Genomic DNA, 72089 nt, shown 5'->3' on the forward strand with positions numbered 1-72089 from the left:
AGAAGCATTGTTTCTAAGTTGATGTTATATTATTTAGAAGTTAATCTAAATGTATCAATAGGATTTTGCTGAAATAGAATGTTATTTTTAAGTTTATTAGATGCTACCCTAGATTCTAATGGCTTACACAAATTTACCTGTAGTATTTACTTGTCAGAATCTTAAGTTACTTTTTAAATCCGTGTATATTTATTTATCTGGGTATAGAACAATGTGGTAATTGTACTGTATTTTGTTGTTTTTCAGTTTCACTCCTTATTCACTAAGTCATGCCATTGAGTCTGCAATAAAACCAAGGAACTAGGAGGCTTTACCCTGCCTCTCATGTCATTTTTGAATGGAGTTTGGCTCACTGTCTAGATGATAAGGGCAGTACTCTTTTCGTTAACCGCTCCATGGAAACAAGCTCACTCAACCCCCACGTCTACTCTGGCAAGGAATTGGTTAATTGAGCGCCTGGGATTTCGGCCCAAATGTCAACTGTTCATTCATTTCCATAGATGCTGCCTGACCTGCAGGGCCCTCCAGCATTTTGTGTGTGCTACTCAGGGTTTTCAGCATCTGCATAATCTCTAGTGCCTTGGGTGGCTGTCGTCACATGTCCTCTGAGCCAACAAAGAAAGTGACTACCTCAGTGGGTTTTCTCTTGGATGCTACTCCAGATAATGTCCATAATTCCAAGAGATTCTAGATTGATCCAGTGGTTGTTGGCTCTTCCAAGACTGGAGGACAAACCAACACTTCATTTGGGCAGTGTGATCTAATCCAGTGGTGAGACAGACTTAAAGGGCTGAATGGCCTTATAACTACCTTCCCTGACCTGAGGCCAAATCTCCTATTGGAGCCTCCACACAGATTTTTGTTTGTTTTAACTGAGATACAGTGTGGAATGGGCACCTCCAGACTTCTGAGCTGTACCACCCAGCAATCCCCTGATTTAACCCTACCCTAATCACTTAACAATTTGCAGCGACCAATTAATCTACCAACTAGTACGTCTTTGGTCTGTGGGAGGAAACTGGAGCACCTAGAAGGAACCCATATGGTCATGGGGAGAAGGTACAAATTCCCTCAGACCTGTGTCCAGGCAGGAAGGTGTGGGGCCATCAGGAAATCAGTGGGAAGGTGGATAGACATGGAGCTGCACCTGATATATGCTCACTCGCCTTAACCTCTCACAGGGTGGCCAAGTAAAAGATTTGGCCACAATGCACCAGTCTGCATTGTGGGGATTGCAGTGGAGGGGGTTAGCAGCTTTAACATTTTAGTACGTTAACTTACAGGATGACCTTCCAGGCACATAGATGCCCGTGTCTTTACTTATTTGGAAGGTTAAGGAGGCTGGGCTTGCCACTGAACACTCTAACAAACTTCTAGATGTGCTGTTGAGAATATCCTGATTGGTTGCATCATTGTTTGATACAACAGTTCAAATGCACAGAAACGTAAGAAGCTACAGAGAGGAGAAGTTAGCCCAAACCAGCACATTGTTGGTATGTAGGAAGAAACCAGAGCACCCAGGGAAATACAAGCAGTCACAGGGAGTACTTACGAATTGCACAATCACACACAAATCTGGAGGTCAGGATCGAACTCTCCGCAGTGCCTCTGCTGTCTGTTTGCAATGTGGCCCCTAATCTGAATTCATGCACAGCCTTGAAGATATGCCACATAACACGATCAATGGCAGTCTGTAAAGACTCCACATGGATTGGTTAGCAACCCTTGCTGGAGTTCTTTGACTGGCTCGGTTTCCAGGCTGGGCACGCACTCATTTTCCCTTTGGCCATAGCTGTCAATAGGGGAAACAGACCGAGGGATTTTAAAAATCTAAATTCATAAAAATACATGAACTAATATCCATAATTGAAGAGAGAAAGTCTCCATCTGATTTATTAGATGGCTTTTTTGTTTTCAACATTATGTTTTTATTTACAATGGTCTGTAAGATGTACATTGTTCATTTGCAGACAAGTGGTGGGAGTGTGGGTTCAGTTGGAATTGGTTGATTTGCGAATTCCTCCACTCACATTTCCCATGACAATGCTTGAAACCTGTCACAGCAGAGATGAGACTTCCTGGACTTGTGGTCTGACTGGGGGATGTCCTGAATTTTATCTTTGAAGTTTGAATAATTAGGAAACACAATTCCTCCTCACTTGCCCCACCTGGTTGACATAAGCAAGACCACACAGCCTAGTCAAACCAGGCTACCGAGATACACTCTACACGTGTGTCACAGAAATCTCAGCTTCAGAAATGGGAAAACAGAACAGATCCACTTAATTACAATGAAAAATCCTGGACCTTGCTTCATTTTATGAGAGATAAATTAAAAATAAATAATTGGATAACTGTACATGTTAGCCACATACAATTTTCCTTATTGAAACCACAATCATTAAAACGGTACTCAATAAATCATCTCATTATTGTCAGCTACATAAGATGCTTCTTAGAATACTACTAGATATAGCATGGTGGAACTTTCCTCTTTTAAACTATTCTGATTAAGCTAATTTTAAAAAGGGTTGCGTACCGATTGGGCCAAACCTGTTGGCCAACTCAAGTTTATCTCTGAGAAACAGTGCAAACAAATCGATTGGTTGCTGTGGGGTTGGGGGAGTAACATGTCTGGCACGGTGTCCAGGATGTTGCTGGAGATGAAGGCCATGGTCCCGATCGATTTGAGGCCTTCAAATGCTGATATCCGATGAGTCTCCCGGCTCCGGAAGTTGTCAAAAATTTGGCACATGGGGTTCTGGTTTCTTTTGATTGGCCTTCTCTCTCCTCTGACACCTCCCCTCTCCCCAGCCTTTCGAAGACCTACCGAGGATGGGAACTGGGTGCCTGCACAGAGACAATAGCCTGAGGTGGAGACAAGAGTAGACAGGAACAAGACTTGCACTGATTGAGGGTAGGAGCCCGTGGCAACTCCTGAGGCCATGTGTGTTGGTTCTAGACTACCGAGACGAGGGAGGGAAACTCTGCCTCTGACCTGGAAGCTCCTAATGGGCAAGACAGAGGTTCCGTTGCCTTGGATGAGAGAGACCCCTGGTCTCACAAAGTATTCAGAAGTAAATACATTTTTTTATATGTACAGGTTTACATATTAAAGACTGAGTATCTTTGGTTGATGTGGGCATGGTAGTGGGCTGCCTGGTGCCCACAGAGCAGAGAGCACTTGGTCTTCGATCTCATTGGTCTATCCCCTTCTTGCCCCTCTGACTTGGCCTACCAGCCTCCCTGGACCTCAAGTTTGATCTCTCCTGCAAACCTCCCTTCCAATTTTGAACAAGAACAATGATGAAGCTGAAAGTTTGAGCTCAATTCCCACCCACGGGCTTGCCCGGGAGACCCAGAGAGGGTATGGAGTTGTATAGGGCCAAAGGTATCCTGTCAGGGGGTTCATTAGAGAAAGGTGGCTCTAGAACATGAGGTGATCAGGAGGAAAGAAAATCCTGGCCACCTTCTTGTGGGGAGGGTCACAGCCCATTCTACTTCCCACCTCCCTGGCTGAATAGCTGATAGACACTCATATGTGAAGTTGTGGTGGCAAGTGGGCCCTTTCCAAGGCAAGGTGTGGTTAGGTACCTTTTCCCTTAGCCCCCACTCTGACTAACTCCCCGTTTGGGGGAATGTCATCTTGTAAAGTGCCAGGTCCAATTCTTACTCTGGATTACAAGATTTGGGGTCCTGTGTGTAAGAAGTAATCACTAGTTCAGTGCAGCGTGCGTTGTTTCTGGGATGGAAGGTGAAAAGAGGACCTGACAAGCGAGGAATTGGGGGAGGAGGTGCCCAAGTTGGTCAGCACAGGGCAGACACTGTTGTTGAATATGGCACAGAGTGCAAGAGCACTTAGTCCTGAAATGGGTGATGCACTGGGGGCACCTCAGGAACACAGCACACTCAGCTAATAGAAATTCCTGGGCTCTGTATCTGTAGGTGTGACGTGGGGTATGAACTGAGCGTGTAGGTGTGAGCACATTTGCAAACATGTGACTGCATGAAACGTGTGTTTGTGTCTGTGAGTGGGCACATGTGTGAGCACTTGGTGTGTCTGTGAGTGCGTGTGTTAGAGAGCATGTGTGTAAACCTGTGACAATGAGCATGAGTGTTTGCAAATATTTGTGCATGTGTATACATCTTATTTTTATTTTAGACATACAGCACGGCATAGGCTCTTCTGTCCTTCGAGCCATGCCACCCCGCAGTCCCTCAATTTAACCCTAACCTAATCACGGGACAATTTACAATGACCTAATAACCTGCCCAGTAGGTCTTTGGATGGTGGGAGGAAATCAGAGCACCCAGAGAAAACCCAATCATTCCAACGTGAGGTTGTACAGACTTCTTCCAGAGGACACCAGAAGTTAACTCCTAACTCCAATGCCGTGAGTCGTAATAGCTTTGCCCCACCGTGGCGCCTGTCCAGTGGTATGCTGGAATATGACTGTGCTCTGAGCTGCCTGCAAGTGTGTTTATGAACTAGTTAGGGTGTGTGTACACGCACATGTGCATATACATGTGTGCGATTGTGAATGTCAACGTCTACCTGTGGCAGTGAGCAACCCTGCTCGTCACTGAGGCACATTGTGATGGGAGGGCTGATTCAGGCCACAAAGTTACTAATTCTTTCTGTCCTGGGACGGTGAAGAGCACGATAGCGTGGGGCAGGTGCTGGGGGTGCAGTCAGACACAGAGTGAAACTCTCTCTACACTGTCCCATCACCCACTCCCAGGGTCAGACACAGAGTGAAGCTCCCTCTACACTGTCCCATCACACACTCCCAGGGTCGGATGCATAGTGAAGGTCCCTCCACACTGCCCCACCCTGTGTGGTCAATGCTGGGTCAGCTGGTCTCTCAGAATGATGACCTGCACCTCACCCCAGGGTGGTGGCTCAGGTATTAGGTCAAGGATCTTCAGTGTGTGTATAGAATTTGTTGAGGATCATGCTTGATCTCAATGTGACCGCAAATCCCTCTGCTCCGTCCTGGCCCTCATCATTCTACCTGTCTTCGGTTTGATGACTTGCCCTTCTCTAACTAAAAGCATCTGTATCTGCCCCATCAAGATCTCAGCTCACCTTCTCCCTGCATGATCCTCATCTCCTCTCTGTACTCTGATGGGTAGTTGAACAAAATCTCAATGGAACTTACTCAGGGAACTGGAGGTGAGATTTCCCCACCCTGAGTGAAACTATTTCTCCTTCCCCTCAGTGCTACCCTTTATTGTTAGGTCCTGTTCCAGACCCCCCTTGAGCAGCAGAAACATCCTCACTATATCCAGCCTGCTGAGCCTGGTTTTGGACGGCCTTCCTCCTATGCTCTCGGAAGTCGAAGCCCCATGTATACTGGTCTTTCCTCAGTTCAGCCTCCCTCAGTGGGCAAAGGACTTGGCACAATGAAAAAACAGTTGGCACCTGAGTACATTGTAGGATTTCAGCTTGGTTGGCACAAGTTATCCAGACAGTGAGCTGGACTGAAACTGAAATGTTTGTTTCCCTTGGATTTTGTGGATTGGACGGGGTTGGGGGTTCTGTCAGCTGTGTGTTGGGGTTTGATGGAATGACAGAGGCAACCTAACCCAGGACACTCTTCAAAACACCCCAGGTTTGGCACGCTCTGTCTCAAGAGAGAAGCAATGCATTAATGTCAATAAATACCTCCTAAACCTTCTCCTCCATGAACTCTTGCTTCTAAGGCAACTTATTGTTCTCCATTGATGATTGGATCACTCCGCATCATGTGATGCAGGGTTCACGACCTTGATCTGGAATGCCATAGGCTTTGTTCCATGTCTCGCACTCTTGCACACCCACCACACCCCTCCCTCCCCCACACACAAACACCTCCCCCCCACTTCATCTGATCCTTGTTGCATGGAGGATGAAGGACGGTGAAGGGTTTGGGGGGGGGGGAAGTGAGCTTTGGGGGCTGGGGTGCAGTGTCTGCCTGGGTGAATTTGATGTAACTCCAGGCCCGTGGAGTTCAAATGCTGCGGGTTGCCCGGGGAAACCATGGCCTCTCGTGTTCTCCTGGTGACTTGGGGAACTGGGCAACATCAGATGGCTGTATCCCAGAGGACGGTGTGCTGCCGTTGACAGGGTGGTGTCCCGGTTTTCCGTGTATCTGTGCCCTTCTTCCAGCTGGGAAGGATAGGCATACTGTCCTGCTTACAGAGGCTCCGGTCAGGACCCCGACGGGCTTTGATCTCCTTGCAGAGGCAGCGCTTCCGCTCAATAACCTCGAGAAGCTTCCCATCTTTCTCCCTTGGCCCCTGGGGCTGCTGGAAACTCTGTTGAGAGAAAAGGGTGCAATCAATTCATGGTGAAAGAGCCGTTTAGGTACATTGGCCTTCCTCAGTCATTGAGCTCAACAGTTGGAATACTATATACTGCAGTTGTACAAGTCGCATTCAGTTTTGGGTCACCAGATCCAACAAGATCCATTGTTGAGGTGCTGTTTCACACAGCTCCTGTTTTTTCAAATTTCAGATTTCCAGTGGGTTGCAGTTTAAAAAAAAACTGATTAGTGACTGTATATTTGTCTTCAGGCATGACCCAGCTGAAGGAAGGACGCCATTAAGCTGGTAAGGGCACACAGGAGATTTATGAGGATGTTGCTATGGCTCAGGTGACTAGGTGGAACAGGTTGGGACCCTTTCATTGGAACATAGGAGAATGAAGGGTGAAGTAAAGGTTACCATATGAGGAGCTCTGGGCCTGTACTCACTGGAATTCAGAAGAATGAGAGGAGATCTCATTGAAATCTATCGAATATTGAAAGTCCTCAATAGAGTGGATGTGGAGAGGATCATTCCTATGGTGGGGAGTCTAAGACCAGGGGACACAGAGTCAGAATACAGGCACGTCCATTTAGAATGGAGACGAGGAAGAATTCCTTTCACCAGAGAGTGGTGAATCTGTGGAATTCATTGCCACAGGCGATCTTGGAGGCAAAGTCATTAGGTATGTTTAAAGGGGAGGTTGATGCATTCTTGATTGGTCAGGGCACGAAGGGATATCAGAATCAGAATTTAATCGCCAAGTACCTGTGCACATACAAGGAACTTACTTCCGGCAGATGTTGTCTCTCTGCTCATAACAATAATAATGATAAATATATATGAAAATATAGATTATACATACAGGTAGTGCAATCCAAGTAATAGTTAGCCGACAGTTAACCGGCAGCTAACTGTTCAGCAAAGTGACCACAGTAGGAAAAAACTTCTCCAGTGCCTATTAGGGGCATAGGTTTAACATGAGAGTGGAGAGATTAACCAGAAATCTAAGGGACAACCTCTTCACCTAGAGGGTGGTCAGTATGTGGAAGGAACTGCCAGAGGAAGTGCTGGAGACATTTAAAAGGTATTTGGAAAGGTACATGGGTTGGAAAGGTTTAAAGGCAGGGGTTCCCAATTTTTTTATGCCATGGACCAATACCATTAAGCAAAGGGACCACAGATCACAGGTTGGGAACCCCTTGTTTAGAGGGATACGGGCAGGTGGGACTAGCTTGGATGGGAGTCGTGGTCAGCATGGAAGAGTTGGGCCAAAGGCCTTTTGCCATGCTGTATCCTGCAATTAATTCATTGATCTGATATTCATGAGTTGAGAAACTTGAGAAGACACTCCAGCATTTTTACTTTTGTTGAAGTTTGAGGAGATTAAACACGCCATTGAAGATTCCGACAAAACTTTATAGTGGTAAGAACTCTTACTGGGTGCATCACAGCCTGGTACAGAAACTGCACTGCACAGGAAGCCAAGAGACTACAGTGGGTGGTGGATCCAGCTTGTTCCATCCCTTGGTACAGCTCTCCCTCCCAGAGGATATCTACAACAGGCAGTATCTCAGGAAGACAACATGTACCATCAGGGAGCCCACATCTGCGCCGTGCCCTCTTCCAAATGCTGCCATCAGTTACAGGAGCCTGAAGACCTACACCTCAAGATTCAACAACAGCTTCTTCCCCATCTCCCCCAGATTTTTGAATCATCCAAGAAAAAAACCAACCAACATGACCTCAGACTATGTTTTTTCCCTCTCTCCCTCAGTGGCACAGGAACATGGCCTTCAGCTCACAATGTTCTATCATTACTGCCTCCACCACCATCATTGGCAGTGGTTTCCAGATGCCCACTACTCTTCAAAAAAAAAATTGCCCTCTCACATCTCCTTTGGGCTTACCTCTCTCACCTCAAATGCATGTCCTCTAGTATTAGAATCAGAATCAGGTTTAATATCACCAGCACATTTGTGAAATTTGTTAACTTTGTGGCAGCAGTACAATGCCATACATGATAATATAGAGCAGAAGTTTACAATAAATATATAACATAGTTAAATAAGTAGTGCAAAAATATGGTAATAAAAAAGTAGTGAGGTAGTGTTCATGGGTTCAATGTCCATTCAGAAATCAGATGGCAAAGGGGAAGAAACTGTTCCTGGATTGTTCAGTGTATGTCATCTGGCTTCTGCACCTCCTTGCTGATGGTAACAGTGAGAAGAAGGTATGTCCTGTGTGATGGGGGTCCTTAATGATGGATGCCACCTTTTTGAGGCACCACTCTTTGAAGGTGATCTGGATACAATGGAGGCTAACGCTCTTGATGGAGCTGGCTAATCTTACAATACCCTACAGCTTATTTCGATCTTGTGCAGTAGACCACACCCCATGCAAGACAATGATGCAGCCAGTTAGAATGCTCTCCATGGTACATCTGTAGAAATTTGCAAGAGTCTTTAGTGACATTCCAAATCTTCTCAAACTCCTAATGAAATATAGCCATTGTTGTGCCTTCTTTATAACTGCATTGTCAAGTCGGAGTTCTTGTTCTTTTTTGAACATGTGCAGCTTCCCCACTTGAAAGGGATTGAATGCACCTACCCGAAGGTTTTAACCGGATTCCACTCAATAACCAAACAACTTATCCTTTTTCTCCCCCTTTTATTTTCCGCGTGTGGCAGTTTGATAGTTCCATTAGTTATTAGTCAATAGTCATAAGTCATAAATAATCAGTCATAAGGTTAAGTTGTCATTAGGCATAAGGTTAAGGTGAAAAGCTGGCAGCCTCTCGGACTTTGTAGACGAATTCGAACCTGCACCTCCGTTTCTCTAATGGCCTCCGACCGTTATGGTTTCAAACCGGGCAAACTCTCTCGAAGATTCACTAGCTCTTCCTAAGACTCGCGCCGTTTGCAAGAAGTGCCTGCGCGCGATGATCCCTGTGACGAAGCTAGCACTAACCCAAATGCTGTGACAGCAGTGCTCTTTTCCATGAAACAGTCTCTCAAGTTATTTGAAGTTCGGCATCTTACCGCAGATTCCAATGCTGCTTCCGGAATGCTGCTGTGACGCTGCGCCCGGACTGCCCAAATGTTCCGGGCAGAAGCAGCACTCAGGCAGTAGGTTCCGTCCGGTCTATCTGTGAATTCTTGCTCTTACTTTTAAATTTTATTATCTTTTGCCTCTAGGTTCCAATACTTTCAGAAACTCAAGTTTGACTTGACGCCTTCCACTCGATCTTTCCATGGAAACACTGGGGAGATCTCCAGCTTCAAACTTGGTGTTCTTATGATATATTGTTGACTTTTACTTGCTTTTGCCTCCCTGCAGAGCATGCAGCCATCGACAACCTTTTGGGCAATTTTCCTTCCCCTTATGACCCATGCCTTTCTTCTCATCTTGAGCAAGGTTCCAGCCACTCCGTCAAGACTCTCACTGTGGGTCTCCCGAATAAACAGTGTGGACACCCAGGCATCATAGGGCAAGATGGGGACACCAACTTGATCTTCTTTGAAGATTTGCACTTGGCCCTCTGCAAACCAACAGCCAAGTGTCTTGGTCTTTGTAGACTACCAGCCTGTCTGTAGTGGTGCTTGGGAAGGTTGCGCCCTCTTGTGCTGCTAGAAAAATGTCTCTTAGAGCATCATCTCGTTCCCTTACTGAGATGACTCCTGCCAAAGAAACTGCCTCCCACTTTGGACTGTCCATGGCTTGATTTCATCTAATGAACTTTTTTGCTGCTCTCCAGAACCATGCAACTGTTTTGACTAGTTGAGTTAGAACACTGAAGCGCTTGATGTCCACAAGACTTCGGATGGCTGACGCTGCAGGCGGTCCCCGAGGTTCTGTTTTGACCTGGTTCTGCTTTTGTGCTGGTTCTTGTTTCTTTGCCTTGGCCATTGTCAAAGCAGCAACAAATGCCTTCTTTTGCAACTTGTTGATGCCTTCCCTGGCAGTGGCTGCTGGTTCTTTGGCTGATTTCATCATCCACTCACTCACTGGCAAACTCAAAAACTTTGGCCCATTTTGCCACTCTGTGTCTTCATCCAGGTCCTGAGGGCCGGCTCCTCTGGTGATTACATCAGCAATATTTTGTGGACCAGGAATCCACAGCCAGTCCTGGATCCCTGTGCTGTTTTGAATCTCTCCGATCCTACTTGCAAAGAATGTTTGATAGCCATAGCTTTCATGCTGTATTACACCAAGGACAGTTTGGCCATCAACGAAATGGTACCACCTCCCAACTTGGATTCGGCTATGCAGCTCAAAGTACTTTCTCAGGCGTGAGGCAAACACTGCTCCACACATCTCTGCTTTGACAGCCTCACCTTTGTGATCCAAGGGAGTTAATTTGGCTTTAGACTTCACCAGCCTGGCGATTGAGCCCTGGTCCGAGTTCCACCTTAGGTACATCACTGCTCCATAGGCATGCTCGCTTCCATCAGAGAACGTGATTGCCCAGGGTTCCTCAGTGAAGCTTGGGGGAGTCAGTGCCCTGATGAACTTTACCTTGCCAAGTTGAACTTACTCCTTGGAGAGCTTAATTGCATCCTCCCTGAGGCCATCTGAGAGTGCTATGTCCCATGTGTCTTTCACTGGACATCTTTTGCCCTGTGCCTCTTGGAACGCCCTTCGAACCAGAATAGCTCCCTTCTGCTTAGCAGGAGTTACCAGGCCAACTGGGTCATATTGCCCTGATAGTTGGCTGAGCAGTTCTCTTCATGTCAGGGGGTTTGTTGTCTGGTCTCTGATCTGTTCTTGTAGAAGGTCTTGGCCAAGTCTAATTTTTTTCTTTCTCTTCGAGAAATTGATTGCAATCATGACATGGAGCTTGTCCTCTTCTACTATGAAGCCCAGACCAAATGCCTTGTTGTCATCATTGCACATTTGGTTTGGCAAAACCATGGTTTCTGCCTTGGACTTCTCCAGCTTGTCAATGCACTCTTTCCTCCCACTTTGCCCAGAAAAAGGCTTGAGCTCGAAACCTTCGGCCTTCAGGATCTGCTCCACATTTGCTGTGATGGATTTCAGCTGGTCAAGGTTGTTGTGGGATGTGAAAATGTCATCAACGTAGCTGTTGTGTTGGAGCACCTGCTGCTCCTCTTTGAGGTGGGTGAAAGGTGGGAGGTTAGCAGTTTCGCGCATTGCTAGCTGCGCATAACTAGCATAATTGCTAGTTTATCTCCGATGTTTATCTCCGATCTGCACATTCCCCCAGCTCCTTGTCCTTGGAGTGTCGCCAGAGGAATCTACACAGGCGCACTTCTTGGTCTTCCAACCAAACCGAATTGTACATCTTTTTTATGTCACCCAGAGCAGCATACACTCCACCCCTAAATCCGAGTAGGACAAATCAAATTTGGTTGAGGACATCTGGACCTTTCACTAGCAGGTCGTTCAAGCTCACGCCTCTGGACTTTTGGCTGCTGTTCCACACGAATCTCACTAGGGTCATGACAGAGTGCGGGTTTGGAGCAATAAGGTGACTCACATACCAGACTGGCCCGTTCCAGTTGATGACCATGTCTTTGCCCCTTGATCGACCATGTCATGCACTTGAGCAATGTAGGCAGCTTTCCACTCGGGTTCTTTGGCTAGTTGCTTTTCTGTCCTGAGAAATGTGGTCGAGGCTACATTATTGTTTGGCGTCGAAGCTGGATCTTCTAATCAAGGATATCTAGCATGCCAATGTGGTTCCTTGCTGTGGTGGTCACCTGCAACATAGGTGAGGCCTCATCTTACAACTTCAAGATCCCTCTCTTCAGCAAGAGTCATTCCTTTGCTGCCTGGCTAGCAGTTTCTGCAGCGGCAACCCCCACATTTTGGCTCGTGTGCTGCACCAATACTATCCCACTTCCACCACTCTAGGAAGTCCTGGTTGGTGGTTGAAGTACCTGACTCCTGGAGCTTGATGCCATCCTGTCTGTTTGGTGGAATTTGCTCTGGGACTCTGCCGGTGAGCTCCTTGTACTTTACAGCAGCTGCTCTCATTGACCTTGCAAAATGTGCCTTGGACATGTGGGGCGAAACAGACAGCTCCTCAAAGAGATCAGGATGTGTTCCTCCGACTGTCTTCCCCAGTGGTCCGTCCACAGCATGAGGTCTCCAACAGCTCTGATTCTCTGAGGTGCTAGCTGACCTTCTCTATGGCTTATGAGTAAATCTATTTCTCTGGGTCTCACAAGTTCATCAAGCGGTATGTCTGGGAAGAATTTCTGTAGTTGCTTCGGTGTCACGTATTTGTGGACATTTGCAATGCTGTCTAGTCCATAACAAACCAGTTGGTGTGATTTGAGAGTACCCCTGGGAGTGTTTACTCTGATTTTTAGAAGATACCACTTTGTCTCCACCTGAACCTTCATCCCCCTAACTCCAGGAATGACGAGAGTGATTTCCTCACTTCTGAGGTTCAGTCTGCTTCAGCCTTGTGGGTTATATAATTGGTGTCTGAAGCCATTCAATCAACGTCCCGTTTTTTTGTCCCGCATTAGCTGTGACCTCGAGAAGCATCATAATCACTGGCAGCTCTTGCAATCCACTTTCCACCAGAAGGCCTGGTTTATCTTTCACAGCGCTGAAGGTTCTGTATGCAGTGTTTGAAAATACATCACGACATTGTTTGGCCAATTCCGGTGGAAGTTTGCTGAAGAACTCCTTTTGATCCTCTGTATATTTCTTCCTGCCTTTATCTTCCTCTGGACCGAATCTGCTCTTTTTCTGACCTGCGCTGCTGTTCTTTATTTCAGCATTGGGGCACAGATAGTAATGATGCTCAGGAGCATGCTCATCCCTGCAGTCTTGGTTTTTACACAGATAGGCCGGTTTGCAAAATGAACTGTCATCATGAACCTTGAGACACCTCTTGCATGCCCCCAACTTTCTTACTGCAGCCTTTTTCTCTGGTAGCTTTAGCGCTCGAAACTGTTTGCAAAAGTAGTGCTTTCCATTACCACAGACTACACATCCTGCGTGGTCATTGCCTGACTTGGTAGACTTGGTTCTGGCATGCTTTGGCTCAGCCCTGGTTTCTCTTCTACTCGGCTCTTCATCCCTCAATTGCTCGAGCTCATATATGCTCTCTTGCTCTTTCAGGAATTCTAAGAGACTGTCAAACTGATTATCTGGTGCCACAGTATGTCTCCTGTCAGTGACATAGACCAGCCATTCTTTTTTGAGAGTTTCTGGAAGTTTATTTTCAATTGATCTTGTCACCAGTGGATTTCTGGTAGCACCTGTGTCTCCAAGGTCACTCAAGTCTCGAACTGCCTTCTCCACAGTTTGAATTAATTCCACTATTTTCTGTGGCTGATGATTTCTGACAGCTGGCATTTTCTGTAACTCTTCCACTGTTTCAATAGCAATGCATTTTCTATTTCCATAGCGGTTTTCTAGAACACGGAAGATGTCATCTGAAGTGTTATAAGTAGTGAGGCGAAGGTCTCTCCTGATTTTGTCATCAAGACTGTCCAGTAGTTCAACCTTTTTCACCTCTCTTGAGCTGGTCAGCTCTCCCTGCCTCTGGAGTGCTTCCCAGTCCTTTCTCCACCTGTGAAAATCATGTTTGCTGCCAGTAAGGCCGTTAGTTTCAATCTGATGGGTGACGTGGGAAAATTAGAGGAAAAGCTCAACGCCGTCAGTGTTAGTCTTTCAGCATCCTCCTTGCCTGTATGAAGTGGGCCTTCTTGGAAACCAACTTGGGGATGTGGAGTTCAAGCCCCTTTAGGCGACTCTGAAGGTCTTTCTGATCCCCTGGCAGGATCCATTGTTTCCACCGACCATGCACCTCCTTCGCTGTCTTTACCAGTTCTTGCAGGTGGTTAAGCATGAAGTCATACGCCTCCTGGTTGCCATCGGGTTGTATAGTAGCGACGTTTTTACATTCATCCTCTTCTGCTTGTAGTGCTGTGAACAATTCAACATTTCCAAAGTTGATCCAAAGAGTCTCCTGGATTAGGCTTCTGACCTCCTTTAGCTTTAACTCACACTTGCTTGCCGTCTTTGCCAGGTCGGCTTTTTGCTGTTCAGTTAACACAGCTACTTTCTCTGTGTTCAGCTCCACCTCCCGTTCTGCAATGAATCCGGCCTCCACATCATCATTGGCTTCCATCATTCTCTTGGTTTCTATTGTGAGTTTATTGAAACTGACTCTGAGCTCCTCTTCAGACATGTCTTTGTAAGTCCTGGTAATACTATTGGCCAGACAAGAAAATAATCTTTTTGCTGTCGTTCACCTAACCTTGAGTTGCTCAACTGATTTCCCAATAGCTTGATCAGCCATGTTCGATTTCCTCTGCAGACTGTTCACAGGTGAAAGAGTAAGTACAACTTTTTAATGATGCTTTGATGCTGTTTTATCTGAACTTGATTTTCTTCCTTCTTCAGGATTCCAGGTTATTGCTTTTTCTGTTCCAGCTCAAAGCTCCCAGATTTCTGTTTCCTTGTCCTCCAGTTTCCCAGCCAAATAGTTTTTTTCCACTTTCAAGCAGTATTTTCACTGTCAACCAGTTTTTCACTGTCAAGTCAGAGTTCTTGTTCTTTTTTGAACATGCGCAGCTTCCCCACTTGAAAGGGATTGAATGCGCCTACCCGAAGGTTTTAACTCAATAACCAAACAACTTATCCTTTCTTCCCCCTTTTATTTTCTGCAAGTGCGGCAGTTTGATAGTTCCATTAGTTATTAGTCAATAGTCATAAGTCATAAATAATCAGTCATAAGGTTAAGGTGAAAAGCTGGCAGCCTCTCGGACTTTGTAGACGAATTCAAACCTGCACCTCCGTTTCTCTAATGGCCTCCGACCGTTATGGTTTCAAACCGGGCAAACTCTCTCGAAGATTCACTAGCTCTTCCTAAGACTCGCGCCGTTTGCAAGAAGTGCCTGCGTGCGATGATCCCTGTGACGAAGCTAGCACTAACCCAAACGCTGTGACAGCAGTGCTCTTTTCCATGAAATAGACTCTCAAGTTATTTGAAGTTCGGCATCTTACCGCAGATTCCAATGCTGCTCCCGGAATGCTGCTGTGACGCTGCGCCCGGACTGTCCAAATGTTCCGGGCAAAAGCAGCACTCAGGCAGTAGGTTCCGTCCGGTCTACCTGTGAATTCTTGCTCTTACTTTTAAATTTTATTATCTTTTGCCTCTAGGTCCCAATACTTTCAGAAACTCAAGTTTGGACTTGACATGCATCGATATGTTGGTTTCAGGATAGATCCTCAGAGATATTGACACCCAAAAACTTGAACTTGCTCACTCTTTCCACTTTGTCTCTCTACGAGGACTGCGTGGTATTAGACATATTAACCCTGGGAAAAAGATACTGGGTAGTTTATTGATTCCTCCATAACCTTATAAATTAACATCAGGTTTCCTGAGATGCAATGGCTGGGAAAGCAGTTCTGCATAGCTTTGTAGAGAGCAAAGGGCAAGGCACAGAACACATCGTGGTCATCCACTGCAACCAGGGAAAACCCCAGTATGTGATGCTTCTTCCTACCACTGGACATGAATTTCTGAGGTCAAGAGAGTGGAACTGCCCCAGTGCAATGGCTTTTCCACTTTAAATATTTTCCCGCACAGGTTTCTTGTCATTGTCGGACTCTATGGAAAAAAATCAAATCAGGTCTCCTCTCAGTACCTGATGTTCTAGTCAGTTTGTCCAATCTCTCCTTATAACCACCTCTGTTTTGAACCCAAGTAGCATTCTGGTGAACATCTTCTGCACCCTCTCCAAAGCCTCCTCATTCTTCCTGTAATGAGGTGAGCAGAACTGCAAGTGCAGATGAACCAAAATTTTATACAACTGCAACATGACTTCTGGACACTTCTGCCCTGACCAATGAAGGCAAGCAAGCCATATACATTCTTAACCACCCCATCCATTTGTGTGACCACTTTTAGAGAACTATGAACTTGGATTTCAAGATCCTTCTGTACCTTAGATGGACTTGGACCTCAAGGTACATTCTTGTTGCACCTGTATACTATGCTGCTCTTGCACTCTCAGACTTAGTTTCTCTCGGCCTGTGCCCTGTCTTGCAATCTTTCAGTTCTTCTCTGTCTTTGCCACAGTCTCTCTGCTCCCTCCATTACCCTCCCGTCCCCACCATCTGAGCACATACCTGGGTAGGGCTTTCCCGCAGCTGGCTGCACTGTCGCTGGAGTTGAGCCAGAGAGTGTTGCACTCCTGACGTGGAAGCAGAGCGGCCAAGTCGCTGGTTGAGAGCGGAGTCTGGAGGGGAAGAGGGAGGAGAACGGATTACTGGAGATTTCGACACTGAGAACTTTGTAGATTTCTGGGTAAATGAACAACAGTTCTTCCTAGCTTCAGATTGCAGGGAAATGGAATGTGCCATGACAATAGTATCAGGGCCAAGAGTGGACAATCTGTTCATCTGGTCTGAGGCCATGGCCCTATCATAGACGTGAAGCCCTTCAGCCCATCAGATCTCAGCCAACCATTAAGTCAATATTGTTTCCTTGATCATGGCTCATCACAGCAACAATTTGCATTTAGATTAGATTAATTTATTGTGTGTACATTGAAACTTTCAGTGAAATGTGTTGTTTGTGTTACCAATCAACACAACCTAAGAACATGCTGCGGGCAGCCAACAAGTGTCACTGCACACATTCCGGCGCCAACATAACATGCCCACAATACTCAGCAGAACAAACTGCAGCCAACATACAACAAACAAAAATGAAACAAAGCATTGTGTAGATGCCTCAGGTGACATCAAACCACATGAAATAGGGTGGTTCCGTAAGGTTTTTATAGCTAGGGATGGTAGTGTGGATAAGCTTCCATTATCTACTAAATGTTCCCAATGGTGTGTGTCTCAAATAGCCTCAGACAACCATGTCCAGGTCCTGGCCTTCACGTGAGGTTATGCTACTAAGCCCGGCAGAATCGTTTCCACTGACAGAAGACGGGGCAAAGGTGGGTTACGTGCCTTAAAACCAGTTTCTTCGGGCAGATGGGACTCGTCAGCTGTGGTTGGCAGCTTATCTAGAAAAAGGAAAACTCTGATCTCAAACTCCCACTGCTTTGCAGCTATATCATGGGGAAGGCTTCGGGAGTAAATCTAGAGGGAAAAGTCCCGAGCTGGAGTCCCTAAGGCAGTCCTATGTGGATTTCAACACTGATTGGTAACTCCTGCAACCCTGCTGATGCCAAACTGTATCGATTTCTGCTATTCCTTTGGATTCATCAGCTGTGTGGAGAGACGGAACTTGTTGCATGGGCAACAGCTTGCTCTCTGTATCGTACTGCCTTGACTTGCGTACAACATAGACAGCTAGGACGCCATATTCATGGCTGACCACAACCAGTGGAGGGGCTCTCAATGGCACAGATGCTGTTTCAAAGCCTCAGAGACTATAGTTCAAATCTGACTTCTGATCATGTATGTATGTAGGTTGCATATGACCTCACTGGATTAAGATGTCTGGGATCCACAGTGATTTAGCAGCTTGCATGCAAAATTAGCTTTCTCATAGAAGACAGAGGGCTCTGGTGCAAGGTGTTATTCTGGCTGGAGGCTCAGGTCCAGTGGTGCTCTGTGCTGGGACCCCTGTGATATGAAAATGTAGTGAGATTGTGGGTGCCACAAAGACTGGTGCAGTTGTGGACAGTGTAGGAACATAGCAGAATACAGATGAGTTTCAGACAAGGGTGAAGTAATGACAAACCAAGCAAGTGTGAAGAGTTGCACTGTGGGAGGTCAAATTTAAAGGGAGAAATTATGATGTTGAGTCCAGAGGTGAGGGATGGCTTGGGGGTTCAGCTTGCTCACTGCTCTGCGAAGCTTACTCATCTCTGCACTGAGCTGAGGCTGTGGCCTGCAACTAATGGGCTCCTGGATCAGCTGCAATGGTGAATGGCTTCAAAACTGTGAAATCATTTTCACAAACTTCAGTTCTGAATGTTACTTGCTTTCTTTTATTGCTTACGCGATTTGTTCTTTTCTGCACCAAGTTCCTGGGAGTTCACATTTCATCTGGTCCCTCACTATCAGCTTCCTGAATAAGAAGGCACAACAGCACCTCCACTTCCTAAGGAGATTGAGGCAAGTGAGGCTACCCACCACCTGTCATCTTAACTGAATTTTACAGGAATACATTGAGATCGTCCTGACAAGCTTTATCTCCATGTAGTATGGGAGCAGCAGAGCATCAGGCCCGAAGCCCCTACAAAGGACTGTGAGAATGGCCAAAAAGATCATAGGACTCTCCCTACCATCCATCAGGGACATCTATCAGGAGTGCTGCACACACAAGGTTCCTTAGTATTATCAAGGATTCCACCCACCCATCTTTGACATTTCACCATCAGGCAGGACACTCTGATGCATAAAAACAAGAGCGGTCAGGCTGAGCTTCTTCTCTCAGACCATTAGGCTTCTGAACTCCCTGCCTCATCGCACCTGAGTGTCACCAGATAACTTGTACTGTACTCTACATTATTTAATTTAAGCACTTTACTTTATCTACATGTAATTCATCTGTACATTTAATTCTTACTTTCCTAAGTTATTATGAGTTATGTATACTACAGAGCTTACTACAGCACTACACCTTGGTCCAGAGAAATATTGCTCGTTTGGTGGTACACACATATACGGTTAAATGACAATTGACTTGACATCGGCTGTTTGACGGTCTTTACTTTCTTAAATGGTTCTATTTAGTTTCTTTGTTTTGTGGCTGCTTGTAAGGAGATGAAGCTCAAGGGTGGAAAAAGTACACATACTCTGATGATAAATGAACATTGAACTTTATGGTAGGGCGCTGATGCACAGAGGGATATCAGAATCAAGTCAATAGCGCCCTGACAAAGGTTTATAAAAATATGACCGAAAGAGATAGGGTAGACCAGGGGGGTCCACGGACTCCTCACTTACTGGTATTAGTCCATGGCATAAAAGTTTGGGAACCCCTGAGGTAGACAGTTCAAATCATTTTCCCTAGGTAGAAATGTCACTAGAGGATGTGCATTTAAGGTGGGGGGGGGGAGGAAGTTCAAGGGAGACGTGTGGGGCAAGTTGTTTTTCTTTTGCACAGAATGGTAGGTGCTTGGAAAGTGCTGCTATTGTTGGTGGTGGAAGCAGATAGGATTGTGGTCCAGGGAATGGAGGGCTACGGATTAGGTACGGGCAGAAGAAATTTAGGTTAAATTGGCACTGTGTTTGGCATAGGTATTGCGGGCCAAAAGGTCCCCCCACGGTCCCCCCAGATGCTCCAGTTCCCTCTGACATCCCAACGATGGGTAAATTGCCCCCTAGTGTGTGGGTGAGGGGTAGAATCTGGGATTGTTTGATGGGAATGTGTTCAGAGTGGAATGGGTTTGGTGTAAATGGATGGATGAAAGGATCTGTATGTGGTTCTAAGAAGCTTGCAGTAACGACTGGTTGAGAGGTAGTGTCAGAGAGTAGACAAGATGCAGAGTGAACAGGGATGGGTGAATCAACTGCCCTCATTGTGACAGGAACCTTGAGCCAACTGGGGAATGGCCTCCCCTCCCCTAGGGGTGGACACTGAGGTATTACCTGCACTCCACTGGCACACCAGTGGGCAGGGTTGGTGTACTCCTGGTCTTGAGGGAGCTCTGATGGCTGAGTCCTCTGGTCCCTGAGATTTCACCGGGACGGCCGAGGGCTTCTCTTCCTTGGCCAGGGATTCTTCAGCTCCACTCCGACTTCGAGAGCCACCTGTGGGTAAAGCAGGAGGGAATGGAGTTTGACAGGTGTGATCTTAACACACTAACAATACCAATCACCAATGCCTGGAGTTGTTACAACCACATCAGTAACAATAAAGACGTTGGGGCCGAGCTGGCACTGCTGCACCAATAACAACAATAATAAGGGCTGGTCTTACACCTCCACCGAGGGCCAATCCTAACTAACAATGAACTGAATTAACTTTATTTCTTACATCCTTCATATACATCAGGAGTAAAAATCTTTACGTTACGTCTCCATCTAAATGTGCAATCATATTAATTTATAATAAATAGAACAGTCAATGTAATATAGAGTACACTCAGTGTGAGCTCATCAGTCTGGTGGCCTGGTGGAAGAAGCTGTCCCAGAGCCTGTTGGTCCTGGCTTTCATGCTGCGGTACCGCTTCCCGGATGGTAGCAGCTGGAATAGATTGTGGTTGGGGTGACTTGTGTCCCCAATGATCCTACGGGCCCTTTTTACACACCAGTCCTTGTAAATGTCCTGAATCATGGGAAGTTCACAACTACAGATGCGCTGGGCTGTCCGCACCACTCTCTGCAGAGTCCTGCGATTGAGGGAGGTACAGTTCCCATACCGGGCAGTGATGTAGCCAGTCAGGATGCTCTCAATTGTGCCCCTGTAGAAAATTAATAGGATTTGGGGGCCCATACCAAACTTCCTCAACCTTCTGAGGTGAAAAAGGAGCTGTTGTGCCTTTTTCACCAGACAGCTGATGGGCACAGTGAGGTCCTTGGTGATGTGAATGACGAGGAACTTGAAGCTGTTTACCTTCTCAACCCTAGATTTGGAGCAAGGAGGTTGCGGGTGTATGGCTAAGGATTTCTGGAGCGAAGGCAGTTTTACTACCTGGGGTAAAAGAGAGGCAAGACTGCGCAGGTGTGTGATGTCAGCCAGTAAAGCGGGAAATATTTAAAAAGAAGGACGCCATATCCAGTGGGCAGTGGAGTGAGAGGTAGCAGAGTGATAGGGCTTTGGCTCAATGGGCTTAGGTGGTAACCAGATGAGGTAAGTCTACTTGTGTTAATTGTGGAAAGGAAGTAGTATGTGTGTGAGGACCAAGTTGGGGAACTGGCGATGTAGCTCAATGACCTTCATCTGGTCGGGGACAGCGAAGAGATGACAGAAAGGAGTTATAGGCAGGTGGTCACACCAGGGCCACGGGAGACAGATAAGTGAGTAACAGTCAGAAGAGGGAAGGGGAAGAGTCAAGTACTAGGGTGTACCCCTGTGGCTGTTCCCCTTGACAATAAGTACTCCTGTTTGAGTACTGTTGGGTGGGTGGGGGGAACAGTCTACCTGGGGGAAGCAACAGTGGTTGTGCCTCTGGCACAGAGTCCAGCCCTATGGTTCAGAAGAGTAGGAAAAGGAAGAGGATGGCAGTAGTGATAGGGACTCTATAGTTAGGGGATCAGACAGGTGATTCTGTGGACACAGGAAAGAAACTCAGATGGTAATGTGCCTCCCAGGTGCCAGGGTACGGGATGCTTTAGATCGTGCCCAAGGTATCCTGCGATGGGAGGGAGAACAGCCAGAGGTCGTGGTACGTATTGGTAAAATGTCATAGGTAGGAAAAGGGAAGAAGTCCTGAAAAAAAGACTACAGGGAGTTAGGAAGGAAGTTGAGAGATTACTACCTGTGCCACGCAACAGTGAGTATAGGAATAGAATGAGGTGCAGTATAAATGCATGGCTGAGGGATTGGAGCAGGGGGCAAGGATTCAGATTTCTGGATCATTGGGACCTCTTTTGGGGCAGGTGTGACCTGTACAGAGGACAGGTTGCACTTGAATCCCAGGGGGACCAATATCCTGGCGGGGAGGTTTGCTAAGGCTACTGGGGAGAATTTAAACTAGAATTGTTGGGGGGGGTGAGAACCGAACAGAAAAGATTGGGGAAGAGGCAGTTGGCTCACAAATAGAGGAAGCCTGGAGACAGTGTATGAAGGAGGATAGGCAGGTGATAGAGAAGGGATGCACTCAGATGGACGGTTTGAGATGAGTCTATTTTAATGCAAGGAGTATTGTGAACAAAGTGGATGAGCTTAGAGCGTGGATCAGTACTTGGAGCTATGATGCGGTGGCTATTACAGAGACTTGGATGGCTCAGGGACAGGAATGGTTACTTCAAGTGCCAGGTTTTAGATGTTTCAGAAAGGACAGGGAGGAGGCAAAAGAGGTGGGGGCATGACACTGTCAATCAGAGATAGTGTCACAGCTGCAGAAAAGGTGAACGCCATGGAGGGATTGTCTATGGAGACTGTGGGTGGAGGTTAGGAACAGGAAGGGGTCAATAACTTTACTGGGTGTTTTTTTATAGGGTGCCCAATAGTAACAGGAATATCAAGGAGCAGATAGGGAAACAAATCCTGGAAAGGTGTAATAATAAGAGTTGTTGCGATGGGAGATTTTAATTTCCCAAATATCGATTGGCATCTCCCTAGAGCAAGGGGTTTAGATGGGGTGGAGTTTGTTGGGTGTGTTCAGGAAGGTTTCTTGACATGTAATATGTAGATAAGCCTACAAGAGGAGAGACTGTACTTGATTTGGTATTGGGAAATGAACCTGGTCAGGTGTCAGATCTCACAGTGGGAGAGCATTTTGGAGATAGCGATCATAATTCTATCTCCTTTACAATAGCATTGGAGAGAGATAGGAACAGACAAGTTAGGAAAGTGTTTAATTGGAGTAAGGGGAATTATGAGGCTATCAGGCAGGAAATTGGAAGCTTAAATTGGCAACAAACGTTCTCAAGGAATGGTACAGAAGAAATGTGGCAAATGTTCAGGGGATATTTGTGTTAAGTTCTGCACAGGTACGTTCCAATGAGACAGGGAAGTTATGGTAGGGTACAGGAAAGGCTATAATAAATCTAGTCCAGAAGAAAAGAAAAGCTTACAAAAGGATCAGAGAATTAGGTAATGTTAAGGATCTAGAAATTATAAGGCTAACAGGAAGGAGCTTAAAAAGGAAATTAGGAGAGCCAGAAGGGGCCGTGAGAAGGCCTGAGCAAGCAGGATTAAGGAAAACCCCAAGGCATTCTACAAGGATGTGAAGAGCAAGAGGATAAGACGTGAAAGAATAGGACCTATCAAGTGTGACAGTGGGAAAGTGTGTATGGAACCCGACAAAATAGCAGCGGTACTTAATAAATACTTTACTTCAGTATTCACTATGGAAAAGGATCTTGGTGATTGTAGTGCAGACTGAAAAGCTTGAGCATGTAGATATTAAGAAAGAGGATGTGCTGGAGCTTTTGGAAAGCATCAAGTTGGGTAAGGCACTGGGACCGGATGAGATGTATCCCAGGCTACTGTGGGAGGCAAGGGAGGGGATTGCTGAGCCTCTGGCGATGATCTTTGAATCATCAATGGGGATGGGAGAAGTTCCAGAGGATTGGAAGGTTGCAGAAAGGGAGTAGAGATAGCTCAGGAAATTATAGACCAATGAGTCTTACTTCAGTGGTTGGTAAGTTGATGGAGAAGATCCTGAGAGGCCAGATTTATGAACATTTGGAGGTATAATATGATTAGGAGTAGTCAGCATGGCTTTGTCAAGGGCCGGTTGTGCCTTACGAGCCTGATTGAATTTTTTGAGGATGTGACTAAACACATTGATGAAGGAAGAGCAGTAGATGTAGTGTATATGGATTTCAGCAAGGCATTTGATAAGGTACCCCATGCAAGGCTTATTGAGAAAGTAATGAGGCATGGGATCCAAGGGGATATTGTGCTTTGTGGATCCAGAACTGGCTTGCCCACAGAAAACAAATAATGGTTGCAGACAGGTCATATTCTGCATGGAGGTCGGTCACCAGTGGAGAGCCTCAGGGATCTGTTCTGGGACCCCTACTCTTCATGATTTTTATAAATGATCTGGATGAGGAAGTGGAGGGATGGGTTAGTAAGTTTACTGATGACACAAAGGTTGGAGGTGTTGTGGATAGTGTGGACAGCTGTCAGAGGTTACAGTGGGATATTGATAGGATGCAAAACTGGGCTGAGAAGTGACAAATGGAGTTCAATCCAGGTAAGTATGAAATGAAAAGGCAACACGAGTGAATCAGCAGATGCTGGAAATAAATAAAAACACAAAATGCTGGCAGAACTCAGCAGGCCAGACAGCATCTATGGGAGGAGGTAGTGACGACGTTTCGGGCCAAAACCCTTCATCAGGAGTGAAGCAACATGGGATGGTCAAGGGGGGATAAGAAGTGGGGGGGGGGGGGAAGAGATCAGAAGTGCGGGGAGGGATAAAGTAGAGAGCTAGGAAGTGATAGGTTGGAGGGAAATGGGCTGGGGGAAGGTGGAGAATTATGGGAAATAAAAGAGAAAGAAAGGTAGGGCTGGGGGGAGATTATAGTGAGGGGGGAAAAAGAGAGAGAAAGAGAACCAGACTGAAATAATAGATAGGGCTGTGGGTAAGGGGGGTGTGGGGCAGAGGTGTCAATGGAGGTCTGTGAGTAGGATGTTCATGCCGGCAGGTAGGAGGCTACCCAGGCGGGAGATAAGGTATTGCTCCATTGACCTGCGCGTGGCCTCATCTTGACGGTAGAGGAGGCTATGGACAGACACGTTGGAGTGGGAGTGGTCTGTGGAATTGAAGTGTGTGGCCACAGGGAGATCCCACCACTGCTGGAGGACTGAGGGCCGGTGTTCGGCAAAACGGTCTCCCAGTCTGCGGCGGGTCTCCCCAATGTATAAATGGCCACATCGGGAGCACCGGATACAGTATATCACCCCAGTTGACTCACAGGTGAAGTGGTGCCTCACCTGAAAGGACTGTCTGGGGCCTGGGATGGCGGTGAGGGAAGAAGTGTGGGGGCAGGTGTAGCACTTCTTCCGTTTGCTCGGAGGGAGGTCGGCGGGGAGGGAGGGATGGACAAGAGTTGCATAGGGAGAACATGGGATGGTCAAGGGGGGATAAGAAGTGGGGGGAACATGGGATGGTCAAGGGGGATAAGAAGTGGGGGGAAACGGAAAGAAACAGAAGAAGTGCTACACTTCCTAGCTCTCTACTTTATCCCTCCCCCCACTTCTTATCCTCCCTTGACCATCCCATGTTGCTTCACTCCTGATGAAGGGTTTCGGCCCGAAACGTCGTCACTACCTCCTCCCATAGATGCTGCCTGGCCTGCTGAGTTCTGCCAGCATTTTGTGTTTTTAAGTGTGAAGTGTTTCATTTTGGTAGGCCAAATATGATGGCAGAATATAGTATTAATGGTAAGACTCTTGGCAATGTGGAGGATCAGTGGGATCTTGGGGTCCGAGTCCATAGGACACTCAAAGCAGCTGCGCAGGTTGATGCTGTGGTTAAGAAGGCATACAGTGTATTGGCCTTCATTAATCGTGGAATTGAATTTAGGAGCCGAGAGGTAATGTTGCAGCTATATAGGACCCAAATCAAACCCCACTTGGAGTACTGTGCTCAGTTCTGGTCACCTCATTACGGGAGGGATGTGGAAGCCATAGAAAGGGTGCAGAGTAAATTTACAAGGACATTGCCTGGATTGGGTAGCATACCTTATGAAAACAGGTTGAGTGAACTTGGCCTTTTCTACTTGGAATGACAGAGGATGAGAGGTGACCTGATAGAGGTGTATAAGATGATGAGAGGCATTGATCGTGTGGATAGCCAGAGGCTTTTTCCCAGGGCTGAAATGGCTGCCACAAGAGAATACATGTTTAAGGTGCTGGGGAGTAGGTACATAGGTGATGTCAGGGGTAGGTTTTTTACTCAGAGAGTGGTGAGTGCACGGAATGGGATTCTGGCAACAGTGGTGGAGGCGGATACAATTGGGTCTTTTAAAAGACTTTTGGATAGGTACATGGAGCTTAGTAAAATAGAGGGCTATGGAGAAGTCTAGTAATTGCGAAGGTAGGGACATGCTCGGCACAAATTTGTGGACCGAAGGGCCTGTATTGTGTTGTATTATATTGTATTGTGCTAGTCCTGATGAAGGGTCTTGGCCCGAAACATCAACAGCGCTTCTCCCTATAGATGCAGCCTGGTCTGCTGCGTTCCACCAGCATTTTGTGTGTGTTGCTTGAATTTCCAGCATCTGCAGATTTCCTTGTGTTTGTCTGCGTTGTGCTGTAGGTTTTCTATGTTTCTATTTATTGATGTCTCCGTTCCTCCTGTAATCCACAACCAGCTCCTTTATTTTCGCAACATTGAGGGAGAGGTTGTTTTCTTGACACCACTGTGTTAGAGAGATGACTTCTTCCCTGTTGACCACCTTGTTATTGTTTTAGGTAAGGGCAATCAATGTTGTGTTGTTGGCAAATTTTATTAGCAGATTGGAGCTGTGGGTGGTGATACAGTCATGGGTATACGGGGTGTAAAGGAGGGGACTCAGTACACAGCTCTGAGGGGCTCTTGTATTGAGAGTCAGAGGGTTGAAGGTGAGGAAGCCTACTCTTGTTGGTGATCTGACAGGAACAACACTTATATATCACACCTGTGATGCAGTAAAGAGAAAATGATGGGTGGGGTGAGTGTGACTTGTTAGAAAGCTCTCCCAAGGGGACCGGTGGGCTCCTTGTGTAGTGCAACACTTTGTAGTAGTTGGTTGGAGGGGGACAGAGAATAAAAATCAATACAGAATGCAGTGTTGGTACATGAAGGCAGCATGCAGTGTAACCATGGGTGATTGTCCTGGATATTTCTCCTGAACAGTAATAATGTAAGATGCTGCAGGCCTGTTTCCCTTGTTTGGTGGGGTGACAGGAGGCTGCTGCAGTCCGGGTGAGATGCTGGAGGCTGTTTATTGGCATCCATGCTTAGTTGGGGGTGGCCTCACCAGTCGGCGCTGCCCTCCAATGTCCGATCAGTGGAATGACGGGCTGGAATGCTGGAACTGTGCCATCAATTTGTGGGACATGTTGCCTAGACTATACATGCGGTTTTTTTTGCGTGATTATGTGTTATTATTTGCTTGCTATTTTGAATGTGCTAATGTTTAGCACCTTGGCCCCTGAGGAACGCTGTTTCGTTCAGCTATATCCGTATAAGGTTGAATGATAATTAATCATGATTTGATTTGAGGTTAGGCAGAGAGAAACATTCAATGTGTCAACGCATGGACTCATGGTCAAAACTGGTACAGGGAAAACCCAGGTTGGTTTCGGTAGCAGAGAGGATGGGGGAGAGACCAGATAATGAGGGGAATATTGGTGGTAGGGTGAGACCAGATGACCTAATGGGTGCAGTCGAAGCATTGTCAAGGGCGCATTAAACTGTGCAATGTGCTGCTAAAGGGAAATAGCAAGATAATCCCAAAAGGAAAGATGATACTAAAGGCAAATAGATGATGGGAATAAATAACTGGTTCTGAAGCAGAGAGGAAGAAAGTTAGAGATTTCAGTATTGAGTATGGAAGAACCCAATGGAAGAGGTGCCATTCCTCAAGCTTGCTTTGGACATTGTTGTATAAATGCAAGATATCACAGTCAGAGAGGTCAGGGTGGGACTGGGATTGGGAATTCAAGTGGCAGAGAACAGAAATCTCAGTGTCAATTCTGTGGACTTAACCCTGGTGTTTTGCCAAGTAACTGAGGGAGACAGAGACTGGGGTTTTGTCTGAAAGAGTGGGTGAGGTCATTTGAATACCCACATACATCCTACTGCGATGAGGTGTCTGGGAGAAGACTGGCTGCTCCCCCACCACCAGTTTTGACATCGTTTACAACTGAATTTCTGGATGAAACGTTGATGAAGCCTGGTAATCTCCAGGAGACCAACATGCAGGAAGCAGCAGTTTTTCAGGAAACGGAAGCTTTGTGAGTTGTTAACCAGGTTGGCAGGCCAATTAATGGCCTGGAAGGGAAAAGTTATTGAAGGGTTAAAGTGAAACACCCCCTGTATTTTAGTGGTGCTGAGGTGATGATGGTTGAGAACTTCAAGTTCTCAGGTGTAAACATCACCCACAACTTTCCCTGGTCCAGCCAAGAACACACACAGTGTCTCTACTTCCTAGAGTTTAAGGAAGTGAGTGTTCCCAGTCACTCTCAGTTTTTAAAGATGCACCATTGAAAGCATTGTATCCGGATGTAACACAGCTTGGCTTGCCAACTGCTCTGCCAACACCACAGGAAACTGCAGAGTTGTGGGTTCATCACGCAAACCAGCCTCTCTTCCGAGGACTCCGTCTACACTTATCGCCACCTCAAGAAAGCAAGCAATATAATCAGGACTCTCTTCCCCAACTCCCAGATATGCTCTCTTCTTCTCCTCGTCTCCCATTAGGCAGAAGATATAAAAGTTTGAGAGCATAAGTGCCAAAGTCAAGGACATCTTCTATCCCACTGTTAGACTTTTGATGGATCTCACATAGTCTAAAAGGTTAACTCTTTCTCCCAATCGATCTCATCATGACCATTGCACTCTCCTTGAGACTGTAACACTATTCTGCACTCTGTTTTTCTACATACCACTTCGTGTTTAGAATGATCTTTCTGGAAGGCAAACAAACAAAAGCCTTTCATCTTCAGTACTGTGCAAAAGTTCGAGGCACATGCAAAAAAAATTCTGTTAAGTGTAGATGCTTTCAAAATGAAATAAAAAGTTACTAAATTTCAAAATATTTTACTACAAATAGCAAACAGTGGAAAAAAAGCCAAATCAAAATCAATATTTAGTGTGATCACCCTTTGCCTTTAAAGCTGCATCAATTCTCAAAGGTACACATGCAATTTTATGAGAAAGAGAGAGAGAGAGAAAAAAAATCAGCTGGTAGATTCTTCCAAACATCTTGGAGAACCTGCCACACGTCCTCCTCATGTTCCCCTTAAACAGTTTACCTTTCCCCCTTAACATATGATCTCAATGGAAAAAGACTGCTTGTAGTTACCCTACCTATAACCCTCATAATTTTGTATACCTCTGTCAAATCTCCTCTCAACCTTTTACGTTCCAAGGAATAACGTCTTAACCTATTCAACCTTTCCCTACAACTCAGGTCCTCAAGACCCGGCAACATCCTTGCAAATTTTCTCTGCACAGTTCAAAATCTTATTTACATCTTTCCTGTAGGTGACAAAAACTGGACACAATACTCCAAATTAGGCCTCACCAATGTCTTATACAATTTCAACATAGCATCCTTTATGTTTTCAACTTACTGAAAAGGTGAATTATCTTAATAGAGAGAGGGTCTGCTGATAGGTGAAGTTCAGAGCAACCATGCTGTTCTGGTGCATGAATTCACAAGCTATCAGGAATATCTAACAAACAGTTAAGCAAAACCCAAGTTGGATTGTACTGCAAAAGAGTAGGGGTTGAAATAGCTTTTTTTTAAAATTGTATAGAGAGTTGGTGAAGTCACACCTAAAGTACTGTACATTCTTCTGCTTACCAACCACTACCCCCTCTTTGCAAGCAGGCCAAAGGAGATTCACCAGGCTAATTGCCGAGACCATGGGTTTGTCTTATCAAGGGAGACTGGACAGTTTGTGTCTGTACTCCTTGGTTTAGAAGAAGAAAGGCAATCTTCATGAAGTACACAAGATCCTAGTGGGGACTTGACACCGCTAGTGAGATGTTTCCACCAGCACGAGAATTTTGAACAAGGGGGCATAGCTATACGATAAGGTGGTTGATCATTTAAAGTTAAGGAATGTAGACATTTCTTCTCCTGGAAGGTGGTGGAGGTCAATTAGTAGATAGATTTGAAGTGGAGGTATATGAATATTTGAAAGATCAGGTGAATGATGGTCATGAAGAAGATACTGAAGGGACGTGAAACAGAACAGCCATGAATATATTGAATGGCAGGACAGTTTTGCCACACAGTTACCATGCCAACAAAGGTTGGCATGGCAGCGTAGTAGTGAGCACAATGCTTTACAGCACAGACCACCCGAGTTCATTTCCCACCACTGCCTGCAAGGAGTTTGTATGTTCTCCCCATGACCATTAGATTGGTTTCCTCTGCATGCTCCGTTTTCCTCACACACTCCAAAGACCTACCAATTGGTAGGTTAATTGGTAATTGTAAAATGATTAGGCTAGACTTAAATTGCGGGGGGGGGGGGGGGGGGGGAATTGCTGGAGTGATGCAGCTTGAAGGGCCGGAAGGGCCAATTCTATGCTGTATCACATTAAATAAATAAATCCTGCTATTTTATTGAGTTCCTGTGCATTGAGAGCCATATCACCTGGGCACCGTTTACTCGATACCTCTCCATTTTTGCAACTTGCATTCTAGTTTTCTCAACCTGGCAGCTCATCAACCTGAAGTCTTTACTCTTTTTCCTTCCTTTGCAAATGTTGCTTGACCTGCTGTGCCTTTGTACATACTCTTCTGCTCTTAGAGAAAATTAGCAATGCTGGAAATCCAAGCAACACACAAAATGCTGGATGAACTCAGCAGGCCAGGCAGCATCTATGGAAAGAGTACAGTTGACATTTTGGGCCAAGACCCTTCATCAGGACTGGAGAAAATAAGGTGAGGAGTCAGAGTTAGAAGGTAGGTGGAGTGGAGGAAGAAACACAAGGTGATATGTGAAACTGGGGGCAGGAGAAAATGATGGGTGAAATAAAAAGCTGGGAAGCTGATTGGTGAAAGAGACACAGGGCTGGAGAAGGGGAATCTGATAAGAGAGGACAGAAGGCCATGGATGAAAGAAAGGGGGAGGGGCAGCAGACGGAGGTCAGGAGATAAGGTGAGAGAGGGTAAAGGGAATGGAGAATGATGGACAGTGGATGGGGGGGGGGAGAAGAACAATTACCAGAAGTTCAAGAAATTGATGTTCATGCCATCAGTTGGAGGCTACCCAGACAGAATACATGGTGTTGTGGCCTCATTGTGACAGTAGGGGCTGTGGACTGACATGAGGGAATGGGAATGGAAGTGGAATTAAATGGCAGGCCACTGGGAGATCATGCTTTTTCTAGTGGACAGTGCGAAAGCTGCTTTGCCGAGCACTTACGCTCTGTACTTTCCACCACACATCTACAGAAGTTTGCTAAGACTTTTGATGACATGCCGAATCTCCACAGACTTCTGAGGAATTAGAGGGGCTGTCATGCTTTCTTCACAGTTATATTTATATGGGTCCAGGATAGGTCCACTGAGGTAGTGACACCCAGGAATTTAAAGTTACTGATCTTCTCCACCTCTGATCCTCCGATGATTACTGGCTCATGGACCCCTGGTTTCCCTCTCCTGAAATCTACTATCAGGTTCTTGATCTTACTGACATTAAGTGAGAGGTAGTTGTTAATACACCACTCAGCCATTTTTCAATCTCCCTCCTGTGTGTTGATTCATCACCAGCTTTATCACAGCCCATAACAGTGGTGTCATCAGCAAACTTGTATATGATTTTGGAGCTGAACTTAGCCACACAGGTGTAAAGCAAGTAGAGCAGGGGGCTAAGCACACATCCTTGCGGTTCTCCTGTGCTGATGGAGATTGTGGATGAGCTGGTTTTGCCAATCCGAACTGACTGGGTTCTGCAAGTAAGGAAATCCAGGATCCACTTGCACAAGGGGGTATTGAGGCCCAGGTCTTGGAAATTATTAGCTCAGAGGATGATAGTGTTAAATGCCAAGCTGTAATTGATAAAGAGTGCCCTGATGTATGCATCTTTACTACTCAGATGTTCTGGGATTGTGTGAAGAACCAATATCTACTGTAGACCTGTTGCTTTCATAGGCAAATTGGAGCAGATTCAAGTCACCATTCAGACAGGAGCTGCCTTTCAAAACACTTCCTCATTGTGGATGTAAGTACCACTGGGCAATAGTCATTTAGATAGATTACCACACTCTTCTTGGGCACCAGTACAATTGAAGCCTGTTTTAAGCAACTGAGTACCACACTCTGCCAGAGCAAGAGATTGAAGATATCTGTGAATACACCAGCCAGCTGGTTGGCACAGGTCTTCAGTACTTGGCCAGGCACTCTGTCCGAACTGGATGCTTTCCTTCGATTCACTCTCTTGAAAGCAACCCGCACATCATTTTCAGATACTGAGACCAAAGGATCATCAGGAGACATGAGGGTGCATGATGGTTCCTCCCTGCTCTGATGAACAAAGTGAGCATAGAAGGCATTGAGCTCATCTGAAAGTGAAGCCCTGCTGTCCCCTATGTTGCAAGATTTAGCTTTGTAGGACGTTATGGCATTCAAACCCTGCCACAGTTGTCAAGCATCCCTCGTTGATTCCAATCTAGTCCCGAATCTCCATTTCACTCGAGACATGGCTTTCTGGAGATCATACCTGCACCTCTTGTAGAATTCTTGATCTCCAGACTTGAATGCTTCTGACCTGGCTTTCAGCAGATTCCAGATTTCATTGTTCATCCAGGGCTTTTGATTAGGAAAAACCCTGAATGATGTTGTGGGGACACACTCATCCACAGCTGTTTTAATATTATCCCTTTCAACCCCATTTCATAGGACAGTATGGCACACTACAGGAGGGAAAAGATTTAGAAGGGAGATGGGGACAGTGACTAGGGTTGGGGTCGTGACAGAATGTTTTTGCGGAGGAACACTGACGGGGTGATGAGGGGTGCATCGGTGGGGACGGAAGGCCTGGGTCAGGGGCAGAGTGATGGGAGCCTTGTTAGGGCTACTCTATCTCCAACCAACCAGTTGCATTCCATCCTGCCCTCCTCACTCAATTCTCCTCTTACCTTCTGGTTCCTTGACCTTCTTTCCGCCAGACAACCTGCGCTGCCAGCCCCTGCTGGGTCCTCCAGCTGCCTCACCCCCGGAGCCTGCTGCCGGTCGGGACTCAGCGCTGACCAGCGACTTAGAGCAGCAGATGGAGATGGAGGAGGATGGGCGCTCCTGCACTTGCTGGGTCTTCACTGTGGAGTGCGTTGTGATGCTGGCGGTGACACAGGCCTTGGACCTCAGGCTGTCATAGGCGGGAGGGCGCCTACACGCCCCCGGTAGGTAGGGCCAGAAGACGGCTGCAGGCGCCGGCAGGCCGGTGTGCTCCAGCATCCCGTGGGCCATGGGCATTCGGCAAAGGCCGGACAGGGGCCGGGAGCCAGTGCTGCCCCTCCCCGCTGGGTGGAAGATGCTGGGCAGCTCTTTGTCAGTGGCCATCTTTGCCTCCCCAGGGACGTGGGCCAATAGTGGGTGGGCCGTCACCCTGACCGAGGAGCAGACGACACTGAGTGAGGCCAGCTTGTCCCTGTCGACCTTGGGCGGGCCGAGGGCTGGTGGCACTTGGGCCAGTGCTTTGGATGGTGTGCAGACCATGGTCTGGGAGTTGGGCAGCTCCTTCTCGGGCCGGTACGGTGCTGATGCTTGCGGCGGCAATGGGGTGGAGTGGCTCCTCGCACGACCTGAGGGAAGCAGCGGACCCAAAGGGGGTCTGTCCTCCTTCTGGGGCCGTGGGGTCCCTGGGCTGGGAGGGGGTTCTCCGTGGGGTGGTGGGGGAGGAGGTGCCTCCGGGTAGACCTTCTGGCCGCCGCCACCTTGGGGGAAGGCAAGGAGGGGAGGACGGTGGAGTAGGAGGTTAGGAAAGGGGGGTGGGATCTCATATGGCTGACCCCGAGAGCCAGGTTGGTGGCTCTTGGACGCCCCGTGGCCGGCATCTCCAGGAAGCCTGGGGGTCGTCTCAGAGTGCTTGCCCCACTTGGCCTCCCGTGGACCTTCCTCAGCCAGTGGGTACTTCATCTCCTCATAGATGGCCTCGCTGTGCTCTGAGTCCTCGTCAGCAGCGGCCGCCTGCTCCTTGAACACGTCACCCACCATTTCGATGTAGACAGGCTCCTCCTCCTCTTCCTCATCCTCGCCCCGCCTCTCTCCCTCTTCCTCCAAGCCACGCCGGGAATGGCCTCCCCTGGGGCAGACGCTGGCTGGAGGTGCCGTCGCCCGACCAGGACATGCCTCGTCGAAGGACACGGAGAGCTGGGCACTGGGGCAGAACTTGGCCTTCAGTGGGAGGAGCCTCTGCCCAACACTGTCGCCTCCCTTGGCACCAGATCTCTGGGGAGCTGGAAGGGAAATTAAAAAAAGGTCTCATTGGTGCCTGAGAGGTTAAAAACTGATCTCTGATGCACGCCAACTAGGAAGGCTGTCTCCTGTTACAGCAGAACACAATGGGCTGAGCGGTCACAGGATGTAAGATGTGATTCACCTCACCTCCATTTCCCTCTCCCCATTGTCACCTCCTGATTCCCACTCTCTGTGGTAAACAGCCTCCCTTTCCTATCCCACTGCATTAACATGAAAAATTAGTTTTCCCAATGTAAGAATGACAAACCTCAGCACCATTGGAACATCAGATGTCAATTTGAATTCTTTGTCATGCAAACAAGTACAGTGAGGTACAGGTATAATTAAAAACCTTCCATGTGACAACATCACAAGTCTGTACCTTCGGGCAACATGCAGAACATTAATTATGACACATGGCGAAAAAAATGTTCAAAAGCATGGCCTTATTACAACAACCAAACAGCACAAAGAAAATCACGTCCATAATAATGCAAGAGATTTAAAAGGTGAAATAAGTGATTTCTAATATCAGGAATGCCAGGAGAACATGATATTGAGAATAGGATAGGATATTTCCTGAGCAACACAGATAAAATGCTGGAGGACCTCAGGAAGTCAGGTAGCATCTAAGGAGAGGAATATGATACATGTTCCTAAACCTGGTGGTGTGGGATCTTGGGTTTCTGCATCTCCTTTCTAATGGGAGCAGTGAGAAGAGGGCATGACCTGGATGGTAGGGATCTTTGATGACAGATGCCATCTTCTTGAGGCAATGCCTCCTGTTGATGCTCTCAGTGGTGGGGGAGGATGTGCCCAAGGTGGACCTCAATATCCTATTCTTCTGGCATTCCTAATGTAAGGAATCACTTGCAGTCCTGGTAAATCTCCTCTGCACCCTCTCTAAAGCCTGCACATCCTTCCCAAAATGAGGTGACCAGAAATCTCCTAGTTTTAGATTCTCTTGTGTACCTAATAAAGTGGCCACTGAGCATGTTTGTGGTCTTCTGGTGCTGTGTGATCAGATATGCTCTTTTGCACACTGCTGTTGTAATCTGTAGTTATTTGAGTTACAGTTGCTTTCAGTTTGTACTAGTCTGGACATTCTCCTCTGCCCTCTCTCATTAACAAGGCATTTCACCCACTGAACTGCTGCTCACTGGATGTTTTTTTTTTAATTTTTTGCACCATTCTAGGTAGATTAGGCAGAGTAATAGTTTGGTGTGGATTAGATGGGCCAAAAGGCCTGTTCTGTAGGACAATACAAGTGGGTAAGTTATTGGAAGGTATTCTAAAGGACTGGATATTTAAGTATTTCAATACACAAGGACTGATTAAGGATAGTCATCATGGCTTTGTGCTTGGTAGGTCATGTCTATCTATCTGGTATTTTGAGGAAGTTACCAGGAAAGTTGCTGAAGGCAAGGCAATGAGTTCTGTCTACATGGACTTTAGCAAGGTCTCTGACAAGGTCCTACATGGGAGGTTGGTCAAGAAAGTTCAGTTGCTCGGCATTTAGGATGAAGTAGTAAATTGGACTAAACATTCACTGCGCAAAGAGTGGTCATAGATGGTTGCCTCTCTGACTGGAAGCCCCTGACTAGTGGTGTGCCGCAGGGATAGGTGCTGGGTCCATTGTTGTTTGTAATCTCTATCAATTATCTGGATAATGAATCGGTTAACTGAATCAGCAAATTTGCAGATGACACCAAAATTAGGGGTGTAGTGGACAGTGAGGAAGGCTACCATGGCTTGCAGTGGGATCTGGACCAGCTGGAAAACGTGCTACGAAGTGGCAGATGAAAGTCAATATAGGCAAATGCAAGATATTGTACTTCAGCAGGACCAACCAGGGTAAATACTTGGCTGGGAGGGGTATGGAGGCCTATAGTTCAAGTGCCGGTTGATGGGATCAGGCAGAAGAAAAACTTGGCATGGAGTAGACTGGTTGAAGGGCCCACTTCTGTACTGTAGTATTCTATGACTCTATTCTCTAAACTCTGGAGACTGTTGTGCGTGAAAATCCCAGGTCAGCCAACTCCAAGATACTCAAACTGCCCCATCTGACGGCAACAATCATTCCATGGGCAAAGTCACTTAGATCACATTTCTTTCCTCTTCTGATGTTTGGTCTGAACAACTACTAAAACTCTTGACCATATCTGCATGTTTTTATGTACTGAGTTGCTGCCATATGATTGATCGATTAGAGCAGCTGAATGTAACAAAGTGGGTACTGTGTGCCTTTCGTGTTTCAGATTCCCCTAGGTTAATATTGTCTCACTGTTGACACAATGGATGGTTTGGTTCCTCTACACTCTCCTGTCTGTCTGACACACACACACACACACACACACACACACTGCTCTGAAGTCTTCCTTTGTACTCAGTACTTAATTTCAATCTTGCAACCTCTCCAACATCTGAGAGTTGCTAATCCTCCCACCCCACACATGATCTCCCTGTTCTGCTGTCCAGCTGCCTAGGCGCCTAGGCAGAGAATCCTAGAATTCCCTCCCAAAACCTCAGGACATTCCTCCTCTTAGGGCGACACGCTGAAATCCATCTCTTCTTGTGCCAAAAATCCAAATACCTGGGTGGGTAGCTCAGCATCAAGATTGCATGTTAAACATTTGGGGTATTTAATGGATGGTGGTGGTGGTGGGGCGGGGGGGTGGGGAATTTCCTTATGCAAGTTGCTCTACCAGTCCTGGGAATATAAGGTGGAAGGGGGTCTTTAGTGTACCTCTAACTGTGCTGTCCCGACCGTTGTTCCCCACTTTTCAAAATGAGATTTATTCAGCGATTACAGCATCACATAATGACAATACTTCAATGTTCCACCATTCACACAAGTTAGAGTCACATTGAATTACAGTACTACCATCTCCATCCAGTACACACTCAAGCCTCTAGCACCTACTGCTCCAGGAAATCCCCCCATGGATACCCTGTGCTCTTTCTCCATGGACACATAGGCACAGATGTCCATAACCCTGGAAGAGAGGCAGGCAATTGGCTTGGGTAAAAGCCCCACTGCGCCTGGACTCGTGAATGGTCAACTTGGCCGGGCTCCGGAGAAACCGGACAGGCGATCCTTCGAGCAACCTACTCCTTTTGACTCAACATCAGGAGCACGGGGCTGAAGTGCAGCCTGATCTCGAGCAGCAGCCCCCTTCAGATTCTCAAATAGTGGATGCAATCTCTCAAGACTCTGTAGATACAAAATACTTTTCCCAGCTGGAGAAATGGTAGGTGGCTGTAGAGAGTACACACACTGGCTTAGAAATCTATTACACTGTACAGCTCTAGGCAAAACTACCCCACCCCAGGTTACCAGTGTAAATATGGGGGTTGGGGGAGAACAGGGCTGAGGGAACTTTACTCTGTTGTCCCTAACCTGGGAATGTGTGCTGGGGTAGCACAGAGCAGGCATTCCCAACATGGGAACCCTTGGTTAATGGTAGAGGTCTATGGCATAAAAAATGTTGGGAAATCTGGTGTAGACAGAGCTTTACTCTCCCCCATGCCAGCCATTCTCTTTTCCTCCTTCTGTCAGACAGAAGATACAAAAGCCTGAAAGCAAGAACCACCAGGCTCAAGGACAGCTTCTACCTTGCTACTATAAAATGATGAAATGGACTTATTGTACAATAACATTAACTTGTTATCTCACTGTCTCTCTCGGCATGGACTTGAACCTGAATGTTTACCTGTACTGCACTTCCTCTGCAACCAAACACTTCAGTCTGCATTTTGTTACTGTTTAACTTGCACTAGTTCAGTGTACACTTAGAATGAAATAATTCTGTATGGATAGCATGCAAAACAAAGTTTTTCAGTGCATCTCGGTACACGTGACAATAACAAACCAATAACAACGTTAAACTACTCTGTGTCTGACCCTGGGAGTGTGTGATGGGACAGTGTGGAGAGAACTTCACTCTGTGTCTCACCCTGGGAGTGTGTGATGAGATGGTGTAGAGGGAGCTTCACTCTGTGTCTGACCCTGGGAGTGTGTGATGGGACAGTGCAGAGGGAGCTTCACTCTGTGTCTGACCCTGGGAGTGTGTGATGGGACAGTGCAGAGGGAGCTTCACTCTGTGTCTGACCCTGGGAGTGTGTGATGGGACAGTGCAGAGGGAGCTTCACTCTGTGTCTGACCCTGGGACTGTGTGATGGGACAGTGTAGAGGGAGTTTCACTGTGTCCAACCCTGTCGGCCTTTCTCACCTGTCTCACCATTCGGCCCGTCTCCTTCCCTGCTGGTGCTGTTCCTGCCTTCGCTGCACAGGCTGAGCTTGGTGCTGGGGTGGCGCCGGGGTTTGTCGGACTGTTTGCGGGTGCAGGGGTGCTCGCTGTTGTCCACACTGCCCACCGAGTGAAGGGACAGTGAGCGCGTGGTCATGCCACTGGCACACGGGTGGGGGCCATGCTCCTGGGAGGCAGGCATGGTCATGAAGCCCATGCGGAAGTGCTTGCGGAAGGAGGCCAAGTCCCGGACCCTGGCCAGACCCCCATCCTTGCAGATGCTTCAGTGGGAGGGGAGAGGGTTACAGAGTTGGGGAGGGGAGGAGAAATAGGGGGAGGAGGAAGAGGGGCAGAAGGAACAGACAGTGGGAGAACAGGAAGGACAGCAAGAGTAGAGATGAGGAGGAAGGGGGAGGCAAGGTGGGGAAAAGGGAAGGGGGACCGGGGAAGGGAGAGTGAAAGTGGGGTTGGCCAAGGAAGAAGGGAGAGTGGGGGGAGATGTGGAGGGATGGTGTGTGGTGGGTGGGGAAAGGAACACACAATAAAGGACAGATGGGGGGGGGAAGAAGGGTTCAAGACGAGAGAACGGTTAGTTTAGACAGAGGAATGAATATACATTGGGTTTCCTCCTTCTGGAAACAACATTGGTTCAAAATGTCTATTTCTGATACCTGCTCTTGAACTGAGACATCTCCATCGCCACATTTCTTGCTGACAAGAAGCGGCCTAAGAATATATTCCGACATTTGTTCAATTGACAGCTGACCTGACAGTGTCCAACAAGATCATCATGTCTCAGTTCCCTCTATGCCTGGAAAATTATTGATCTCCGGTTTGAATGACCTCAAGTTTTAATTGACTTGGATTATGAATTGAAATAACAAAAATAGGCAATTAAAAAATGGTGCTTAGTAGGGAAACTTCATGGTGATTTTCATGATCAGCAGACCAAAATCTATAAGATACATCTGAAAGCATTCAGGAGGCAAAATCTTTGTTGTCCAGTGATATCAACGAGATGTCCTGGTCTTCGATATTAAACCAAGCACAACATGGATGGATTTCAGAATGATTGTGGTATGATATCCTCACCCCTGTGCTCAATTCCTCTTGTGACACCATGGAGACACAAGAGGCTGGAATCTTGAGTAACTCGCACTATAGAGGGGCTCAGTTGGTCACCATCTCCTCCATTTGCATACTACCACCCCTCAGCCCCCCCAACCCAGATCCACCTGTCACACAGAAAGCATTCCAACTGCTTCCATCATGGCTGGTATGGAAATTCCCAATGCTCAGAAATAGAGGCTGTAGAGAGTGGAGGGACCCAGTAAGTTCTATCCTGGATACCGCTCTCTCTACTATCAAGGGCATCTACAACAGGAGATATCTCAGGAAGGTGACATCCACCATCCAGGCTGCACCCTCTCTTCAATGCTGTCATCATGCAGGAGCCTGAAGACCCACACCTCAAGGTTCAACAATAGCTCCTTCCCCACCACCATCAGATTCCTGCACCAATCTGAAAATCCCTACCCCTACCTCAGACTATTTAATTTTCTTTCACTCTCTCTCTCCCTACTTGTGTGCTGTAATGGTGGTTTTGTTAGGTCTTGAATGTCCACTTCCCTCCAAAGATGTTCCCTTTCCTGCTGAGTTCCTACAGCCTCTTCTGACAAAGTCTACCAGACCTTTTGAATTCCTGTGCCCAATAAATGCAGTCTCCCACAGGAAAGGACTGAGACTCCCATCCTAGTCCATTAGACAATGGGATAAGGAAGCAGGCTGAGGCTGCTGTGTCAATGAAATCAGCTCCGCTTTTCGATCATTGCTGTTTTTTCTGGCTTACAAACACAGTTTCTCACCTTAATCCATTTTCTAGTCAAGAACCTTAAGTATACTTGATTACTTGGTTTCCACAGCCCTCTGACAATAAATTCTAGATTGACTGCTGTCTGGCTGAAGAAATTCCTCATCTCAGTTTCAAGATGTCACAGGAACATCCCCTTTATTCTGAGGCTGTGCCCTTGGATCCTCTGCTCTCCTGCAGATGGCAACACCCTCTCCTCATCCACTCTATTCAGCCTTTTATGTATCCAGTAGCTGAACTCAGGTGAGTACAGGCTCAGAGACATTAGACAGAGGTTCCCAAACTGGGGTCCACAGTTCCCTTGCTTAAGGGCATTGGTCCACAGCATAAAAAGGGTTGGAATCCCTTCACTAGAGCAACACACTGAAATGTTGGAGGAACTCAGCAGGTCAGCAACCTCATATGGAAATAAAAAAACAGTTGACATTTTGAGCCAAGACCCTTTGCTGAAGAAGACAAATGCTTCTGATACATTAACCCTTTCATCACTGGGATCATTTTTGTGAACCTCCTCCGGAGTAATTATACAAATATCTGCCCTTCACCCTCAGAGAGATCTGTAGACAGTCTGAAGTCTCAAATTCCAGCTTGATTCAAGGTATCGATACACTCACTGGGATCTCTCAGTTCCTCTCTGCCAGGATGTAATACGTCTCCGTACCTCTCTGTCAGAGAGGCATCTGTCCCCTAAAATCTCTTCAATGTATGGAGTTGGGTGGATAGAGACCTAGAGACCTAGGTTCAATCCTGACCTCTTGGGGGGGTCAGTCTGCCCTTTTGAGCTTTCATTTTGGTTTCTTCCCACATGCCAATGATGGGTATCGGTCGGTTATCTGGTTGAAGGGTAGAATCTGGAGAGAACCCAGTATGAGTACACACATCTCTGGAGGAGAGGGAAAGAGAAACCCTAATCAATGTAACAATCTCTGAGGTAGGGGATAAAGGGAGACCACAGATCTCTAAGGTAGAGGAAGAACCCAGTCAATGAATAGATATTTCCAATGGAGAGGGATTCCCAAGTCTGTACAGATCTCTCCAAGAGTGAGGGATACCACAATCAGTGTACAGAAGGGAGTGCGCGGGGGTGGGGGGGGGGGGGGGGAGGGGAGAGGGAGAGGGAGAAAAAAACTGATCTCTCTTACAAAGAGGAATACACCAGTCAGTGTGCAGATCTCTTGGAGGGTGAAAAAGACCCCAGTCAGTGTATAGATCTCTCCAAGGAAGAGCTCAGATACCATATTTTATTTTATTGATATATGCAGCAGGGAACAGACCCTTCACACTCAACAAGCCATAAAGTCCAGCAACCTGCCTATTTAACTCTCAGCCTAATCACAAGATAATTTATAATGACCAGCCAACCTTCTAACCTTTGCTGGACTGCAGGAGGAAACTGTAGCACTCAGAGGAAACCTACACAGTCACGAGGAGAACGTACAAACTCTTTACAGGCGACTTCAGACTTGATCCCTGAACTTCAAACCCCTGAGATTTAGTAACGTCTTGCTAACTACTACCATGGAGCCCCAATATCTCACTGAATAATGAAGTCCTTTGTTTCTTTAGCAACTATCCATCTATTTAACGTCTGAGCATCACAGACTGTGATCACCATCACTAGGGATGAAGTAGCTGGCTTAATGCCTGGTCCCTGGTCATTCTGGTCCACATAAAGCACACAGACTCTTCTAAGGCCCCTCTCTCATGGGAAAACCAAGATGGGCATTGAACAGCACCTGGGAAAGAATGGGATAAAGCAGGAGGCAGAGAGGAGGCTTGAATCTATGGAACAGATGAGGGAAAGGACTGAAGAGGAATGAGTGAGGGATATTACCAGACAAGGAAGAATAGAGTGAGTCATTCCAGTTGGGATTGAAGAGATGCTGCTCATGCTTGGAACATTTCTATCAGCTTACAGCCCCAATCTAGAGAAAGAATTAAAACTTCATGGAGAGATACGTATCATGGAAACAGGTCCTTCAGCCCAAAGGGTCCATGCCAACCCAGTTACACCAATCCTGTTTTATCTGCCCTAGCTTCAAATCATTTCCCACAATACCTCCCCAGATTGTAGTTTTCACCCACACACTGCGAAGGTGGGGGGCAATTGAATAGCAGCCTACGTGTTTTTGGGGGTTAGGAGGAAACTTTCGCTGCTGGGGAAAACACATGCGAAAATTACAAATAAACGCACAAGCACAGTGATAGTGCTAGAGGTCATTTTGAACCCGAGTTTGATTTTTGGCTGACATCTAGGAAGGTTAGGTCTTAGATCTCCTCCAAGAGGACTGCAACCTTGTTGTAGGGTTTGGTGACTTGCGTGCCTCAATGACCCGGGGAGCTATGATGGCTGGAGTCAGGGCCTAGAACTTTACCTCTTGGTAGGGTGACCCATGTCAAACAGGTCAAAGGATAGAGGTCAGACTAAGAGTGGTTCACTGGTCCTCCAGGTTCAGGGGCTCAACTCAGGGCTAACAACCCTGAGTGGTCAAAAAAAAGTTATGGAAACAGCAATGAAGAATCTTTCTACATCTGTGTGCAGATGGAGTATGGACAGACAGGTGGAAGACCTTCATTGCTGCCCTAAATGCAAGAGGCATAACAGGCAGTAAGTAAGCAAGGTCTCAGATCTGAGGGGCTTATGGACTGGCCCAGAGAGACACTTCCTGACCATTGGGAAGGACAGGCATAGAGAGTGCAAAAGGGAAGATTAAAGGCTGGAACAGAACATACATGAGTGCATGAAAGAGACTAAGAGTGAGACACACACACACATACACCCACACACACGGAGGGTCAGACTGAGGGGATGATCATTCAACTTCTTAAATTAAAGTATGAGCACAGGACATGGGGCATTATGTTGAAGTTGTATAAGATATTGGCGAGGCCCAGTTTGGAGTAATGCGTGAAGTTTTGGTCACCTACCTACAGGAATGATGTAAACAAGGTTGAAAGAGTACTGAGAAAATTTACAAGGATGGTGCTGGATCTGGAGGACCTGGGTTACGAGGAAAGATTGAACAGGTTAGGACAGCATTCTTTAGCATGTAGAAGGCTGAGAGGAGATTTGATAGAAGTATACAAAATTATGAGGTGTATAGATAGGGTAAATACAAGCAGGCTTTTTCCACTGAGGTTGAGTGGGACTGCAACCAGAGGTCATGGGTTAAGGGAGAAAGTTGAAAAGCTTAATGGGAACATGAGGCAAAACTACTTTTCTCAGAGGGTGGTGAGAGTGTGGAATGAGCTGCCAGCACAAGAGGAGCATGCAAGCTCAAGTTCAGTGCTTAAGAGAAGCTTGGATAGGTACATGGATGGTAGGGGTATGGAGGGTTATGGTGCCACGGGACTAGGCAGTTTAAATGGTTCAGCACAGACTAGAGGGGCCAAAGGGCCTGTTTATTTGCTGTAGTTTTCTTGACTCTATGGATTAAAGAAGTCATTATCAATTTCTCTTCTGTCAGAGGGACAATGCACCAGATGGTTACCTGGGTTGAAAACAGGATTCACAGATAGCAACACAGTGGGTAGAGGTGCTGCCTTCCAACTCCATCAATCTGGGTTCAATGCTGACCTCCAGCACTGTCTGCGTGGAGTTTCCACGATCTTCTTTAACTGCCCATGATGCTCTGGTTCCCTCTCATATCCCAACGACGTGTGGGGTCAGTGGGTTAATCATCTGCTGTAAATTTCTCCTCAGAGTGAGGGTTTGGGAGAGAAGAGAGTTGGTGGTAATAAAATAGGATCAGAGTGACTGATAGCTCACACAGACCTGGTGGGCCAAAAAGCCTGCTTCTAATCTGTGTGACTCCCGGTTTAGTGTAGAAGGGCAGTTGATTGTCACCAGAGATCTGATGAACAGAAGGGCCCATTTCTTTGTTGGTTGACTCTGTAACATTGACTGAGGCCTTGGCAACAGACTGAAGATGATATCTCATCAGAATCTTCAAATGTACTCAAGCCCCATTGGAACAGAATCAGACCATTCAGCCCATCCATCTTCTCCACCACTCAATATGGCTGAGCTATCTTTTTCAACATCATTCTCCCAATTTGCTCTGTAAACCTTATCATCCCTTATCAAGAACCTGGAAACTTCAGTCTTAAATACACCCAATGACATGGCCTCCACAGTTGTCAGTGGCAACGAATTCCACAGATTCAACATCCTCTGGCTGAAGAAATTCCTCCACATCTCAGTTCTAAAGAGACATCCCTCTATTCCAGGGGTCCACACTCCACTCCCACCAATTACCGAGAGAGTCTTGGACGCCAGGTTGGAAACTGCTACTCTATTCTGAGGTTGTGCTCCCAGATCCTAGACTCTCCTACTAATGGAAAAATGAGATCTCTCCCCACGTCCATCCTTCTGAGCTCCACCAAACAAAGGCTCAGAGACATCAAACCTTGTAAGCCAAGCCAAGGTTGAGATGTATGCTTCTGAGGATAATGCTTGCAGGGTTGGGGGCTACGACAGATCGGGGGGGGGGGGTGAGTGGGAGAGGGCTTTACCTTTTCTTCGGTTCCTCCTCCCTGTGCTTCCAATCCACCTTGGTTTTACGGTACAGCAGGTTCATCTCGTGGCGGAGGGAGCGGCCAGCGCTGTCAGAACTATATCTGAGGCTTGTTAGTGAGTTGTAAGCCTTCAGACCCTTCTCCTCGATGAACTGCAGAAAACTGCTGATGGCTGCATCCTGGAGGCCACTGGACATCTTCCAGGGGCCAGGTGTTGGGGGCAAAACTGCGGGCGCCAGCCCCTCCTGTTGGCAGAGAACACGTCACACTCAATGTTGGGATTGACACAGTATGAGGCTCTTTCTACCCTGATCCATCACTCCCAAGGTCAGACACAGACAGAAGCTCCCTCTATACTGTCCTAAAGTCAGACACAAAGTGAAGCTCCCTCTTCACTGTCTCAATACACACTCAATGGGTCAGACGCAGAGTGGAGCTCCCTCTACTGTCCCACCACACATTCCTGGGACAAGGGCAGATAAAGTGAAGCTTTTTCACACTGTCCCAGCACACACATTCCCAGGGCAAGGATTGCACAGGCTGGACACAAAGTAAAGATCTCCTCATACTGTCTTGTCAGACACTCCCGAGACAAGTAATGTCAGTTCCTCTTATCCACATAGTTTATGATCCAAGAGGTCATTTGGCCCATTGTGTCTGTATCAGTCCAAAACATCCATCCAACCTCATCTCAGCACTGAATGAATGATTTCCAGAACTTTTTAAAAAATGGAAAAGGTTTCTGTCTCTTTCACCCCCGTGTGTTCCAGAAACCTTCCCTGCAGTGTCTCACAATATTTGAGCCCATATTTCCTCTTAGAGGCGTAAGAAAAGAACCAACCAGCCATCAATCCCAGCCTCACTTATATCCCTGTAACTCAATCTCTCCACATTCACAACTCCCCCCAGATTCTTCTCTTCACTCACAACTGGCGCAAGGGGTCTGATTTATAGCATACAATTAACCCACTGAACCCACACACCATTGGAATGTGGGAGGAAGACCACACTGCTACAGGGAAAATGTACATGCTACACATGCACAGATACATGAATGCACACACATGCAGGCCCAGGCAGCGCCAGAGGGAGGGATCGAACACAGTGTCTCTGGAGCTTTGGGCAAGGGTGTCACACACTGGTCTATCATACTGCTCAATCATAAATCCAGAATGTTTTTCTATCCCCTCTACCCCATTCCAACCTATTACTCTTGCCACGCATTGATTAGAGTTCTCTTGAAAGCAACTTCTGTACTATCTACATTGTCTCCCAGTTATGATTTAGGGAATTCCCTTATATTCTTGACATTATTCTCACAACCTAGTCACAACTTTCCTCATCCCTCTTCCTATGTTAGTTTGAATATCTGTAGAGCACTCCGCACAATACAACATCCTTTTTTTGGTTCTCCAATTTACCCAGTATAGCCCCATTCAGTAATTTTTTAGGCATTTCCATTAAGTCCATAAAATAAAGATTAGAATTAGGTCATTTGGCCCATTGAGTCTACTCCGCTAATCTTTCAGGCCCAATCTCCTGCCTTCTTCCCATACCTCTTCATGCCCTGATTAATCAAGAACCTATCAACCTCTGCCTTAAAATATACCCAAAGACAGCCTCCACAGCCGCCTGTCCAATGAATTCCACAGATTCACCACTCTCTGGCTAAAGAACTTCCTCCTCGTTACTGATCTAAAGGGATATCCCTTTATTTTCTCTTGTATTTGACATTTCTACCCTGAAGAAAAAAAAAACTGACTGTTTACCCTTTCTGTGGTCTCCATCGATCAGGGTCAACCATAGATATTGTCATAAGACTGCTGGAGCAGAATTAGGCCATTCAGCCCATCAAACTTGTTCCACCATTTCATCATGGCTAATCCATTTTTCCTCTCTGCCTCAATCTCCTGCCTTCCCTTCGTACCCCTTCATGCCCTGACCCACCCACAGCACACTGTTATGGTGAGTGTTTCATCCACACCCAATGGTCCCATCTCTGAGCATCCCAAGCTGGAGGAATGGTCCCTGCACTCCCTGGGGGCCCTACCTCCCAACATTACTAATTCAGAAAATTCAGCCGGAGCCAGGGCGTGAAGTAGAGGGGGACTACTTAAAAGTTCAAAGTACATATATGACACTATATACAATCAGGAGATTCATTTTCATGCAAACATTAGCAGTAAATACAAATAAGCCATAGACACACAGAATTAGGCCATTTGGCCCATTGAGTCTGCTCCACCATTCCATCATGGCTAGTCCAATTTCTTCTCAGACCCAATCTCCTGCCTGTTTCCCTTCATGCCCTGACTAATCAAGAATCTATCAACCTCTGCCTTAAATACACCCTATGACTTGGTCTCCACAGCTGCCTGTGGTAACGAATTCCACAGATTCACCACTCTCTGGCTAAGGAAGTTTCTCATCACTGTTCTGAATAGACACCCCTCTATTTTGAGGTTGTGTCCTCTGATCCTAGACTCACCACTATAGGAAACATCCTCTTCACATCCACTTGTCATTCTTTGAAATTCCAGTGATTACAAGTCCAGAGCCTTCAACTGCTGCTTTCATTCCTGGAATTATTCTCGTGAACCTCCTCTGACCCTCTCTCCAATGTCAGAACATCCTTCTTAGATAAGGGATCACAATACTCCCAATTAGGCCTCACCAGTGTGTCATAAAGCCTCAGCATTACATCCTTGCTTTTATGTTCCAGTTCTCTCGAAATGAAAGCTGGCATTACATTTGCCTTCCTCAACTTGCAAGTAAATCTTTAGGAAATCCTACACAAGGACTCCCAAGTCCTTTTACACCTTGGATTTTTGAAACACCATAGAATCAATGAAAAACTGCAAATAGGAAGGTGGACAAACAACCAATGTGCAAAAGACAACAAACTGTGCAAATACGTACAGAAACAAAAAACAAAATATTCATAAATGAGCAATAAATATCAAGAACATGAGATGAAGAGCGTTGAAAGTGAGTCCATAGGTTGCAGGGACAGTTCTACGTTGGGGTGAGTGAAGTTATCCGCTCTGGTTAAACTCAGTCCGCTCCATCTTGGGCACTAGCCTCCCCAGCATTCAGGACACCTTCAAGGAGCAAAGCCTCAAAAAAGTGGCATCCATCATTATGGAACTCCATCACCTAGGACATGCCCTCTTCTCATTCCTACCACCAGGAAGGAGGTACAGAAGCCTGAAGGATTCACCTTCACCATCAGATTTCTGAATGGACAATGAACCCTTGAATGCTGCCTCACTATTGTGTTAATTTTTACACTACTTATTTAATTTATACAGTTGTAAGAAAAAGTTTGTGAATCCTTTGCAATTATCTGGTTTTCTGCATTAATTACTCATAAAATGGGGCCTGATCTTCATCTGTCATAATAGACAAACACAATCTGTCTAAACTAATGATACACAAACAATTATACTTCTCCTCGTCAATATTGAATACACCATTTAAACAATCACAGTCTAGGTTCAAAAAAGTATATAAACCTCTGGGAAACAAAAGCTACTGAGTCAGTAGCCAATCAATGAGAGGAGATTGGAGGCATCGGTTGTAGAGGTGCCCTGCTCTAGAGATGCACGAAGCTGGAAAAGGCTACAAAAGCATTTCTAAAGACCTGAGTGTTCATCAGTCCACAGTAAAAAAAAATTGTCTGCAAATGGAGGAAATTCAGTACTGTTGCTACTCTCCCTAGGATTGGGTGTCCTGCAAAGATCTTGCTAAGCTCAACACACAATGCTGAAGGAGTTGGAAAGGAACCCAAGTGTAATAGCAAAAGACCTGCAGAACTTCAAGAATTTGCTGAAGTCCTTGTTCACGTGTCCACTATAAGAAAACACTGAACAAGAATGGTGGTCATGAAAGGATTCCACGAAGAAACCACTGTCCTGCAAATAAAAAACATTGCTGCATGTCTCAAGTTTGCAAAAGATCACCTGGATGATCCACTAAGCTTCTTGGACAATGTTTTGTGATGAGACAAAAGTTGAACTTTTGGCAGTAGTGCACACAGCTATGTTTGGAGGAAAATGGGCACTGCACACGAACACCAAAATCTCATCCCAGCTGAGAAGCATGGTGGAAGGAGCATCGTGGTTTGGGGTTGCTTTACTGCCTCAGGGCCTGAACAGCTTGCAGTTGTTGAGGGAACAATTAATTCAAAATTGTATCAAGACATTTCACAGGAAAATGTCAGGGTAGCAGTCCATCACCTGAAGTTCAAAAGAAGTTGGATGATGCAACAATGCACCAAAACACAAGAGAAAATTAGCAACAAAATGGTTTAAAAATAAGAAAATTCATGTTTCGGAATGGCCAAGTCCAAGTCCAGACCTTAACCGAATTGAGATGCTGTGGCATGACCTGAAGAGGGCTGCTCATGCAAGATATCCCAGAAAAAGTGATGAACTGAAAGTTTTGTATGGAGAAATGGGCTAAAATTCCTCCTTGCTGTTGTGCAAATCTGATCAGCAGTTACAAAAAACATTTGGTAGAGATACTGTTGCTAAATAAGATGCTACAAGTTATTAACATACTTTTTTCAGCCTGTACTGTGAATGATTAAATGTGTTCAATTAAGACACAAGAAGTATAATTGTTTGTGTGTTATTAGTTTAGGCAGATGATGGTTGTCTATTATTATGACTTCAATGAAGATCAGACCACATTTTATGAGTAATTAATGCAGAAAACCAGGTAAGGGTTCGCAAACTTTTTCTTACATATATGAAATGCCCTGGTTAAGATTTATACTGCTATGCTGTGAGGTATTTTTATTTTTAGCAGTTTCTGCAAAAGCAGTGTGTCCTGTTAGTAATAATATTTTGGCTTCAGCTAAAGATAAGGAGCCATGATGTCCAACTTAGGAAAGCCGTGTCAGCCAACTGTAACTTTCTGCCCAATGGAAGGCTCAGGATAGCTGGGCAGGTTCAGATTTCTGAAGGACATTAGTCTGATCCGGGGTCTTTCAGCAGGAGAAGATGTCACTGAATGCCATTTGAAGAAGAGACCTCGCTGTAAGAAGCGCTTTGTGCAGATAAACGGCTCCAAGTAGGAAGGGCAATACTCCTGAGAGAGCCAGTTCATTCGAGATGGTTTTTGATGGAGGTTCCAACTGTGGCTGCTGTCCTTCACGCAGAATGTGGGTTTAGTGCACGAGTAATGTGATATACCCATCTACTCCAGAAATGAGCTCCAACGTTTCTATGCACATTGGTTTAACTCCAATGGGTCCTTTTACTTTTCTTTCCTTTTATGATCTGTTAATTTCCTGGTAAAAGGTAACTTAGCATGGAGCAGTATTTATACAGCATTCTCTATAATTGATGTCCCTTAATTGGAACATCCCAACTTTCCCGTTTGGTTGAACCCCAAATCAAGCTGACAGTTGACGTGTACTGCTTATGAAAGATGGCCTTCTCACCACTGAGTCACATGGCTGTTAGAAGAGTTAACTAATGAGCCAGGTTTATATACGGGCCCAGTGAGAGGGTTACACATATTAAACCCCACTCTGATTCTGGTTCAAGACACTAATGGTTAAAGGTAATAACATTCCTGGTGTGGGTCTTCTACTCTCCTGTATACCATCAATGCCCACATTACTTGGGCATCTACATAAACTTGTGAAACCTGTGGGTTAGGTGGGCAGTTTCTGGGCATTGTTGGTATCAAGAAGGGGGACCCAAAATTCACCAGTCGCATACGTCCTGGATATAAATCTCTCCAATAATTTGTGGTGGTCTAGCCTTGGGTATCCTCCAAGAGGATACCTTGTTGTGGTTTGGAGGCTTGTGTGCCTCAATGACCCAGAAAGCTATGTAAGCTGGAGTCAGGGCTTTATGCTTTGGCTCTTTGTAGAAAAGAGACAAACATCTATGACAAGCAGGTTAAAGGGCAAAGCCAGGCCAAGTCCACTGATCCTCCAGGTTCGGGGGTTCTGCTCATGGTTAACAACCCTGACTGGTAAAACAAAATTCTACATAAACAGCAATGAAGAATCTTTCTACATCTGAGTGTGATGGTATTCTTGAATCTTCACCCAGGACTTGGAAGACTGACAGTAGTTAAAACTGAGAGAAAGCTACTGACGTGATGAAGAAAGCCCTGAACACCACCAAAGATGAGGACCTTCATTGCTGCCCTAAATGGTAGCAGTGTAACAGGCTGTAAATAAGAACCCATAGTGATGAAATGACCAAGAAAGTACTACAATGACTACTTGCACAGAAAGCTAAGGAAAATTGGCAAGGATCTAATAACCCTCACCATTTTGTTTAACAGATGTGTCATAGACAACATTCTAGCTAGATAAATCATGGATACCATGAAGCAGCTACTCAGATGATTACAGAGGGCAGAGAGTTGGGGAGATAGCCCAATCTATCATGGACACCAGCTCCCCTTCCACTGCCTCCGTCTACACTTCCCTCTGCCATGGGAAAGCAGTTGACATCATCCATCAGAGATCCCCACCACTCAGGCCATGCTCTCTTCTCGCTGCTGCCATCAGGTAGAAGGTACAAGAGCCTTTAGACTCACACCGCCAGGTTTAAGAACAGTTATTACCCGTCAACTACACTCACTTGCCCATCCAACGAGATGTTTCTACAACTAATGATATCACTTTTGGGACTCTTTATCTTGTTATCTCATGTTCTAGTTATTTATTTATGTTTGCACTTACAGTTTGTTGTCTTCTGCACTCTGGTTGAGCTTTCACTGGTGCTGTTATTATTACTATTCCACAGATTTGCTGAGTATACCCATAGGGAAATGAATCTCAGGATTGTATATGGTGACTTTGATAATAAATTTCCTTTGAACTTGACATAATGAAGGACCCTTCCCACACCAATCATGCTCTCTTCATCCTTCTTCCATCAGACACAAAAGACAGAAGCTTGAGGGCACATAGCACCAAGTACCTATGCCACTGTTATCAGATTCTGGTGAAAAATATGGACTCCCGATCTCCCAACCTAACTCATTGTGGCCGCTGCACTCTATTTGTCTGCAATGCACACACTATTCTGCATCTCATATTACTATCTCATTGGACTTCTGTATGTAATGAATTGTCTGGATGGCACAGAAACAATGAACAGACTTTTCCCCATGGTACAGGAATCAAGAACTTGAGGGCACAGATTTAAGTTGAGAGGGGAGAGATTTGAAAGGAACCCGAGGGGCAACCTCTTTACAGAGAGAGTGATCAGTGGACCTGTCCTGGGCCCAGCATTCAAGCACAATTATGAAGAAAGCACAACAGCACCTCTACTTCCTTAGGAGTTTGCAGTGATTTGGCATGGCATCCAAAACTATGACAACCTCCTATAGATGTGCAGCAGAGAGAAACACCAATGCCTATGAATGGCCACAAGTAGCAGGTATGACCCAGTCCATAATGAGTAAAGCCCTCTCCGCCATTAAGCACATCTACACGAAGCATTGTCACAGGAAAGCAGCATCCATCATCAGGAACTCCCACCACCCAGGACATGCTCTCTTCTTACAGTCGCCATCGGGAAGGTGGTACAGGAGCCTCAGAAGTCACATTGCTGGGTTCAGGAAGTTATTAATGCATTGCAGTCAGGCTCTTGAACCAGAAGGGACAACTTCACTTGCCCCATTACTGAACTGTTCTCAAACCTATGGACTCACTTTCAAGGACTCCTCACCTCATGTTGTCAATATTTATTGCTTATTTATTTATATTTTTGTCTTCTGCACTCTGGTTGAACATCCTAGTTGTACAGTTTCTGTTATAGTTACTATTCTGATTCTGTTATAGTTACTATTTCATAGATTTGTTGAGGATGTCCACAAGAAAATGAATCTCATGTATAGTGACATACATGTACTTTGATAATAAAATTTACTTTCAACTTTTATATACAATGAGCTGCCACAAGATGTACAATAAGAGGAAAGGTTTAGAGCAGGGGTTCCCAAATGCCATGGACTCCTACCATGCGGGGACCTCAGGTTAGGAGCCCCTGCTTTAGAGGAATATGGGTCAAATGTAGGCAAAGGGGACAAAATTAGGTAAAGATCTTGGTTGAGAGATGGGCCAAAGGGCCTACTCCACAGTGTTAAAGACTATGATTATGGCCCCTCTATGGACAGTCCCAAGCCCATCTGCCAGAGGAGGGTTGGGCACAGGGCGAGCAACGCATCTTGTAAAAACCCAGAGCTATAGAAATAGCAACAGGCCTCATCAAGAATATAGAGGAAAGGATACACAAAGAAGATGGGCTCCACCCGAGAAAAATTGAAAGACTGCCGCAGAATAGAGGACTCCAAGCTGCTGTCAGTGATTTATGACCCAGGAGGGGTGATGGGCTTAAGAAAATGATTCCTGCAGAAACATGACAAAATGACACAAAAAGGCAGATGGGGTGATGAATTGGGATGAGGGAATGAGAGGAGACCAAGCACAATGGCTCTGCTGTTGCCATTCCCTTGTGGTGGGTCTTTGGTTGGAAAAGGGCTTTCTACCTTCTTCCTAGGCCAGCTGGTGGGGCTTACCACTGGGTAGAAACTGAACTGGAGTGCCAATGAAGTTTCAGTAGCAGGTTGGAGGAGAGGGATCCTAAAGCAAAAAGCTCAGCCCCCTAACTTGTCAAAGCCTGTCCACCATCTACAAGGCTTGTCAGTAGTGTGATGGCACACTCTCCATTTACCTGGGTGAGTGTAGCTTCAAAAATAACAAATAAACTCGACGGCATCCAGAACACAGCAACCTGGTTTTATTTGTTTAGCAATACAGTGTGGAGTACGTCTTTCTGTCTCTTTGAGTTACACTGCACCAGCAGCCCCATAACCCCAATTAATTCTAGCCTAATCACTGAACAATTTATAACAACCAATCATCTTACTCAGTTCGTCTTTGGACTGTGGGAGGGAACCGGAGCACCCACAGAAAACTCACACATTCCATGGGGAGGACATACAGAGACTTCTTACAGATTGTCACAGCAGCGCTCGTTCAGGATACACTGCAGAACTCATCTAGTAAGGCTTTATCGGTGTAACTGAGAAATAAGAAATGTATGACCATGTTAATGGGGCTATATTATAAACTACCCAACACTCCGTGGGATTTAAAGGAACACATTTGTAGAGATCGCAGACCGTTGCAAGAAACAGGCAGTTTATAGTGGGTGATTTTAACTTTCCACATATTGACTGAAACCCCCTTACTGTAAAAGGACTTGATGTGATTGAGTTTGTCAAATGTGTTTAGGAAAGTATCCTTACTCAATACAAAGAAGTCCCAACTTGGAAGAGTGCAATACTACTTGATCTCCTTTTAGGGAAGGTGAAGTGTAGATGACAGAAGTTTATGTAGGGAAACACTTTACATCTAGTGAACACAATGTCATTAGTTTCAAGGTAATTATGGAAAAAGGGTTGAGATTCTAAATTCGATTTTTGATAGTATCAGAAAGGATCTGGCAAATGTGGATTGGGACAGGCTGTTTTCTGGCAAAGGTGTACTTGGCAAGTGGGAGACCTTCAAAAATTACATTTTGAGAGTACAGAACTTGTCTGTGCCTGTCAGAATAAAAGGTAAAGACTACAGGTGTGGGGAACCTTGGCTTTCAAGACACTTTGAGGCCCTGGTTAAAAAAAGAGGTGCACAGCAGGTATAGGCAGGTAGGAACAAATGAGGTACTTGTGGAGTGTAAGAAATACAAGAGGGAACATTTAAGAAAAACATTCAGGGGAGCTAAATGAAGGCATGATGTTGCCCTAGCAAACAAGGTGAAGGAGAATCTTAAGAGATTCCAAAGATATGTTAACAGCAAAAGGTTTGTAAGGGTCCTCTGGAAGATCAGAATGGTCACCTATGCATGGAGGTAAAAGAGATGGGGAAGACCTTACATGGATTTTTCCCCTCTACATTTACTCAGGAGACAGACACAGAAGTGCGGCAAAGTACAGTGAAGTCATGAAACCTAAACAGATTACAGAGGAGATGTTTACTGTCTTGGGGCAAATTTGGGGAGATAAATCCCAAGGGCTTGACAAGGTGTTCCCTCAGTCCCTGTGGAAAGCAAGTGCAAAAATTTCCGGGGCCCTAGCTGAGATATTTAGATCCTTAGTGACAGGTGACGTACTACAGGATAGGAGGATAGCTAATATTGTTCCGCTGTTTAAGAAAGGCTCTAAAAGTAAACCAGGAAATTATAGGCTGGTGACCTTGACATCAGTGGGAACGTTACTGGATAGTATTCTAAGGGACTGGATAAGTGAGTATTTGAATAAACAGGGATTGATTAGGGATAGTCAGCATGGCAGCTCATGTCTAACCAATCTTATAGTTTTTTGAGAAAGTTACCAGGAAAGTTGATGAGGCCAAGGCAGTGGATGTTGCTTACATGGACTTTAGCAAGGCATTTGACAAGGTCCTACATGGGAGGTTGGCCAAGAAGGTTCAGCTACTTGGCATTGAAGATGAGGTAGTAAATTGGATTAGATGTTGGCTTTGTAGGAGATGCCAGAGAGTGGGTAGTAGATAGTTGCCCCTCTGACTGGAGGTTTGTGACTTGTGGAGTGTTGCAGGGATTGCTGTTTGTCATCTATAATCAATAAACATAGAGGAGAACGTGGATCAGCAAAGTTGCGGATGACAGAGGACAGTGAGAAAGACTATCAGAGCTTGCAGCAGGATCTGGACCAACTTGAAAAATGGGTAAAAAAAATAGCAGATGGAATTTAAGGCAGCTAAGTGCAAGGAATGTAATTCTGTAGATCAAACAGGGTCAGAGAATGGTAGAGCACTGAGAAGTGTGGTGGAACAAAAGGAACTGGGAATTCATTGAAAGTGGCAGCACAAGTAGATAGGATTATAAAGTTTTGGGCACACTGGCCATCACAAATCCAAGTACTGAGTAAGGGTGATGGAATGTTATGTCGAAGTTGTATGAGATGCTGGTGAGGCCTAATTTGGAGTATTGTGTGCAGTTTTGGTCACCAACCTACAGGAGAGATGTAAGTAAGTTTGAAAGAATACAGAGAATTTACAGGAAGTGTTGCCGGGACTAGAGAACCTGGATTATAAGGAAAGAATGCATCGGTTAGGACTTCATTGCTTGAAGATTGAGGGGAGATTTGATAGAAGTGAATTATAAGGGTAAGTCCAAGCAGGCTTTTTCCACTGAGGTTGAGTGGCATTACAGAGGTCATGGGTTAAGGGTAAAAGGTGAAATATTTAAGGGGAAAAATGAGGGGAAACTTCTCTCAGAGGGTGGTGAGAGTGAGGAATGAGCTGCCAGCGCAAGTGGTGAGCTCGATTTCAATGTTTAAGAAAAGTTTTGGTAGGTACATTGGTATGGAGGGCATTGGTCCCGGTGCAGGTCGATGGCAGTAGGCAGTTGAAATGGTTCGGCTCTGACTAGATGGGCAGAGCAGCCTATTTCTGTGCTGTACTTTTCTATGACTTTATGACTCTATAAACAGTACCATAATTGAACTTTGAACTCTGGAACATCCTGTGCTGTAATAGTGACACCCTAACTGCTATACTACGTGGATGGATTGATGGACAAACACATCCATGGTTGTTCACTCCATCACTGGCTTCAACAATGCACAAGAAGCTTAACACCATCTAGGACAAAGCACCTCACTCAACAGGCACCCCATCTACAACCACTCACTCACTCCACCACTGCACACAGTAGCAGTAGTGTGAAACATCTACAGACTGTACCACTGCAACTCACCGACTCCTTAGACAACACCTTCCAAACCCACCTTGACCAGGAGGAACGAGAGGACAGCAAAGGTAATGGCGAAAAACAACATCTGGAAGTTGTCCTCCAAGCCACACACCATCCTGACAACATCATTCCTTCATCATCACACGGTCAAAGCCCTGGAACTCCCCCCCCCCCCACCCCGACAGCACTGTGGGTGTAACCCACACCTCAAGGAGTATAGCAGTTCAAGAAGGCGGCTCAACACCACCTTGTCAAGCTGCAAGCTCATCGCCCTCCTATGTATATAAATTACAAACTGGAAAACGCTCAGACCTTGTAAGTGTTCAAGATTTTAACAACAGGAAATTGGGGTCTGTCACCCAGGGGTTTCTGTAGATTGGGTAGATGGATGGGTAAGTGAGTTAGTGGACTCCTGAGGTAGGAGAAGGGAGGGAGGCACTGTAAGGCTGTGGGATGCAGGCCGTGGGGAGAGGGAAGTGTCTAGGCTAATAAAACCTCCTGGCTACAGTCAACGCCAAGTCTAACCCAGCCTGCACAAACCTCTCCCCATGCCTGTACAAAGGCTATCCCCTAACTTATATATTTCTTTATGGACTTTGTTCCCAAAATGATCACACCTTACCCACCCCAACCCATAAATTGACAAAGCTATGTCTGGGAGAAAGCACAGGACATGGGTGTAAGGTGAGTGGGCAAAGATCTTAAAGTGGACTTGAGGGGGAACTTTTTAAACACAGAAGATGGTGGATCTATGGAATGAGCTGCTAGAAAAAGTAACACTATAGAAAAGACTGGGTGGAGGGGTGGAGGTGCAAGGCACTCATTCTGTCTGCTAACTTGCAGGTTACCCTTGGACAAGGTGTAGCACCTGCTTAACTCTCTCCCACCCCAATGAGAGTCACGTGGAGCAGGTGGTGGATAGTCGTATGAGCAGCTGATGCATATCACAAGTACTGGTTCTGCGACCACTGATGCCTGGCAGACAATCTCTTGAAGAATATTGACAATGGCTGGGGTCTTGTAGAAACTGGCCAGAAGGCAATGGCAAACCACTTCTGTAGAAAAAGTTGCCAAGAAAATCATGATCATCAAAAGACCATGACTGCCCACATCATACGATACGGTACATAACGAAGGAATAGTAAAGACACGTAGCTGAGTGAAAGAAGACTTGCAAGAATGCCTCCAGTATTCAAGGGCCTGAGCTACAAACAGGTTATGCAGACTAGGATTTTATTCCTTGCAGTTTGGGTGACCTTACAAAGGTGTATAAAATCATGAGGGTCTTGATTTTCCCCAAGTCTTTTCCTCAAGGAAGGATTTTAGAGGGCAAAGGCAAGAAGAGGGGGAAAGTTTTAAGAGGGACCTAAGGAGCAACTTCACACAGAGGGTTACCCACAAAATGCTGGAGGAACTCAGCAGGTCAAGCAGCATCTATGGAAAAGAGTAAACAGTAAATATTTCGGGCCAAGACCCTTCTCCAGAACTGAGAAGGGGGAAGATTCCAGAATAAAGAGGTGAGGGGAAGGAGAAAGAGGCTAGCTGGAAAGTGATAATTGAAGCCATGTGGATAGGAAAGGTAAAGGGATGGAGAAGAATCTGTTAGGAGAGGAGAGTGGACCATAGGAAAAATGGAGGAAGGAGGGGACCCAGGGAGTGTAATATACAGGTGAGAAGTGAAAGATCAGAAAGGGGAATAGAGGAAGGGATGAGGGGAGGGGGAAATTTGTTCACCAGAGGACTAAAGGGTGAATGCAATCTTTTGGAAGGGGACTTTAAAGTAGAGGACAAAAGGTTTAAGATGAGAAGAGGGGGAAGTTTAAAAAAGGAACTGAGGGGTAACTTCACAGAGGGTGGTTGGCATATGAAACAAGGAAGTGTCTGACCAAGATTTGTTATTTATTTAGGTAAGCCCATCCTTGATATTGAATGAATGAAATTGCCCTTTGACTCACGAGAGAGCATAGGCCATCAGCTTTTTGCTGTTGACGTTTCTGTAGCAGGCAATTTCTTCTTTATGATGTTGAGTTGCTAGCTCAGCGCTCAACCCAGCACGGATGGAAAGTGTGCACGGAAGCCGGCTGGATTCGAACTCGGGACCTTCCACCCCAAAGTCCAGTGCTGATACCATTACACCACCAGCTGGCCGATCCCTGATTTTAACCTAGCTTAATCATGGGACAATTTACAATGGCTAATTAACAGTCTTTGGACCATGGGAGGAAACCAGAGCAGCAGGTGGAAACCCACACAGTAAATGGAGAGTACGTACAAACTCCTTACAGGCAGCAGCAGGAATTGAACCCAGGTCACCAGTACTGTGAAGAGTTGCGCTATGCTACCACACTGTCCTTAATGTCAGCGATGGATGACCAAATGGCACTGACATTTGGCCCACATCCTTCTAAACCTTCAGCAGTCACATACCTGCCCATGTGTTTTAAGGGTTGCCACTGTACTTGCCTCAGACACTTGGGCAGGTTCGTGGATAGGAGACACGTGGGCCAAACACACAGGTAAGTGGGATTTGCTCTGCTGGCAAGTGAAGGGGCTGTATGAACCCAAAAAGAAAGCAGCCCCCAATTTTGAGCAGCAGACAGACATCACCCACCCCACATCCCATGACATCCAGACAGGGGACGGAGAGGTGGGGAGGGAAGGGGGCAAAAGATCCCAACCAGCCAGAGGAATAAGCTGTCACAAATTCTGCAGCAAACGTCTACAAGTGAAAACAAGCAAGGCAGCCTCCCTCCTCCACCCCATCCCCTTCCTTTCGAGAAGATAGGAATTCCTTACCTCGCGGACACCCTCCTTTTCAAGCCACACTCGGGGGATCTCACTGACCTTCGGACATTCATCCACTCCTTATTGTCCAAGATGCAGATCCTTTATCTTCACAGATGAAAGAGGCCTCCTCCACGTCCACCCACCACCGCTGTTCAACAAATTATAATAATAAAATATATAAACAGGCGCCTTTCTGCCCCAAGGTGGGGGGGGGGGGGGGGGAGTTGGTTGGTTCACCTTAAAATGAGGTATGAATCATTCTTGTTATCTCCAGTCGTTTCAATGGCAGAACATTTTGTTTTTTTCGCCATCAGTCTATTCCCCTCCTCCTTTATCTTATTTCTTCGGCAGCGGCTGTTGTTGTCTGTCACTTCTCTCGGCCGCTTTTCCTCCAGAGATGCTCGCTTTTATTTCTTGTCGAAGGAATCCGCAGAGACCGCGGTAAAGGTTCCTCCTCACGGACCGGGTCGAGCCGCTTCGGCCCGTCCGTCCTGGGCCGCCCGCGTCCTGAGGCGAATCGACGCTTTCCTGCCTTCTGTGGTGAGTGTGGAACACAGAGCGAGAGTAGAGCGGCTGGAAGTGAACACGCTGCCTTTTATCCTTCCATCCACCTCATTTTTATAACGGGCGGCGGTGGTGGGTGAGAGAGAAAGGGGGCGGCGGTCGGGCGAGGGAGGAGGCCGTGCGGCCTGCTCCGGCGGGGAGGGGGGCAGAGGGAGAGGCCGCCGCCGCCCGCCCCCGGCGCGCTGCTTCCCCTGCCCGGCCTCTACACCTGACACTGGGCGCCTGACTTACGTCTCCCGCCTCTGTTCCCCCTCCTCCTCCTCCTCCTCCTCCCCCTGCTCGGGGACGCAATGCGTGAGGATTGACGGAGGGAGACGGGAGAGCTGACGCACGGCAGGCCCACACAGGCCTTTGTTCCCCCTCCCCAGCCGCCTTCTCCCTCATCTTTTACACCCTCCTCCTCCATCACCATCATCGATATATTCACCTTCCGCCTTCCTCATCCGCATCCTCCTCCTTCCTCACCTGAACCATCTTCCCTTCTCCTCCCTCATCTCTAAACATTCTCCATCATCATCTTCCTCTCCCTTATCTGCCTCACCTGTAACACCTGTTATCCTTATTCCGCATCTCTAACATCCTCCCTCCTTATCTATTTCTATTATCCATAACCCATTTCATCAACCACTTTCCTCAAACTCATCCTTCTCCTCCCTCATCTGTAACATCTTCCCTCCTCCTCCCTCACCTGTAACATCTTCCCTCCTCCTCCCTCACCTGTACCATCTTCCCTCCTCACCTCTAACATCCTCGATCAGCCACATCATCATCTTCATCCTGCCTCATTGGTATCCCCTCCTCGTTCCATGTCTGTATCATCTTTCCTTCTCCCCCCCACACTCATTCCTCACCTGTATCAATCTTCTTCCCCCCTCGATTATCTGTATGATCTTCCTCCCTCATCTGTAACATCCTTCACCCCCTCCTATTTTTGTTGGCTAGGGGAAGAAGCACTTTATTAATCAATTACCCACCCCACCACCTTCCTGCCCCAGTATCTGGGAAATGGGTTTGCGATTGGGAGGAAGGAGATGAGTGGCAGGGAGGAGTTTTGGAGGTCAAGGCGCCAGTGGCTGAGGATGGAGAGATGCAGTGACAGCAAATGATGGAACAGGTGGACGAGAGGCAGGGCAGAAGTGTGGAATGGTAATGGGGCTGGGTAGGTAAGGTGTGGGGGGGTGTTCTTTGGCGTGACAGAAGGGGAAGGGGAAAGTGGAGGAGGATTGAGGGACAGAGCACAGAGTGAGTGAGGAAGGGATGGATGGGGAAGGGAAGTAGGCAGGGCGGTCCAGAGAGGAATGGACAGGGTAGAAGGGAAATGAGGAGGGAAGGAGGGTGAGAAGAGAGGACGGAGGAACAAGGAAGAGAGAAGGGAATGGCGGGACTGGTGACAGGGATGTGTGAGGGGGGATGGGTCAAAGAAGAGGGGATAGGGGAGGGTTGAGGGAGAGGGGAAGGGATGAGGAGGAGGGGTAGAGGAAGAGGCAAGGAGGGAGGAGTAGAAGAAAGGTCCAGGGGAGGGGAAGAGGTGAGGAGGAGGAGGTAGGGGGAGGGTCAAGGGAGAGGGGAAGGGGTGAGGAGGAGGGGAATGGGGAGGGGCAAATTCAAGGAGGAGGGGCTACAGCAAAGTTCGAGGGTAGAGGAAGGGTTGAGAGGGCGAGGGTCGAGGTGGAGGGGAAGAATTGAGGAGCAGAAGAAGGTTTGAGAGGAGGGAAGGGGTTGAGGAGGAGGGAGGGAGGGAGCTAGGGAGAGAGCAGAGTGTCTTCACTCAGTGGTCCCACCCGCAACCGTTCAGCCGGGGAATTGTGGGGGAGAGAGCCACGGGTCTCTGGCTCCCTGCTGTATCTTTAACCTGTTCTGGAGAAAGCAAATCTCTGCTTCTCTACAGCCATCCTCAGGACCCGTGATTCACCACCTCCCTTCCCGCTCCCCACCCTCCCTTGCTGCTTGTATAATCGAATCGACCTGACCTGCCAGGACGACCTCCGCCTTCTCTGAGTACTGTTTAACCCCTTGATGTCTGGAATGTGCAAGCAGTTTTGCATAATGTTGGGACTGTTATAGAGAGAGCTTGAAAGGGACTGTTTGTTATCCGTGGTTCCCTATTTCAACATTAACCACTGCCTCCCGATTAATCCTGAAGCATGACAAAATCTGCATTCATAGTAATGCACACACAATGCTGGAGGAACTCAGCAGGCCAGGCACCGTCGATATGGAAGAGTAAACAGTCAATGTTTCAGGCAGAGACTCTTCAACAGGACTGGGAAGAAAGATGAGAAGTTAGAGCAAGAAGGTGGGGGGTGGGGAGGAAGAAATATAAGGTTGTAGGTGATAGGTGAAACCGGGTGGTGGGGGGGGAGAGTGAAGTAAAGAGCTGGTAAGTTGATCCCAACAGATGCCCCGTCTAGTCTGGGGTCTGCAAGAGTGTGAGAAAGTACCATAGAACCTTAGAACATTACAGCACAGTACAGGCCCTTCAGCCTTCCATGTTGTGCCGACCCATATAATCCTTAAAAAAGTACTAAGCCCACACTACCCCATAACCCTCCATTTTTCTTTCATCCATGTGTCTGTCCAAGAGGCTCTTAAATACCCCTAATGTTTTAGCCTCCACCACCATCCCTGGCAAGTCATTCCAGGCACTCACAACCCTCTGTGTAAAAAACTTACCCCTATGTTTCCCCTAAACTACCCTCCCTTAATTTTGTACATATGCCCTCTGGTGTTTGCTATTGGTGCCCTGGGAAACAGGTACTGACTATCCACCCTATCTATGTCTGTCATAATCTTGTAGACCTCCTATCAAGTCCCCTCTCATTCTTCTACACTCCAAAGAGAGAAGTCCCAGCTCTGCTAACCTTGCTTCATATGACTTGTTCTCCAAACCAGGCAACATCCTGGTAAATCTCCTCTGCATCCTCTCCATAGCTTCCACATCCTTCCTATAATGAGGTGACCAGAATTGAACAATATTCTAAGTGCGGTCTCACCAGAGATTTGTAGAGTTGCAACATGACCTCTCTACTCTTGAACTCAATACCCCTGTTAATGAAGTCTAGCATCCCATAGGCCTTCTTAACTACCCTATCAACCTGCGCAGCGACCTTGAGGGATGTATGGATTTGAACCCCAAGCTCCCCTTGTTCAACCACACTCTTAAGTAACTGACCATTAATCCGGTATTCAGTTTTCTGGTTTGTCCTTCCAAAATGCAGTAGTGCTAAGTCCAGAATTCGATTCGCCATCAGCCAAGATCCGTGGCATTGGATTTGAAATTTCTAAGTGTTTTTTTTCCCCTCTTCTCACCCTAGCAACTTTCTGGGTGAGAGAGTCCCAGATCATCCACAGTCTTTCTAAAGAAATGCTTTGAAGGCACAAGAGGGGTCAACATAGAAATGATATAGAATATAGAAATGATAATAAGGTGGGTGAGTGGTTATACCCCCTTCTCCTTGCTGTGATTGGGCAGGAGGTGCAGAAGCCTGAGGTCCCACACTAGCAGGTTCAGGAACAGCTACTTCCTTACAGCCATTAGGTTCTTGAACCAACCTCAGAACCCTAACCCTACCTCAGCAACAGAACACTCCAGGCCACCTCTTGCACAACTACGGATTTGCCCTGTTTTGCTCTTCACAATCTTATATAATTTACACTCAGTGGGTCACTTTATTAGGGTGACAGGGTGGAGATTCGTCTCTACCAATGGAGGTGTAAGGTGCTCCTTCCCTTTGCTAGCCTGCAGGTCGCCCTTGTGCAAGGTGTAGTGCCCCCCCCCCCCCACCACCGATCAAGGTCCCGTGAAGCCACAGGAGCAGGTGGTGGGTGCTTGTATGAGCATCTGGTGCATGTCACAACAACTGGTTATGTAACCACTGACATCAGGCAGACAATCTCTGAAGAGTATTGATAATGGCTGGGGTCACCCGTCTTGTAAAGACACTGTCCAGAAGAAGGCAATGGCAAACCACTTGTGTAGAAAAATTTGCCAAGAACAATCATGGTCATGGAAAGACCCTGATCACCCATGACATATGACATGGCATGCAATGATGATGCTGATGATGATAATGTTCTAATATGGAGACCCAAACTAGGCACAGTGCCCAGGTATGATGCAATCAAGGATCACAATGGCTACCAGAACCTTGGATAGTTTATGTCTGTATTAGTGTTGTAGTCATACAGCACAGAAACAGGCTTTGCGTATCTCCACCTCCATGCTGACTTTGCAGTATCCACCCTCACTAGCCCCATGTACCTGCTCTATAGCCCAAATTCTGGTGATTTAAGTGCTCATCCAGATTTGCTTTAAATGCTGTGAGAGTTTCTGCCTCCCTTACCCCCAGTGTTTCAGATTCCACATATCCCTTGTGAGAATAAAGATCTCTTCCTCAGATCCCGTCTAAACCACTTACTCCCCATCTTAAACCTCTGGCTTCTGGTCTTGGATACCACTGCCACGGAGAAAAGCTCCCGATAATCTACAGCACATTGCCTCTTCTGATTTTCTACATGTCTATTAGGTCTATCCTCAAACCCCTCCACTCCATGGAAAACAGACCTGGCCTTACTCAGTCTCTTCCCAAAAATGATCGGTTAACTATGAATATGCTGGAAGAACTCAGGGGGTAAGGCAGCATTTGTGGAAGGAAATGGGTTGAGGGGGCAAGATCGTCCCTCTGGTGTCAGAATCAGAAACAACATCAGAATCAGGTTTATAATCACTGGCATTTGTTGTGAGATTTGTTTACTTAGCAGTAGCAGTCCAATGCGGTACATAATATAGAAGAAAAATAATAATAAAAAAGTAAATCAATTACAGTATATGTATATCGAATAGATTAAAAATCATCCAAAAAACAGAAATAATATATATTTAAAAAGTGAAGTTGTGTTCAAGACTTCGATGTCCATTTAGGAATTGGATGGCAGAGGGGAAGAAGCTGTTCCTGGATCGCTGAGTCTGTGCCTTCAGGCTTCTGTACCTCCTCCCTGATGGTAACAGTGAGAAAAGGGCAAGCCCTGGATGCTGGAGGTCCTCAATAATGGACACTGCCTTTCTGAGACACCGCTCCTTGAAGATGTCCTGGGCACTTTGTAGGCTAGTACCCAAGATGGAGCTGACTAAATTTACAACCCTTTGCAGCTTCTTTTGGTCTTGTGCAGTAGCCCCACCCCACCCCCCTCCCACACCCAGACAGTGATGCAGCCTGTCAGAATGCTCTCCACAGTACATCTATAAAAGTTTTTGAATGTACTTGTTGACACACCAAATATCTTCAAAGTATAGTCGCTGTCTTGCCATCTTTATAACTGCATCGATATGTTGGGACCAGGTTAGATCCTCAGAGATCTTGACACCCAGGAACTTGAAACTGCTCACTCTCTCCACTTCTGATCGCTATACGAGGATTGGTATGTGTTCCCTCATCTTAACCTTTTGGAAGTCTTATTCTTCATCTTACTGATGTTGAATGCCAGGTTGTTGCTGTGACACCACTCCACTACTTACATAGATACATAGAAAACCTACAGCACAATACAGGCCCATCAGCCCACAAAGGTGTGTCGAATGTGTCCTTACCTTAGAACTACCTAGGCTTACCCATAGCCCTCTATTTTTCTAAGCTCTGTGTATCCATCCAGGAGTCCAGCAGCCCATTCTACACACTCACCACTCTCTGCGTAAAAAAACTTACCCCTGACATCTCCTCTGTACCTAATTCCAAGCACCTTAAAACAATGCCCTCTCGTGCTAGCCATTTCAGCCCTGGGAAAAAGCCTCTGACTATCCACACAATCAATGCCTCTCATTATCTGGTACACCTCTATCAGATCACCTCTCATCCTCTGTCGCTCCAAGGAGAAAAGGCCAAGTTCACTCAACCTATTCTCATAAGACATGCTCCCCAATCCAGGCAACATCCTTGTAAATCTCCTCTGCACCCTTTCTATGGCTTCCACATCCTCCCTGTAGTGAGGTGACCAAAATTGAGCACAGTACTCCAAGAGTGGGGTCTGACCAGGGTCCTATATCACTGCAACATTATTCCTCAACTCCTAAAGTCAATCCCACGATTGATGAAGGCCAATGCATTGTATGTCTTCTTAATTACAGAGTCAACCTGCATAGCAGCTTTGAGTGCCCTTAGGACTCAGACCCCAAGATCCCTCTGATCCTTAGTTGGCATATTTCGCTCCTGTGTGCCCTCTCATCACCACCTGAGATTCTATCGACATTGGTTGTATCATCAGCAAATTTATAGATGGTATTTGAGCTATGCCTAGTCACACACTCATGGGTATATAGAGGTGCACCAGTGTTGATTGTCATCGAGGAGATGTTATCACCAATCTGCACTGATTGTGGTCTTCAGGTTAGGAAGTTAGGAAGGTTGAGGATCCAATTGCAGAGGGAGGTAAGGAAGTCCAGGTTCTGCAACTACTCAATCAGGATTGTGGGAATGATGGTATTAAATGCTGAGCTATAATCAATGAACGGCATCCTGATGTAGGTGTTTGTGTTGTCCAGGTGGTCGAAAGCCATGAGGAGAGCCTTTGCATCCACCGTTGACCATCTCTCAAAGCATTTCATCACTGTAGATGTGAGTGCTACTGGGTGATAGTCATAGTCAGAACTTGGGGCTAAGCAGGTGCTACATCTCGCCCAAGGGGGACCTGCAGGCTAGCGGAGGGAAGGAGTACCTTGCACCTCCTTTGGTGGAGACACATCTGTACCCTGCCACCCATTGTATTAGAACACAGAACATAAGCTGTACATCACAGGACAGGACTTTTGGACCATGATATTGTGCCAAAATAATTAAACCAAATGACTCCCAATTAAGCATCCCTGTTCATTGACCATATCCCTCCCTTCTCTGCACATCCACGTGCCTAAAATGTTCCTTTACTGTTTGCCTCTACCGCCACCCCCACAACTCTCCATGTAAAAATAAACTTACCCTGTACATTTCTTTTGTACTTTCCCCCCTCGCAGCTTAAATACATGCCTCTGCTACTATACATTTCAAACCCGGGGGAAAAGATCTTGTTGTCTATTTGTGCTTGCAGAGTTTTTATGTCAAATCTCCCCTTGGCCTTTGCCACTCTAGGGAAAGTCCCAGCTCGTCCAACCTCTCCTCATAGCACATGTCCCCCAAGCCAAACAGCAGCATAATAGGGTCAGAGAAAACTTAATAGGGTCAGAGGGTCAGAAACAGGCCCTTCGGCCCATTTAGTCAAACCAAGAGATTCTGCAGATGCTGGAAATCCAGAGCAACACACACAAAATGCTGGAGGAACAGGTCAGGCAGCAAATATGGAAAGTAATAAACAGTTGACATTTTGGGCCAAGACCCTTCTTCATAGTAAATGGTCTCTGGTGCTCTGTGCTAAACCCTTTATATCCTTACTGTAATGAAGTGACTAGATTTGAACAAAATACTCTATATGTGGCCTATCTGGATAATTATAAAGCTGGTAGTATAACTTCCTGGCTCTTGAACTCAGTGCCATTATACGTCCTTTTCACTGACCTGTCGTGTGAACCATTGCTTGTGGCGTGTGAGCAAGAGATTTGAAAAGTGAGCAGGGCTGGTCAGGACATTCAGTGGGCTCAAGATCATTGGGCAATTAGGCAATTGTCAAGAGCCAGTAAAAAGAAGTTAGGTTTAAGTGGAGCGGTCATTGTTGGAATGGGACATTGTTGGCGTGGGGAGCTTGAGGCTTCAGCGAGAGGAGGCAGAGGTTAAGGTGAGTTATTGGAAGTTTCTTTCTTATTGCAGAATTAAAGCAGTGAGAATGACAGTTAATGCTCCTCTTGTAAGGTGTGAGATCTTCAGTGCCTCATAACTACTCCTGTAGAAAGTGCATCCAGCTGCAGCTTCTTACAGACTTTGATAGGGAGCTGGAGTTGGATCATTGGGGAAGCTGAGGGGTTGATTATCAGGCGATACAGGGGAGGTATCTACACCTAAGTTGCAGGACACAGGCAACTGGGTTACCATCAGAAGAGGAAAAGAGGATAAGTGGAGTATCCTTGTGCTATTCCTCATGAAGAAGTGTACTGCTTTGGATACTGTTGGGAAACCTATGACCTATCACAGAAGCCTCTTGACCGAAAGCTTCATGCTCCCCAATCTAACCCTGTCACATTCCACCAATGACTGCTCTCACAATGGGCGTCTACTTCAGTCAGGCGTCTGGCACTGAGTCTGTCTCTGTGAGTCAGAAGGGAAAGACAGAGGGATGGGGGGAGGGGAGAAGAGGAAAGCTGTAGTGTTCATTGGTTAGGAGAACAGAAAGGAAGTTCTGTGGAAGAGAACAAGATTCCCAGATGGTATGTTGTCTCCCGGGTGCCAGGGTCAGGGACATCTCAGATCGAGTCCTTAGCATTTTTAAAGGAGAGGGTGAGCAGCCAGAGATGGTGGGTCATTTTGGTACTAAAGCCACAGGTAAGAAGGGTGACAAGGTCTTGCAAAGTGTGTTCAGGGAGTTGGGTACTGAGGACCTCCAGGATTGCTACCTGTACCATGTGCTATTGAGACCAGACATTGCAAGATCATGCAGTTTCCCAACATGTGTCTAAGGAATTGGTATGGGGGGAGGGCGACAGATTTTAGGATCATTGGGCTGTCTTACAAGGAAGGAGGGATCTGTATAAATGATAATCGGGTTAGTTCGCACTTGAACTGGAGGGGGACTAACATCCTAGTGGGAAGGTTTGGTAGTGCTGAAGGTAGTGGGATGGTGGGGGAGGGGGGGTAAACTAGAGTTTCAGGAGGATGGGAACCAGAATGCCAGGGCAGATAATGGAGTGATTGTGGGGAAAGACGTTAAGCCTACATAACAGACAGGAAGCAAAAGCTTGAGCATAGAGAGAAGAATCTTGAACTGTGGATACTTCAAGGAGTATCGTAGGAAAGGCAGATGAGCTCGGGGCAGTGCTCATACAGGACAGACTGGGGAGTTCTTCTACTGAGGTACTATGAATGGAACTGAGGGATGACCACGTTAATCAGGTTATATTGTGGACCACCCAATAGTCAGTGGGATTTAGAGGAGCAAACTGGTGGAGCAGACAGTTGCAAGAAAAATAAAATTGTGCTAGGAGGTGATTTTAATTTGCCACATATTGACTGGGACTCCCATGCCGTAAAAGGACTGGATGGGATAAAGTTGTCAAGTGTGTTCAGGGAAGGTTCCTTCATCAATATATGGTTAAAAGGAAGAAGGTGCATTGCAGGTATAGGCAGCAAGGAGCTCATGAGGTGCTTGAGGTTTTCAGAGAGGTTTGTATAGTTGCATCAATAGGAGGGTATGGAAGGCTATGGTCTGGGTGTGGGTAAATGGAACGTGGCAGAATAACAGTTTGGCATAGACTAGATGGGCCGAAGACCCAGTTTCTGTGTTGTGGTGCTCTGTGACTGTGTTTTCACCAGTGGCAGATTGTTGAATGAGCAGAACACAGTTACAGGATGAGGGAATGGTCATTTGAGGTACGTAGAAACCTTTCCTCTCAGAGGGTGATAAATCTCTGGAATATTTGAAAGTGAGCAATTGAGGAGGATGGGGAATAACATAGAAGAGGAGTTGAGATCAGCCTAGCAGTTGTGGAATAGTGGGACAGACAATATTCTTGCTACTTTCCTGTGTTCTTGTTAAAAGTTCACAGTAAATTTTATTATCAAAGTACATATATGTCACCATATACTACCCTGAGATTCATTTTTGTGGGCATACTTAATAAACCCATCAAATTATGACCATAACAGAATCACTGAAAGTCTGCCCAACCAAGGTGCTCAACCAGAGGGCAGAGGACACAAACTGTGCAAGTACAAGAAGAAGAAATAATAATAATATTAAATAAATAAGCAATATTATTTAATGCTCATCAAGAATGTTTGGTGAAGAGTCCTTGAACGTGAGTCCATTGGTTGGTGGAACATTTCAAAGGTGGGACCAAGTGAAACTGAGTGAAGTTATCCCATTTTGTTCAAGACCCTGTTTCTGAACCTGTTGGTGTGAGTCCTGTACCTTCTACCTTCAAGGTGTACCTTGCACATCAGAACCTCTCCTTGTTCTGGTCTGTTCTCTCCAGAGCTGAACCCTTGGATAGGTTATGTCTATGTTAAACTGTATTCAGGGCATCTCCAATCCTCTCAACTTTGCTGAGATCTAGTATTTATCCCTCAAACCATTCATGGTGCTCTCTCATTTGTCCTTTTCTAGATTTCCCAATCCCTCTCTGCATTGACTACACTCCTAAGTCTCAGGATGCATTGCAAAGTTCCTAGCCACAGCTCTGATCTCCCTATTCAAATCATTTGCAGGCCTTAACCCACACTTTCCTGCCACTCATCTTTCATGATGTTTATCTGGATCCTCTACTGTATACCCTTGATAGTGGGAAAGCTGGTGCCACTGATGTTTTTGGAAGTTTTGATTACTCTTCCTAGTTTGTACAATCATCTGTTTGACTGTAAATGTTCAGTGGATCTTTAGTCATTTGTAGTATAGTCGGTTCTGTATTTTTTGTAGTTCCTCTGGAGCCTGTATCATGCCATAAATCGAATTGTCTCATAGGCTGTCCTTATCAAAGGAATTTCCTTATCTGTCTAGTTTTCAGTAAAAACAAGACCACAGCTTCTTTCTTCTTTGTCTTTCCTTGTCTTTTGGCTAAGGTACCTTCTTTGTTATCGTTATTTCTTCATTATGAGCCATAACCACAACCAGAAGAACTGGAAGAAGATGATGCCAGTGAACAACGTGACCATGGACATTCCCCAGATGGTCCATGAAGCTGCCTCTATCGCTTTTTTAACACTTTCTTTTTCTTTTAACTGTGGTTCTGCCACTGTTGGAGCCTGTGATCTACAGTTTGATGGTGTGTTTTCGGGCCAATTGAGCTTTGCTGTCTCTGAGAAGATTCTGGGTGACGAGCAGCCTTGAGGCAAAGAAGCTTAGAGCCCATGATTGAGTCCATTTCTCGCCAATCTCACTGATTAAGGTGTCAAGGAAGACTGAAAGCATTGAGGCGAATGTGGAGGGCTAGTGAGTGTTCAGCCTCTCACTCGTTGCTGCTGGAGGAGCGTGCCTGCATGTGATGGTCTCTTACTTCCTCTCACTCACTGCTCCTGAGGGCAGGCCCCTGCGTTCGAATGGTCTCTCTCTCTCCTTCGATACTGTGGGAGGATGGTGCCAGAGTTCTGGGTCTGAGGTTTAAGGATCAGACTGTAGCTCCTTTTTCTGTTGCTAATTTGTTATGTTTGGGTGACTTTGAATCGGTGTGGCCTGCAGATAATGAACACTAAGCTGAATTAAATATGGACCCTTCCGATTTTGTGTTTCATGTTGTGTCTTCGCTTGTTCTTTCTTGTTACCATTTGCGGGATTTGGTTTTTTTTGCACATAGGGGTGGCGTTTGATGTTTATTCTTTGAACAGTTTCCATGGTTTTTCTTTGTTTCATGGCTGTCCGTGGGGAAGACGAATATCAGAGTTGTGTACTACATATATACTTTGATAATAAATGTACTTCGAATCCTTTGAAGATTTACGCCTCATTCTTGACTTCTGAACAACCTTCTTGACAGTATCCTTTCTAGGTCTAACCTACAGCATGGAAACAGATCCTTCTCCCAACTGATCTGTGCCGATCCATTTACCCAACTGAGCTTGTTCCATTTGTGGTCATAGAGTCGTACAGCACAGAAACAGGCCCTTCGGCCCACTTGATCAATGCCGACAAAGATCTACCATGATCTTATTGAGTGGGGATAAAGGGGATGAATGGTCTCACTTGCTCCTCTCTCTCATAAACTCCTATAAATACAGAAGGTGTTTTGGCTATTTGTTGGATCAGGGAGGCAGCATCTGCACAGAGAGAGAGAGAGAGAGGGACAGAGACCTTTCATCAACTCAGTCAGCCAAAAGCATTAAAAGCTGCTTCCTGACCTGCTGAATATCTTCTTCACAACTCACTATGTCTTTTTTTCTCTTTTTGTACTACTTATTTAATTTAACTGTTTAAAATATATACAGAACTGTGTAAAAGTCTTGGGCACATTTATATAGCTAGGGTGCCCAAGACTTTTGCACAATACTATAGTAATTTTATGTATTCCACTGTACTGTGGCCACAAGCAAAAATAAATTTCATGACATATGTAAGCGATGATAAACCTGATTCTGATATGGGTCTCTGTTGTGGACTGAGAATGAGAAGGGGGCAGGGAGAGGGGATCATGGTTGGGAAAAGGGGAAGGAGTAGGAAGCACCAGAGAGACATAAAACATAGAACATAGCATAGTACAGCACAGTACGGGCCCTTCGGCCC

At 46.2% G+C, this 72089-nt stretch overlaps 1 protein-coding gene across 1 annotated transcript; it reads right to left on the reverse strand.

Moving 5' to 3' along the window:
• Window positions 1–1861: 1861 nt before the first annotated feature.
• On the reverse strand, window positions 1862–59981 carry LOC132396900 (neuronal tyrosine-phosphorylated phosphoinositide-3-kinase adapter 1). Its single transcript, XM_059974971.1, has 7 exons — window positions 59190–59981; window positions 44635–44882; window positions 38232–38530; window positions 32682–33998; window positions 19843–20004; window positions 16414–16523; window positions 1862–6300 (listed from the first exon to the last, which is right to left on the reverse strand). Exons 2-7 carry the CDS (start codon window positions 44832–44834, stop codon window positions 6067–6069), a joined length of 2322 nt encoding a protein of 773 aa, XP_059830954.1. The 5' UTR covers window positions 44835–44882; window positions 59190–59981; the 3' UTR covers window positions 1862–6066.
• Window positions 59982–72089: the final 12108 nt, after the last annotated feature.

This window comes from Hypanus sabinus, chromosome 7 (assembly GCF_030144855.1).
Source record: "Hypanus sabinus isolate sHypSab1 chromosome 7, sHypSab1.hap1, whole genome shotgun sequence".
Taxonomy (NCBI): domain Eukaryota; kingdom Metazoa; phylum Chordata; class Chondrichthyes; order Myliobatiformes; family Dasyatidae; genus Hypanus; species Hypanus sabinus.

Coding starts and splice junctions, on each gene's coding strand:
- LOC132396900 (XM_059974971.1), bottom strand. CDS start 44,834: ATGTCCAGTGGCCTCCAGGATGCAGCCATCAGCAGTTTTCTGCAGTTC. Junction 38,531..44,634: donor GAGGAGGAACCGAAGAAAAG/GTAAAGCCCTCT, acceptor CTCCCACTGAAG/CATCTGCAAGGATGGGGGTC. Junction 20,005..32,681: donor GAAGGTCAAGGAACCAGAAG/GTAAGAGGAGAA, acceptor CTTTACCCACAG/GTGGCTCTCGAAGTCGGAGT.